This window comes from Hemiscyllium ocellatum, chromosome 44, assembly GCF_020745735.1.
Source record: "Hemiscyllium ocellatum isolate sHemOce1 chromosome 44, sHemOce1.pat.X.cur, whole genome shotgun sequence".
Taxonomy (NCBI): Eukaryota; Metazoa; Chordata; class Chondrichthyes; order Orectolobiformes; family Hemiscylliidae; genus Hemiscyllium; species Hemiscyllium ocellatum.
The window spans coordinates 5405864-5476793 of record NC_083444.1 but is presented as its reverse complement, the minus strand read 5'-3'; the positions used below and the strand labels follow the sequence as shown (position 1 = coordinate 5476793).

The 70930-nt window shown below is 50.1% G+C and overlaps 2 protein-coding genes across 10 annotated transcripts; one reads left to right on the top strand and one right to left on the bottom strand.

Annotated features, from left to right (window-relative positions):
- Positions 1-12397: 12397 nt before the first annotated feature.
- On the top strand, positions 12398-30707 carry si:dkey-19b23.7 (uncharacterized). Its single transcript, XM_060854566.1, has 8 exons — positions 12398-12406; positions 15375-15443; positions 19447-19518; positions 20567-20685; positions 24012-24084; positions 26508-26673; positions 28080-28277; positions 30392-30707. Exons 1-8 carry the CDS (start codon positions 12398-12400, stop codon positions 30517-30519), a joined length of 834 nt encoding a protein of 277 aa, XP_060710549.1. The 3' UTR covers positions 30520-30707.
- A 5670-nt stretch (positions 30708-36377) lies between these two features.
- si:dkey-19b23.8 (uncharacterized) lies at positions 36378-64626 on the bottom strand. 9 transcript variants are annotated; one of them, XM_060854726.1, is made up of 5 exons: positions 64497-64626; positions 53096-53396; positions 51324-51464; positions 48491-49122; positions 36378-38541 (listed from the first exon to the last, which is right to left on the bottom strand). In XM_060854726.1, exons 4-5 carry the CDS (start codon positions 49053-49055, stop codon positions 38336-38338), a joined length of 771 nt encoding a protein of 256 aa, XP_060710709.1. In that variant the 5' UTR covers positions 49056-49122; positions 51324-51464; positions 53096-53396; positions 64497-64626; the 3' UTR covers positions 36378-38335. The 9 variants fall into 9 exon arrangements, with proteins under 9 accessions (XP_060710709.1, XP_060710708.1, XP_060710713.1 ...); XM_060854725.1 differs by lacking the exon at positions 53096-53396; XM_060854730.1 differs by lacking the exons at positions 53096-53396; positions 64497-64626 and adding an exon at positions 63062-63288.
- Between the last annotated feature and the right edge of the window lie 6304 nt (positions 64627-70930).

Here is a 70930-nt window from a genome sequence, read left to right as displayed (position 1 = left end):
TTTATCCACCTTTAACCATTTCAAGACATCCAGCACTTCCTCCTCTGTAATCTGGACATTTTGCAAGATGTCACCATCTATTTCCCTACAGTCTATATCTTCCATATCCTTTTCCACAGTAAATACTGATGCAAAATATTCATTTAGTATCTCCCCCATTTTCTGCAGCTCCACACAAAGGCTGCCTTGCTGAACTTTGAGGGGCCCTATTCTCTTCCTAGTTACCCTTTTGTCCTTAATGTATTTGTAAAAAGCCATTGGATTCTCCTTAATTTTATTTGCCAACGTTATCTCATGTCCCCGTTTTGCCCTCCTGATTTCCCTCTTAAGTATACTCCTACTGCCTTTATATTCTTCTAAGGATTCACTCGATCTCTCCTGTCTATCCCTGACATATGCTTCCTTCTTTTTCTTAACCAAACCCTCAATTTCTTTAGTTATCCAGCATTCCCTATATCTACCAACCTTCCCTTTCACCCTGACAGGAATATACTTTCTCTGGATTCTTGTTATCTCAATTCTGAAGGCTTCCCATTTTCCAGCTGCCCCTTTACCTGCGACCATCTGCCTCCAATCAGCTTTCAAAAGTTCTTGCCTAATACCGTCAAAATTGGCCTTTCTCCAATTTAGAACTTCAACTTTTAGATCTGGTCTATCCTTTTCCATCACGATTTTAAAACGCATGGAGTCCTCCCAACACATCTAGGCATTGTGAATAAAGATGCAACGTGGTTCTCCCAGTAGTGAGGTGCTCTTAAATGGCTGCAATGTGGCCTCCCAACACATTGAGGCGCTGTGACAATTAGCTACAATGTCCTCCCAATAGAGTGAAAAATCACACAATACTCGGTTAGAGTCCAACAGGTTTATCTGGAAGTACTAGCTTTCGGAGCACTGCACCTTCATCTGGTGATCATAAGACAGAATTTTCACACAAGATTGTAGTGTCACGCAACTCATATGGTATATTGAACAAACCTAGATTGCTATTAAGTCTTTCATCTTTTAGAGTCATAGAATCCCTAGAGTGTGGAAACAGGCCATTTGGCCCAACAAGTCCATGCTAACACTCCAAAGAGTAACCCACCCAGACTCATTCCCCTAACCTATTACTGTACATTTACCCCTGACTAATGCACTTAACATACACATCCCAGAACACAGTGAGCAATTTAGCATAGCCAATTCACCTACTCTGCACATCTTTGGATTGTGAATCCAGAACTTCTTTCCAATCACATTCCCAAGATAACTTAAGGTTTTATTTTAAAAAAAGGGGGCATCTCAGCTCAGACAATGAATTAAAGGTGTGAAGTTAGAGTATGTCGATATTCCAAACTTGAGTCAGACTGGTTCTATTTTCAAAGTAGGAATTTATCGCAGGTGCTTTGACAATGCCTGCAATCTGGTCCTCTGAACACACTGAGGCACCAATAAAGAGTCATCCAAACATTAGATTGTTCTCTCATCATGAATTCTGCCTGATCCACTGTGACCTGCAGCATTTATTGTTTTTAGGAACAGTGACACAAAGGTGCAATGCCTTCCCTCACCAGTGAGGCACTGTGACACCAAGCAGCACTGTGGTCCTCCCAACACAGTGAGGCGCTGTGACACCAAGCAGCAATGTGGTCCTCCCAACACAGTGAGGCGCTGTGACACCAAGCAGCACTGTGGTCCTCCCAACACAGTGAGGCGCTGTGACACCAAGCAGCAATGTGGTCCACCCAACACAGTGAGGCGCTGTGACACCAAGCAGCAATGTGGTCCTCCCCAACACAGTGAGGCGCTGTGACACCAAGCAGCAAAGTGGTCCTCCCCAACACAGTGAGGCGCTGTGACACCAAGCAGCAATGTGGTCCTCCCAACACAGTGAGGCGCTGTGACACCAAGCAGCAATGTGGTCCACCCAACACAGTGAGGCGCTGTGACACCAAGCAGCAATGTGGTCCTCCCCAACACAGTGAGGCGCTGTGACACCAAGCAGCAATGTGGTCCTCCCAACACAGTGAGGCGCTGTGACACCAAGCAGCAATGTGGTCCTCCCAACACAGTGAGGTGCTGTGACACCAAGCAGCAATGTGGTCCTCCCAACACAGTGAGGCACTATGATACCAAGCAGCAATGTGGTACTCCCAACACAGTGAGGCGCTGTGATAACAAGCAGCAATGTGGTCCTCCCAACACAGTGAGGCGCTGTGACACCAAGCAGCAATGTGGTCCTCCCAACACAGTGAGGCGCTGTGACACCAAGCAGCAATGTGGTCCTCCCAACACAGTGAGGCGCTGTGACACCAAGCAGCAATGTGGTCCTCCCAACACAGTGAGGCGCTGTGACACCAAACAGCAATGTGGTCCTCCCAACACAGTGAGGCGCTGCGACACCAGACAGCAATGCGGTCCTCCCAACACAGTGAGGCGCTGTGACACCAAACAGCAATGTGGTCTTCCCAACACAGTGAGGCGCTGTGACACCAAGCAGCAATGTGGTCTTCCCAACATAGTGAGGCGCTGTGACACCAAGCAGCAATGTGGTCCTCCCAACACAGCGAGGCGCTGTGATACCAAGCATCAATGTGATCCTCCCAACACAGTGAGGCGCTGTGACACCAAGCAGCAATGTGGTCCTCCCAACACAGTGAGGCACTGTGATAACAAGCAGCAATGTGGTCCTCCCAACACAGTGAGGCGCTGTGACACCAAGCAGCAATGTGGTCCTCCCAACACAGTGAGGCGCTGTGATAACAAGCAGCAATGTGGTCCTCCCAACACAGTGAGGCGCTGTGACACCAAGCAGCACTGTGGTCCTCCCAACACAGTGAGGCGCTGTGACACCAAGCAGCAATGTGGTCCTCCCAACACAGTGAGGCGCTGTGATAACAAGCAGCAATGTGGTCCTCCCAACACAGTGAGGCGCTGTGACACCAAGCAGCAGTGTGGTCCTCCCAACACAGTGAGGCGCTGTGACACCAAGCAGCAAGGTGGTCCTCCCAACACAGTGAGGCGCTGTGACACCAAGCAGCAGTGTGGTCCTCCCAACACAGTGAGGCGCTGTGACACCAAGCAGCAATGTGGTCCTCCCAACACAGTGAGGCGCTGTGACACCAAGCAGCAGTGTGGTCCTCCCAACACAGTGAGGCGCTGTGACACCAAGCAGCAATGTGGTCCTCCCAACACAGTGAGGCGCTGTGACACCAAGCAGCAGTGTGGTCCTCCCAACACAGTGAGGCGCTGTGACACCAAGCAGCAATGTGGTCCTCCCCAACACAGTGAGGCGCTGTGACACCAAACAGCAATGTGGTCCTCCCCAACACAGTGAGGCGCTGTGACACCAAGTAGCAATGTGGTCCTCCCAACACAGTGAGGCGCTGTGACACCAAGCAGCAATGTGGTCCTCCCAACACAGTGAGGCGCTGTGATAACAAGCAGCAATGTGGTCCTCCCAACACAGTGAGGCGCTGTGACACCAAGCAGCAGTGTGGTCCTCCCAACACAGTGAGGCGCTGTGATAACAAGCAGCAATGTGGTCCTCCCAACACAGTGAGGCGCTGTGACACCAAGCAGCAATGTGGTCTTCCCAACATAGTGAGGCGCTGTGACACCAAGCAGCAATGTGGTCCTCCCAACACAGCGAGGCGCTGTGATACCAAGCATCAATGTGATCCTCCCAACACAGTGAGGCGCTGTGACACCAAGCAGCAATGTGGTCCTCCCCAACACAGTGAGGCGCTGTGACACCAAGCAGCAATGTGGTCCTCCCAACACAGTGAGGCGCTGTGATAACAAGCAGCAATGTGGTCCTCCCAACACAGTGAGGCGCTGTGACACCAAGCAGCACTGTGGTCCTCCCAACACAGTGAGGCGCTGTGACACCAAGCAGCAATGTGGTCCTCCCAACACAGTGAGGCGCTGTGATAACAAGCAGCAGTGTGGTCCTCCCAACACAGTGAGGCGCTGTGACACCAAGCAGCAGTGTGGTCCTCCCAACACAGTGAGGCGCTGTGACACCAAGCAGCAATGTGGTCCTCCCAACACAGTGAGGCGCTGTGACACCAAGCAGCAGTGTGGTCCTCCCAACACAGAGAGGCGCTGTGACACCAAGCAGCAATGTGGTCCTCCCAACACAGTGAGGCGCTGTGACACCAAGCAGCAGTGTGGTCCTCCCAACACAGTGAGGCGCTGTGACACCAAGCAGCAATGTGGTCCTCCCCAACACAGTGAGGCGCTGTGACACCAAACAGCAATGTGGTCCTCCCCAACACAGTGAGGCGCTGTGACACCAAGTAGCAATGTGGTCCTCCCAACACAGTGAGGCGCTGTGACACCAAGCAGCAATGTGGTCCTCCCCAACACAGTGAGGCGCTGTGACACCAAGCAGCAATGTGGTCCTCCCAACACAGTGAGGCGCTGTGATAACAAGCAGCAATGTGGTCCTCCCAACACAGTGAGGCGCTGTGACACCAAGCAGCACTGTGGTCCTCCCAACACAGTGAGGCGCTGTGACACCAAGCAGCAATGTGGTCCTCCCAACACAGTGAGGCGCTGTGACACCAAGCAGCAATGTGGTCCTCCCAACACAGTGAGGCGCTGTGACACCAAGCAGCAGTGTGGTCCTCCCAACACAGTGAGGCGCTGTGACACCAAGCAGCAATGTGGTCCTCCCAACACAGTGAGGCGCTGTGACACCAAGCAGCAGTGTGGTCCTCCCCAACACAGTGAGGCGCTGTGACACCAAGCAGCAATGTGGTCCTCCCAACACAGTGAGGCGCTGTGACACCAAGCAGCAATGTGGTCCTCCCAACACAGTGAGGCGCTGTGATAACAAGCAGCAATGTGGTCCTCCCAACACAGTGAGGCGCTGTGATAATAAGCAGCAATGTGGTCCTCCCAACACAGTGAGGCGCTGTGACACCAAGCAGCAATGTGGTCCTCCCAACACAGTGAGGCGCTGTGATAACAAGCAGCAATGTGGTCCTCCCAACACAGTGAGGCGCTGTGACACCAAGCAGCAGTGTGGTCCTCCCAACACAGTGAGGCGCTGTGACACCAAGCAGCAATGTGGTCCTCCCAACACAGTGAGGCGCTGTGACACCAAGCAGCAGTGTGGTCCTCCCAACACAGTGAGGCGCTGTGACACCAAGCAGCAGTGTGGTCCTCCCAACACAGTGAGGCGCTGTGACACCAAGCAGCAGTGTGGTCCTCCCAACACAGTGAGGTGCTGTGACACCAAGCAGCAGTGTGGTCCTCCCAACACAGTGAGGCGCTGTGACACCAAACAGCAATGTGGTCCTCCCCAACACAGTGAGGCGCTGTGACACCAAGTAGCAATGTGGTCCTCCCAACACAGTGAGGCGCTGTGACACCAAGCAGCAATGTGGTCCTCCCCAACACAGTGAGGCGCTGTGACACCAAGTAGCAATGTGGTCCTCCCAACACAGTGAGGCGCTGTGACACCAAGCAGCAATGTGGTCCTCCCCAACACAGTGAGGCGCTGTGACACCAAGCAGCAATGTGGTCCTCCCAACACAGTGAGGCGCTGTGATAACAAGCAGCAATGTGGTCCTCCCAACACAGTGAGGCGCTGTGACACCAAGCAGCACTGTGGTCCTCCCAACACAGTGAGGCGCTGTGACACCAAGCAGCAATGTGGTCCTCCCAACACAGTGAGACGCTGTGACACCAAGCAGCAATGTGGTCCTCCCAACACAGTGAGGTGCTGTGACACCAAGCAGCAGTGTGGTCCTCCCAACACAGTGAGGTGCTGTGACACCAAGCAGCAATGTGGTCCTCCCAACACAGTGAGGCGCTGTGACACCAAGCAGCAGTGTGGTCCTCCCAACACAGTGAGGCGCTGTGACACCAAGCAGCAATGTGGTCCTCCCAACACAGTGAGGCGCTGTGACACCAAGCAGCAGTGTGGTCCACCCAACACAGTGAGGCGCTGTGACACCAAGCAGCAATGTGGTCCTCCCCAACACAGTGAGGCGCTGTGACACCAAGCAGCAGTGTGGTCCTCCCAACACAGTGAGGCGCTGTGACACCAAGCAGCAATGTGGTCCTCCCCAACACAGTGAGGCGCTGTGACACCAAGCAGCAATGTGGTTCTCCCAACACAGTGAGGCGCTGTGATAACAAGCAGCAATGTGGTCCTCCCAACACAGTGAGGCGCTGTGACACCAAGCAGCAGTGTGGTCCTCCCAACACAGTGAGGCGCTGTGACACCAAGTAGCAATGTGGTCCTCCCAACACAGTGAGGCGCTGTGACACCAAGCAGCAATGTGGTCCTCCCCAACACAGTGAGGCGCTGTGACACCAAGCAGCAATGTGGTCCTCCCAACACAGTGAGGCGCTGTGATAACAAGCAGCAATGTGGTCCTCCCAACACAGTGAGGCGCTGTGACACCAAGCAGCAGTGTGGTCCTCCCAACACAGTGAGGCGCTGTGACACCAAGCAGCAATGTGGTCCTCCCAACACAGTGAGGCGCTGTGACACCAAGCAGCAGTGTGGTCCTCCCAACACAGTGAGGCGCTGTGACACCAAGCAGCAATGTGGTCCTCCCAACACAGTGAGGCGCTGTGACACCAAGCAGCAGTGTGGTCCTCCTAACACAGTGAGGCGCTGTGACACCAAGCAGCAATGTGGTCCTCCCCAACACAGTGAGGCGCTGTGACACCAAACAGCAATGTGGTCCTCCCCAACACAGTGAGGCGCTGTGACACCAAACAGCAATGTGGTCCTCCCCAACACAGTGTGGCGCTGTGACACCAAGTAGCAATGTGGTCCTCCCAACACAGTGAGGCGCTGTGACACCAAGCAGCAATGTGGTCCTCCCAACACAGTGAGGCGCTGTGACACCAAGCAGCAATGTGGTCCTCTCAACACAGTGAGGCGCTGTGATAACAAGCAGCAATGTGGTCCTCCCAACACAGTGAGGCGCTGTGATAATAAGCAGCAATGTGGTCCTCCCAACACAGTGAGGCGCTGTGACACCAAGCAGCAATGTGGTCCTCCCAACACAGTGAGGCGCTGTGATAACAAGCAGCAATGTGGTCCTCCCAACACAGTGAGGCGCTGTGACACCAAGCAGCAGTGTGGTCCTCCCAACACAGTGAGGCGCTGTGACACCAAGCAGCAATGTGGTCCTCCCAACACAGTGAGGCGCTGTGACACCAAGCAGCAGTGTGGTCCTCCCAACACAGTGAGGCGCTGTGACACCAAGCAGCAGTGTGGTCCTCCCAACACAGTGAGGCGCTGTGACACCAAGCAGCAATGTGGTCCTCCCAACACAGTGAGGTGCTGTGACACCAAGCAGCAGTGTGGTCCTCCCAACACAGTGAGGCGCTGTGACACCAAACAGCAATGTGGTCCTCCCCAACACAGTGAGGCGCTGTGACACCAAGTAGCAATGTGGTCCTCCCAACACAGTGAGGCGCTGTGACACCAAGCAGCAATGTGGTCCTCCCCAACACAGTGAGGCGCTGTGACACCAAGTAGCAATGTGGTCCTCCCAACACAGTGAGGCGCTGTGACACCAAGCAGCAATGTGGTCCTCCCCAACACAGTGAGGCGCTGTGACACCAAGCAGCAATGTGGTCCTCCCAACACAGTGAGGCGCTGTGATAACAAGCAGCAATGTGGTCCTCCCAACACAGTGAGGCGCTGTGACACCAAGCAGCACTGTGGTCCTCCCAACACAGTGAGGCGCTGTGACACCAAGCAGCAATGTGGTCCTCCCAACACAGTGAGACGCTGTGACACCAAGCAGCAATGTGGTCCTCCCAACACAGTGAGGTGCTGTGACACCAAGCAGCAGTGTGGTCCTCCCAACACAGTGAGGCGCTGTGACACCAAGCAGCAATGTGGTCCTCCCAACACAGTGAGGCGCTGTGACACCAAGCAGCAGTGTGGTCCTCCCAACACAGTGAGGCGCTGTGACACCAAGCAGCAATGTGGTCCTCCCAACACAGTGAGGCGCTGTGACACCAAGCAGCAGTGTGGTCCACCCAACACAGTGAGGCGCTGTGACACCAAGTAGCAATGTGGTCCTCCCCAACACAGTGAGGCGCTGTGACACCAAACAGCAATGTGGTCCTCCCCAACACAGTGAGGCGCTGTGACACCAAGTAGCAATGTGGTCCTCCCAACACAGTGAGGCGCTGTGACACCAAGCAGCAATGTGGTCCTCCCCAACACTGTGAGGCGCTGTGACACCAAGCAGCAATGTGGTCCTCCCAACACAGTGAGGCGCTGTGACACCAAGCAGCAATGTGGTCCTCCCAACACAGTGAGGCGCTGTGACACCAAGCAGCAATGTGGTCCTCCGAACAAAGTGAGGCGCTGTGACACCAAGCAACAATGTGGTCCTCCCAACACAGTGAGGCGCTGTGACACCAAGCAGCAATGTGGTCCTCCCCAACAGAGTGAGGCGCTGTGACACCAAGTAGCAATGTGGTCCTCCCAACACAGTGAGGCGCTGTGACACCAAGCAGCAATGTGGTCCTCCCCAACACAGTGAGGCGCTGTGACACCAAGCAGCAATGTGGTCCTCCCAACACAGTGAGGCGCTGTGATAACAAGCAGCAATGTGGTCCTCCCAACACAGTGAGGCGCTGTGACACCAAGCAGCAGTGTGGTCCTCCCAACACAGTGAGGCGCTGTGACACCAAGCAGCAATGTGGTCCTCCCAACACAGTGAGGCGCTGTGACACCAAGCAGCAATGTGGTCCTCCCAACACAGTGAGGTGCTGTGACACCAAGCAGCAGTGTGTTCCTCCCAACACAGTGAGGCGCTGTGACACCAAGCAGCAATGTGGTCCTCCCAACACAGTGAGGCGCTGTGACACCAAGCAGCAGTGTGGTCCTCCCAACACAGTGAGGCGCTGTGAGAACAAGCAGCAATGTGGTCCTCCCCAACACAGTGAGGCGCTGTGACACCAAACAGCAATGTGGTCCTCCCCAACACAGTGAGGCGCTGTGACACCAAGCAGCAATGTGGTCCTCCCAACACAGTGAGGCGCTGTGACACCAAGCAGCAATGTGGTCCTCCCAACACAGTGAGGCGCTGTGATAACAAGCAGCAATGTGGTCCTCCCAACACAGTGAGGCGCTGTGACACCAAGCAGCAGTGTGGTCCTCCCAACACAGTGAGGCGCTGTGACACCAAGCAGCAATGTGGTCCTCCCAACACAGTGAGGCGCTGTGACACCAAGCAGCAATGTTGTCCTCCCAACACAGTGAGGCGCTGTGACACCAAGCAGCAGTGTGGTCCTCCCAACACAGTGAGGCGCTGTGACACCAAGCAGCAATGTGGTCCTCCCAACACAGTGAGGCGCTGTGACACCAAGCAGCAGTGTGGTCCTCCCAACACAGTGCGGCACTGTGACACCAAGCAGCAATGTGGTCCTCCCCAACACAGTGAGGCGCTGTGACACCAAGCAGCAATGTGGTCCTCCCAACACAGTGAGGCGCTGTGATAACAAGCAGCAATGTGGTCCTCCCCAACACAGTGAGGCACTGTGACACCAAACAGCAATGTGGTCCTCCCCAACACAGTGAGGCGCTGTGACACCAAGTAGCAATGTGGTCCTCCCAACACAGTGAGGCGCTGTGACACCAAGCAGCAATGTGGTCCTCCCAACACAGTGAGGCACTGTGACACCAAGCAGCAATGTGGTCCTCCCAACACAGTGAGGCGCTGTGACACCAAGCAGCAATGTGGTCCTCCCCAACACAGTGAGGCGCTGTGACACCAAGCAGCAATGTGGTCCTCCCAACACAGTGAGGCGCTGTGACACCAAGCAGCAATGTGGTCCTCCCAACACAGTGAGGCGCTGTGATAACAAGCAGCAATGTGGTCCTCCCAACACAGTGAGGCGCTGTGACACCAAACAGCAATGTGGTCCTCCCAACACAGTGAGGCGCTGTGATAACAAGCAGCAATGTGGTCCTCCCAACACAGTGAGGCGCTGTGACACCAAGCAGCAATGTGGTCCTCCCAACACAGTGAGGCGCTGTGACACCAAGCAGCAATGTGGTCCTCCCAACACAGTGAGGCGCTGTGACACCAAGCAGCAATGTGGTCCTCCCAACACAGTGAGGCGCTGTGACACCAAGCAGCAGTGTGGTCCTCCCAACACAGTGAGGCGCTGTGATAACAAGCAGCAATGTGGTCCTCCCCAACACAGTGAGGCGCTGTGACACCAAGCAGCAATGTGGTCCTCCCAACACAGTGAGGCGCTGTGATACGATGACACAGTTCAAGATTTATGAAAGAAGAGTAAACACGAAAAAAACAAGAAAAATGATGGAGGTACAAGGGTCGAGATAAACTCTCCCATGTGGTAATGAAGATGCTGTGCTCGTTAGCGTGGTCCTCCCCACCTGGATATAGTTACTAGGGGAGGCGGGGCCTGTTACTAGGGGAGGCGGGGCCTCTTACTAGGGGAGGCGGGGCCTGTTACTATGTGAGGCGTGGTCCTGTTACTAGGGGAGGTGGGGCCTGTTACTAGGGGAGGCGGGGCCCTGTTACTAGGGGAGGCGGGCCCTGTTGCAAGGGAGGCGGGGCCTTTTACTAGGGGAGGCTGGGCCATGTTGCTAGGGGAGGCTGGGCCCTGTTGCTGGGGAGGCGGGCCCTGTTGCTAGGGGAGGCGGGGCCTGTTACTAGGGGAGGCTGGGCCCTGTTTCTAGGGGAGACTGGGCCCTGTTGCTAGGGGAGGCGGGCCCTGTTGCAAGGGAGGCGGGGCCTGTTACTAGGGGAGGCTGGGCCCTGTTGCTGGGGAGGCGGGCCCTGTTGCTAGGGGAGGCGGGGCCTGTTACTAGGGGAGGCTGGGCCCTGTTGCTAGGGGAGGCTGGGCCCTGTTGCTAGGGGAGGCGGGCCCTGTTGCAAGGGAGGCGGGGCCTGTTACTAGGGGAGGCTGGGCCCTGTTGCTAGGGGAGGCGGGCCCTGTTGCTAGGGGAGGCGGGGCCTGTTACTAGGGGAGGCTGGGCCCTGTTACTAGGGGAGGCTGGGCCCTGTTGCTAGGGGAGGCGGGCCCTGTTGCTAGGGGAGGCGGGGCCCTGTTACTAGGGGAGGCTGGGCCCTGTTGCTAGGGGAGGCTGGGCCCCGTTGCTAGGGGAGGCGGGGCCTGTTACTAGGGGAGGCTGGGCCCTGTTGCTAGGGGAGGCGGGCCCTGTTGCTAGGGGAGGCGGGCCCTGTTACTAGGGGAGGCGGGCCCTGTTGCTAGGGGAGGCGGGGCCTGTTACTAGGGGAGGCCTACCCTGTTACTAGGGGAGGCTGGGCCCTGTTGCTAGGGGAGGCGGGCCCTGTTGCTAGGGGAGGCGGGGCCCTGTTGCTAGGGGAGGCGGGGCCTGTTACTAGGGCATCCTCTCTCCATCCTTTCCTTGTTCTGAAGAGCAGGTCCAAGCCCAGTTAATGCACTCACCATATTTTTATTTAAAATCAGGCTTTATCCTCCTTTTGCACCGACCTCCATCTGAGACAGTCATTTCCCTGTTGCAATTGAAAGCAAACAGGGGTTCACACCAAAATAATTATTAATTTTGGGCCATCTGCTTCAGGTAAATAAGTGAAACCCACCTTGTGAAGGTACTGGCATGTTATAAACTCTAAGGAAATGTGTTTGGGTGTGTGATTCTGCTACCCTCAATTTAAAATATTTTACTTTTCCTCCTGCAGTGTAATTTTCCTCCCTCTCCCTTTAGGCTGGAGTGATCAGTATGTGTTCATCCACAAAGGTAGGTCATGCTTTTATTGATATTGTTAAACGCTGGTCGTTCTCTTTTCCTTCCAACTGCATTCGAATAGTTGCCTTTCCCAGTCTCGGGCAGGGCCACCTTGTATTCAGTGAGCAAAGTGGGTTCAAGGTCATAATATCCTAAACGTTGGACCAACAAGAAGGCTGATGGCCTAGCGGCAATGTTGCTGGGCTGGGACTCTAAAGTTTGGGGCAGTGATATGGATGGTGACATTTAAATTCAGTAAAAATCTGAAATTAAAAGCCAGCACATTGGCAACCGTGTAACCGCAGCCTGTTGTCATTAAAAACCCATTTGTTGCGGTAATGTCCTTCAGGGAAGCAAACCCTCCATCCTGACCTGGTCTGGCCTACATGTGACTCCAGACTCTCAGCGGTTTAGGTTGACTCTAGCTGCTAGCCTGATGAAGGGCTCTAAACATTGACTCTCCTGCTCCTTGGATGCTGCCTGACTGGCTGTCCTTTTCCAGCACCATGCTCTCGACTCTGATCTCCAGTATCTGCAGGCCCTCACCTTTTTTCTCGCTGCTCTCTGAAGTGTCTTACCAAGGCACTCAGTTGAAGGGCAATTCAGGGTGAGCAATAATCGCTCACTGCCAGACACTCACAGCACAGGAACTAATTTAGAGGAGTATATGGACAGATGGGTAAGGTAAGGGACACATTGGCGTGAGGAACCTCTTGTGGTGAACGGGTCATGTTAACAAGTCCTTCAGAGTACGGGAGAGGCTGGAGTGGTATCCCCAGCATGGGGCTAAGGATTCCTGCCTACACTCTGGGTGATTGGTGGGAGTGTACGGAGGGTTGGGCGTTCTTCATTGTGCATGTGGTGGAGACACAGGGTGCCACCAGGAACGGAGAGCACTGCATAAGTGTGTATGTGAAAACACCACAGATCTCTGGAAGAGAGAGAGAGAGTTTGTAATCTCCAGTGCAGCAGTTCAAAAAATACAGAATCCCGACTTTATCAGCCTCTGACGTGAGGCAGTGCCCCAACTGCAGGACAGTACTGGAAAATGTGGAACTGTTGGTCACCAACGCTCTTTGTAATTCTTGTTTCAGTGTGAGAAGATCTCAAATCTGATGGGTGGCAGTGACTTCCAAAACTGGATATCCCTGCGTCGGTACTCTCTACTGGTGCATATCTCGGAGTGGCTGGCTGCGCAGCTCAGAGGGAATATTGGCGGTCACAGATTAAGGTGTCTCAGATTGTGACAGGTTCAGATAAGCAAGCTGTCGAAGTAGTGTTTCTGTAGACTAATAATATGAGGACTGAGGGACACCAATTTGAGGTAGTAGGTAAGAGATACGGGGTGGATGTGGGGAAGGACATTTTTCGACAGCGAGTGGTCTTCTTGCTCAAGAGGGTGGTGGAAGTGAATGATGTCAAAAATAAATCAAATCTTGAGGGAAATAAACTTTCAGGACTTATACCCTTAATGGTAAGGTCCTGGGGAGTGTTGCTGAACAAAGAGACCTTGGAGTGCAGGCTCATGGTTCCTTGAAGGCAGAGTTGCAGGTAGAAAGGGTGGTGAAGGAGGCGTTTGGTATGCTTGCCTTTGTTGGTCAGTGCATTGAATATAGGAGTTGTGAGACCATGTTGTGGCTGTACAGAACATTGGTTAGGCCTCTTCTGGAATACTGCATTTAATTCTGGTCTCCCTGCTATAGGAAAGATGTCGTGAAAATTGAAAGGATGCAGAAAAGATTTACAAGGACCTTGCCAGGATTGGAGGGTTTGAGCTACAGGGAGAGGCTGAACAGGCTGGGGCTGTTTTCCCTGGAGCGTCGGAGGCTGAGGGGTGACCTTATAAAGGTTTATGAAATCATGAGGGGCATGGATAGAGGAAACAGACAAGGTCTTTGTAGGGGAGTCCAAAACTAGAGGGCAGAGGTTTAAGGTGAGAGAGGAGAGATTTAGAAGGGACCTTTTTCATGCAGAGGGTGGTGCGTGTATGGAAAGAGCTGCCAGAGGAAGAGGTGGAGGATGGTACAATGACAACATTTAAAATGCACCTGGATGGGTCTATGAATGGGAGTGAGTGTATGAATGGGAAGAATGGGAGTGGGTATATGAATGGGAGTGGGTATATGAATGGGAGTGGGTATATGAATGGGAGTGGGTATATGAATGGGAATGAATGGGCCAAATGCTGGCAAATGGGACTAGATTGATTTAAGTGGGTTGCTGGAAAAGTACAGCAGGTTCGGCAGCATCCAAGAAGCAGGAGAGTTGACATTTCAGGCAGAAGCCCTTCATCGGGATTGTAACCATTCCTGATGAATGGCTTATGGTTGTAAGTTTGCTCATTGAGCTGGTGGGTTTGTTCTCGGATGTTTCCTCACCGTTCTAGGTAACATCATCAGCGAGCTTCCGTTAACGCGCTGGTGTTCTGTCCAGCTTGCTGTTTCTGTGTCTTTGCCTGTTAAGGCGGGTGATATAATTCCTGGTTCCTTTCCTCACAGGTTGGTAAATGGGGTCCAAATCGAAGTGTTTATTGATGGAGTTCTGGTTTGATTGCCAGGCTGCTAGGAATTCCTGTGTGTGTCTTTGTTTAGCCTGTCCTAGGATGGATGTGTTGTCCCAGTCGAAGTGGTGTCCCTCTTCGTCTGTGTGTAAGGATAGTTGGTCATGTCTTTTGGTGGCTAATTGTTGCTCGTGTATCCTGGTGGCTAGTTTCCTGCCCGTCTGTCTGATGTGGTGGTTCTTGCAATCCTTGCAGGATATTTTGTAAATGACATTCAATTTGGTACAGGGTCCTTTAGATTCATCAGTAGCTATTTCCGTGTGTTGGTAGGTTTGTGGGCTCCCATGATGCCACGGGGCCAGAGTAGTCTAGTATTCATCTCCGAGATGTCTGTGGTGTATGGTACTGTGGCTAGAGTCTCTGGGCATGCTGTGTCTTCTTGTTTGGGTTTGTTGTTTAAGAGTCAGCAGACTGTGTATATCAGGTACCCGTTGTTCTTGAATATGCTGTATTTTTCTTTTGCTACTCGTAGTTCCTGGGTGCTGCAGTGTGTTGCGGCCTGTTCAACTAGTGTCCTGATGCAGCTCCATTTGTGGGTATTGGGAGTAGTTGAGTATCTGGGCTGAGTGTATTGGCAGATGGTGGAATCTGAATTCAGTAGTCATTTGGAAATAAGAATCTAATGAATCCATTGTCAATTGTCAGAAAGAACCCATCTGGTTCACTAATGGCCTTTAGGGAAGGAAATCTGCCATCCTTATTTGGTCTGGCCTACATGTGACTCCAATCATGTGATTGTCTCTTAACTGCCCTCTGGGCAGTTAGGGATGGGCAGTGATGGTTAAGCCAGTGATGACCACATCCCGTGAATGAATAAAAAAATGGGATCCTTTACATCCACCTGAGAGGGAACTCGGATCTCACATTTAATGTTTCATCTGAAGGAAGACAGGCACCAAAGCATCCCCTTTGAAGCTGCATTGCTGCTTACACACCATAAATGCAGCCATGAATCGAGCTCCACATGCAAGAGGAGGATTGGAAACTAGAATGTTCTTGCACACTAATCCAGGGGCCATCCCACAACAGCCATTAACAGGAACAAATGGTGAATGGAACCTATTGTGACACCTGTGGGTGCTGTCTTTCTAGGACCAGACCAGGGGAGGGAAGAGGATTCAAGAATTCCTCGCTGACTTGGTGGTACTGGGCTCGCTGCAGGTAAGGGGAGGCAGACCGAGGACTCTGTCCGTCCAGAAACCATCAGACCATAAGACATAGGAGTGGAAGTAAGGCCATTCGGCCCATCGAGTCCACTCCGCCATTCAATCATGGCTGATGGGCATTTCAGCTCCACTTACCCACATTCTCCCCGTAGCCCTTAATTCCTCGTGACATCAAGAATTTATCAATCTCTGCCTTGAAGACATTTAGCGTCCCAGCCTCCACTGCACTCTGCGGCAATGAATTCCACAGGCCCACCACTCTCTGGCTGAAGAAATGTCTCCGCATTTCTGTTCTGAATTTACCCCCTCTAATTCTAAGGCTGTGTCCACGGATCCTAGTCTCCTCGCCTAATGGAAACAACTTCCTAGCGTCCACCATTTCCAAGCCATGTATTATCTTGTAAGTTTCTATTAGATCTCCCCTTAATCTTCTAAACTCCAATGAATACAATCCCAGGATCCTCAGCCGTTCCTCGTATGTTAGACCAACCATTCCAGGGATCATCCGTGTGAATCTCCACTGGACACGTTCCAGTGCCAGTATGTCCTTCCTGAGGTGTGGGGACCAAAACTGGACACAATACTCCAAATGGGGCCTAACCAGAGCTTTATAAAGTCTCAGTAGCACAACGGTGCTTTTATATTCCAACCCTCTTGAGATAAATGACAACATTGCATTCGCTTTCTTAATCACGGACTCAACCTGCATGTTTACCTTTAGAGAATCCTCGATTAGCACTCCCAGATCCCTCCCAGAACACTGTGAAGGGAGCACTGTGCTGCCAGAATCGTAGTCCCTGTTGTCAAGTCAAACGGGAGCACATGGGAAGTCAGATTTGGAGCAGCTGCATTGTACTCACTGCAGCATCTCCAACATTCAGTGAGGTCCCAGCTGATCTGCTCAGGAACATACAGAGTAAGATCCCATAAATAATCATAGGGGGATAACGTTATTATCTGTATCTTTTTAGTCATTGAGGGTTTAAATATTGGTCCAGGACATCAGAGACAGCACCCCCTCTCCCTGTCTGAAGTAATTGCAGTGGGACCGTTTGCGTGCACTGTGAGAGGTGGCTGGGGCCTCAGTTTAATATTTGCAGAACATTCCCTTTGACCGTGCAGCACTCCCTCAGTGATTGTGATGTGGAGTGCAGGCTTACACTTGGTCCTCAGCTCTCTGGAGCGGATACTAGACCCTCTCAGACACCAGCTCTTCCAAGGTGAGCCTGCTGTGGCTCAGTGGTTAGCGCTGCTGCCTCAAAACATCAGTATCCTGGGTTCAATTCCTACCTCGGGCGACTGTCTGGGTGGAGTTTGCACATTCTCCCCATATCTGCATGGGTTTCCTCCGGGTGCTCCAGTTTCCTCCCACAATCCAAAAATGTGCAGGTTAGGGTGGATTGGCCGTGCTAAATTGTCCCATAGTGCCCCAGGATGTGCAGGCTAGGGTGGATTGGCCGTGCTAAATTGTCCCATAGTGCCCAGGGATGTGCAGGTTAGGGTGGGTTGGCCGTGCTAAATTGTCCCATTGTGGGCAGCACGGTGGCACAGTGGTTAGCACTGCTGCCTCACAGCGCCTGAGACCCGGGTTCAATTCCCGACTCAGGCGACTGACTGTGTGGAGTTTGCACGTTCTCCCCGTGTCTGCGTGGGTTTCCTCTGGGTGCTCCGGTTTCCTCCCACAGTCCAAAGATGTGCGGGTCAGGTGAATTGGCCATGCTACATTGCCCGTAGTGTTAGGTAAGGGGTAAATGTAGGGGTATGGGTGGGTTTCGCTTCGGTGGGTCGGTGTGGACTTGTTGGGCCGAAGGGCCTGTTTCCACACTGTAAGTCTAATCTAATCTAATCTAAAAAAAAGTGCCCAGGGATGTGCAGGTTAGGGTGGATTGGCCGTGCTAAATTGTCCCATAGTGCCCAGGGATGTGCAGGTTAGGGTGGATTGGCCGTGCTAAATTGTCCCATAGTACCCAGGGATGTGCAGGTTAGGGTGGATTGGCCGTGCTAAATTGTCCCATAGTGCCCAGGGATGTGCAGGTTAGGGTGGATTGGCCGTGCTAAATTGTCCCATAGTGCCCAGGGATGTGCAGGTTAGGGTGGATTGGCCGTGCTAAATTGTCCCATAGTACCCAAGGATGTGCAGGTTAGGGTGGATTGGCCGTGCTAAATTGTCCCATAGTGCCCAGGGATGTGCAGGTTAGGGTGGGTTGGCCGTGCTAAATTGTCCCATAGTGCCCAGGGATGTGCAGGTTAGGGTGGATTGACCATGCTAAATTGTCCCATAGTGCCCAGGGATGTGCAGGTTAGGGTGGATTGGCCGTGCTAAATTGTCCCATAGTACCCAGGGATGTGCAGGTTAGGGTGGATTGGCCGTGCTAAATTGTCCCATAGTGCCCAGGGATGTGCAGGTTAGGGTGGATTGGCCGTGCTAAATTGTCCCATAGTGCCCAGGGATGTGCAGGTTAGGGTGGATTGGCCGTGCTAAATTGTCCCATAGTGCCCAGGGATGTGCAGGTTAGGGTGGATTGGCCGTGCTAAATTGTCCCATAGTGCCCAGGGATGTGCAGGTTAGGGTGGATTGGCCGTGCTAAATTGTCCCATAGTGCCCAGGGATGTGCAGGTTAAGGTGGGTTGGCCGTGCTAAATTGTCCCATAGTGCCCAGGGATGTGCAGGTTAGGGTGGATTGGCCGTGCTAAATTGTCCCGTAGTGCCCAGGGATGTGCAGGTTAGGGTGGATTGGCCGTGCTAAATTGTCCCATAGTGCTCAGGGATGTGCAGGTTAGGGTGGATTGGCCGAGCTAAATTGTCCCATAGTGCCCAGGGATGTGCAGGTTAGGGTGGGTTGGCCGTGCTAAATTGTCCCATTGTGGGCAGCACGGTGGCACAGTGGTTAGCACTGCTGCCTCACAGCGCCTGAGACCCGGGTTCAATTCCCGACTCAGGCGACTGACTGTGTGGAGTTTGCACGTTCTCCCCGTGTCTGCGTGGGTTTCCTCTGGGTGCTCCGGTTTCCTCCCACAGTCCAAAGATGTGCGGGTCAGGTGAATTGGCCATGCTACATTGCCCGTAGTGTTAGGTAAGGGGTAAATGTAGGGGTATGGGTGGGTTTCGCTTCGGTGGGTCGGTGTGGACTTGTTGGGCCGAAGGGCCTGTTTCCACACTGTAAGTCTAATCTAATCTAATCTAAAAAAAAGTGCCCAGGGATGTGCAGGTTAGGGTGGATTGGCCGTGCTAAATTGTCCCATAATGCCCAGGGATGTGCAGGTTAGGGTGGATTGGCCGTGCTAAATTGTCCCATAGTGCCCAGGGATGTGCAGGTTAGGGTGGATTGGCCGTGCTAAATTGTCCCATAGTGCCCAGGGATGTGCAGGTTAGGGTGGATTGGCTGTGCTAAATTGTCCCATAGTACCCAGGGATGTGCAGGTTAGGGTGGATTGGCCGTGCTAAATTGTCCCATAGTGCCCAGGGATGTGCAGGTTAGGGTGGATTGGCCGTGCTAAATTGTCCCATAGTACCCAGGGATGTGCAGGTTAGGGTGGATTGGCCGTGCTAAATTGTCCCATAGTGCCCAGGGATGTGCAGGTTAGGGTGGATTGGCCGTGCTAAATTGTCCCATAGTGCCCAGGGATGTGCAGGTTAGGGTGGGTTGGCCGTGCTAAATTGTCCCATAGTGCTCAGGGATGTGCAGGTTAGGGTGGATTGGCCGTGCTAAATTGTCCCATAGTGCTCAGGGATGTGCAGGTTAGGGTGGATTGGCCGAGCTAAATTGTCCCATAGTGCCCAGGGATGTGCAGGTTAGGGTTGGGTTAGCCATGGGAAATGCAGGGTTGTGGGGATAGGGGGGGATGCTGTTTCAAGGATCAGTGCAGACCCGAATGGCCTTCCTGCATCATTTTATGAAACCACCTGTTGTATGGATGGAGGATGGAATGTCACAGGAGCTCAGACATCTGGGTGGCTCTTCCTGTTTTCCTCTGCTCTCCTCTCCTTCCTTGCTCAGGGTTTCCGATACTTCCAGCCATGGCTGCGGGGACGTGAGGAGTTGCTGCTGACTGTGGTGAATGAGGATTCGGTAAGTATCTCCTGAACCTCCTTGGCACCTCCGTGTAAATCCTGGACATGTGTGAGCTTTAGGGACCCATCCTGGTGGGAACAGTGCAGTCGGAGATCGAGAGGTGACCTAACAGAGGTCTATAAAATAACAAGGGGTATAAATGGGGATAGTGACAGCCTTCTCTTCCCTCGGAGGCATACTTTTTAAGATGAGAGGAGAGAGATTTTAAAAAGAAACGAGGGGCAAATCTTTTGACACCGAGGGTGTTTCACATGTGGAATGCACTTCCTGAGGAAGTGTTGGATGTGGGTACAGTTACAACATTTAACTGACATTTAGATAAGTCCAGGAATGGGAAAGGTTTGGAGGGATATGGGCCAGGAGCAGGCAGGTGGGACTAGATTGGTTTGGGATTATGGTTGGATAGACTGGTTGGGTCCTTTTCCATGCTGGATGACTCTAGACTCAATAACAAGACCCCACAGCGGTTCACATGCTGGTCTGTTCTAGCGTCAGTAGCATTTGTGGGATGTGGACGTCGCTGGCTGGGCCCAGTATTTATTGCCCGTCCCTAGTAGCCCCTTGAGAAGGTCAGGTGAGCTGCCATCTTGAATCACAGCAGTCCATGTGTTGTGGGTTGACCCATAATGCCCTTCAGTAGGGGGGGAGGGAGAAAATTCAAAGATTTTGACCCAACGGCACTAAAGAAACAGTGATATATTTCCAAGTCAGGGTGGCGAGTGACTTGTAGGGGGGTCGTGTTCCCATGTATCTGCTGCCCTTGATCTTCTAGATGGGAGTGGCCGTGGGTTTAGAAGGTGCTGCCTAAGGATCTTTGGTGAATTGCTGCAGTTCCCTAGAGCACCCTCTATGGCAATGCCTCACTTCTCAAACCGCACAAATTGTTGTTCCCTTTAGAATTTGGCATTCTTGCATGTATCCTGAAGAGTGCAAGACAGAAAGCTTTGAAAGCAGAGCTCTCTGTCTCTCTGCAGTACGCTGTATGTACAAAGGACAAAACAACAAGAATCAGGTCATCTGTCTCTTCCTTTTCTCGTCTCCCAAGAGCTGGCGATCGGCGAGTTTTCCTGGGAGTCTGGTCAGTCCTCCTGACGAGAGGTTTGGAGTCGCCGAGTTACCCTACGCTGACCAATCTCTGCTGACATCACTGCGATCACAGAAGAGGTAAAGCCATCCTCATTTACCAGCGTGTTGCTGGGTACAGAGAAGGGATTCGAGTGGTGCTGGAAAAGCACAGCAGTTCAGACAGCATCCGAGGAGCAGGAAAATTGACGTTTCGGGTAAAAGCTATATCAGGAATATAGCTAATTTGAGTTATAAGGACACTCTGGGACATTTTAACACTGGAACGCTGAGGGGTGAAGTCGGAGGTCGAGAGGTGACCTTACAGAGGTTTATAAAATCATGAAGGGTATAGATAATAGACAATAGGTGCAGGACTAGGCCATTCAGCCCTTCAAGCCTGCACCGCCATTCAATATGATCATTGCTGATCATTCCTAAGGTGAATGGCAGGTTTCTTTTCCCTAGGGTGGGGGATTTCAAGACTAGGGGTCACAATTTTAAGGTGAGAGGAGAGAGATTTAAATAAGACACCAGAGACAACGTTTTTACACAGAGGGTGGTTTGTGTGCAGGATGAACTCCCAGAGGGAGTGGTGGGTGTGGGGACAGTGACAATGTGTGAAAGACATTTGGATAAGTACGTGAACAGGAAATGTTAGGAGGGAGATGGGCCAGGAGCAGGCAGGTGGGCCTAGTTTAGTTCGGGATAATGTTGGGCATGTGCTGGTTGGGCCGAAGCGTCTATGACTCTGTAACTCATCCCAATCCACCCAGCACATGCCGGTGGCCAGATTCGCTGGCAGGCAACAGGGGAGCTCCAGATTAGTGGGAGCAGTTGGCAAAGGTGCTGGGAAAAATTCCAAAATAGCTTGGAATGTGCAGCATCGGAAGGAGCAGTCGCCGTTTTCTTTATCAGAATCAACTGGTGCTCAGCTTTTTAACCTTCTGAAATATTGCTGGGCCTGTCCTGTCAATATCACAAAGTGCTGGACTTCCATATGACAATTCCTGATTCACCTGCAGGGTGGACAAGGAAAAAGTGCCACTCCAGGGCATTCCTACCGGAATTCTGGGTCTGGAGTCAGCATCCCCACCCCCTTGCAGGATCATCCAAATGCAGAGCTGAAAATGTGTTGCTGGAAAAGCGCAGCAGGTCAGGCAGCATCCAAGGAAGAGGAGGATCGACGTTTCAGGCATAAGCCCTTCTTCAGGAATCTTCAGGGCTTATGTCCGAAACGTCGATTCTCCTGCTCCTTGGATGCTGCCTGACCTGCTGCGCTTTTCCAGCAACACATTTTCAGCTCTGATCTCCAGCATCTGCAGTCCTCACTTTCACCCAAATACAGAAACAAGCCCGTTTTTCCCAGGGCCTCAGAGCCCAGCTCCAATTACCTCTAGAAGGAGCTGCACTTTACCCAATCTTATCCACACTCCTTCCCTTTTCACTCGCTTGGTTTCGGGTAGGATGCTGGGTTGAGGTAGACAGAGGACTTCCCCATGTGAAATGGGGGAGGTCGTGGGAATGTCACTGACCTCATAACAGAGTTATTGAGATGTATCGCGTGGAAACAGATCCATAAGACGTGGGAGCAGAAATTAGGCCATTCAGCCCATTGAGTCGATTCTGCTCTCCAATCATGGTTGATAAGTTTCTCAACTGAAAACGTGTTGCCGGAAAAGCGCAGCAGAAGAATTCCTGAAGAAGGGCTCATGCCCGAAACGTCGATTCTCCTGCTTCTTGGATGCTGCCTGACCTGCTGCGCTTTTCCACCAACACATTTTCAGCTCTGATCTCTAGCATCTGCAGTCCTCACTTTCTCCTGATAAGTTTCTCAACCCTATTCTCCCACTTTCTCCCCATAACCCTCAATCCCTTTGATCCTCAGGAACCTATCTATCTCCGTCTGAAATACACTCAATCCCATCGATTCCCAATTCTCTGGCTGGAGACGTTTCTCCTTCTCTCTGTTCTAAAACGTTTTCCCTTTTCTCGAAGGCTGTGCCCTCGGGTCCGAGTCTCTCCTACTAACGGAAACATATTCCCAACATTCGCTCTGTCCAGGACACTCTGTCCTTGCCAACCAGATATCCAAATTAATTTGGTCCCATTTGGCCCATATCCCTCTAAATCTTTCCGATAAATGTACCTAGCCAGATGCCTTTTAAATGTTGTCATTGTACCAGCCTCCACCACTTCCTCTGGCAGCTCGTTCCATACACGTACCACCCTCTGCATGAAAAAGTGGCCCCTTAGGTCCCTTTTAAATCATTCCCCTCTCACCTTAAACCAATACCCTCTAGTTTTGGATTCCCCTATCCTGAGAAGAAAGACCTTGGCTGTTCACCCTATCCATGCCCCTCATGATTTTACAAACTTCTATAAGGTCACCCCTCAGCCTCTGACGCTCCAGGGAAAACAGCCCCAGCCTGTTCAACCTCTCCCTGTAGCTCAAACCCTCCAACCCTGGCAACATCCTTGTAAATCTTTTCTGAACCCTTTCAAGTTTCACAACATCCTTCCTAAAACGGGGAGACCAGAATTGAACGCAGTATTCCGAAAGTGGCCTAACCAATGTCCTGTACAGCCGCAACATGACCTCCCAACTCCAGTACTCAATGCACTGACCAATAAAGGCGTGCGTACCAAACACCGTCTTCACTGCCCTGTGACTCCACTTTCAAGGAACTATGAACCTGCACCCCAAGGTCGCTTTGTTCAGTACCATTAGAAAAGAAAACCATGGAGGCTGGAAAGCAGAAACCAAAAACGGAATTGTCAGGAAAACTCAGCATATCTGGCAGCATCTGTGGCGAGAAGGTAGACTTAATGTTTCTGGTCCAGTGACCCTTCCTCAGAATCCTTCATTCTCTCAACATTGAGGGAAAAACATTTCAAATCGAGTGACCCTATATCGAAACTCAAAATATCTGGGAAGGGTTGACATTTCTGCAGATGAGGAGGATGAATTGGTGAACAGACTACATGGTGATAGTGCCCAGAGAGAGAGAGAGGAAAAGGGGATATGCAATCAAACAGGCTGCTGATGGGAAGCCAAGAGAGTGATAAATACTGGGAGGAGTGCTGATGAGCAAGGGTAGGACAGGTTAGGGAGATTGTTTCCGCTGGTTAGGGGGTCTAAAAACTTGAGTGTTAACAAGGGGTCAATCATTTAGCGCTGGCATGTCTTGTGTTTTAAATTTTAGAAATTCCCAGCCCAGGAAGTTAGGGATATCCCATCAGGCTGAGATAAACAGACATGTGGTGGCTCATGGAAGCAAGAGAAAGCTGGCAAGTTGAAACCCAAGATCAAATTGAATGACAGAGCAGGCTCGATGGACGGATTATTACACTCCAGCTCGTTCATATGTTCTTCCTTCACTCCTTCCACGTGCCCTATCAATAATTTGTTTCCCTTTCTTCCTCAGAATGAGCGGCTGTGGGCACGCTGATGTGGGATTGCCTCCAGCATCTCCCTGTGATCGGGAAATTGCGCTCCCAGTGAGTAACTGCAGACTGTGTGTGTGAGTCCCTGAGTCTGTGTGAGTGTGTTTGTGTGTGTGGGTCCGTGTGTATGAGTGAGTCTGTGTGAGCGTGTTTGTGTGTGTGGGTCCGTGTGTATGAGTGAGTCTGTGTGAGTGTGTTTGTGTGTGTGAGTCTGTGTGTATGAGTGAGTCTGTGTGAGCGTGTTTGTGTGTGTGAGTCTGTGTGTATGAGTGAGTCTGTGTGAGTGTGTTTGTGTGTGTGAGTCTGTGTGTATGAGTGAGTCTGTGTGAGCGTGTTTGTGTGTGTGAGTCTGTGTGTATGAGTGAGTTTGTGTGTGTGAGTCCGTGTGTATGAGTGAGTCTGTGTGAGCGTGTTTGTGTGTGTGAGTCCGTGTGTATGAGTGAGTCTGTGTGAGCGTGTTTGTGTGTGTGAGAGTCTGTGTGAACATATATGTGTGAGTCTGTGTGTGCACATGTGTGATTAGATTAGATTAGATTCCCCTATAGAGTGGAAACAGGCCCTTCAGCCCAACAAATCCACACCAGCCCTCCGAAGAGTAACCCACCCCCCTTCTGATTAATGCACCTGACAACTATGGGACAATTTAGCATGGCCAATTCACCTGACTTGCACATCTTTGGACTGTGGGAGGAAACCGGAGCACCCGGAGGAAACTCACGCAGACACGGGGAGAATGTGCAGACTCCACACAGACAGTCACCCAAGGCTGGAATCGAACCTGGGACGCTGGTGCTGTGAGGCAGCAGTGCTAACTACTGAGTCACCGTGTGAGTCCGTGTTTGCACGTGAATGTGTGTGAATCTGTGTGCACATGTATGTGTGAGTGAATCTGTGTGTGCATGCACATGTGTGTGTCTGTGCCTGCACGTTCATGTGTGTGTGTATGTGTCTGTGTTTGCATGTGTGAGTCTGTGTGTCAGTATGTTTGTGTGAGAGTCTGTGCACGCGTGTGTGTTTGTATGAGTCTGTGCATGTGTTTGTGTGAGAGTCTGTGTGCACATGCGTATGAGAGTGAGTCTATGCACACGCATGTGTGTGTGTGCACGCGCTCATGTGTGAATCTGTGTGCATGCACATGTGTGAGTAAATCTGTGTGTGCACACGTATGTGAGTGAGTCTGTGCATTTGTATGTATGAATGAGTCTTATTGTGTGCATATTTGAGTGTGTGTGAAGAAGAGAGTGTGTGTGTGTGCATGTGTGTGTATCTGTCTATGAAATAGTGTGTGTGTCTGTGAGATAGAGTGTGTGAGAGAGAGATTATGTCTGTGAGGTAGTGCGTGTCTGTGAGGGAGTGTGTGTCTGTGTCTGTGAGGGAGTGTGTGTGCGTGCGCATGCCTGTGAGGGAGTGAATGTGTATGTGTGTGTATGTATGTGTGCGCGTGTGCCTGTGAGGGAGTGTGTGTGTCTGTGAGTGAGAGTGCATGCATCAGTGAGAGTGTGTGTCTGTGAGAGAGTGTGCGTGTGTATGTCTGTGAGAGAGGGTCAGTCTGTGAGAGAGTGTGTCTGTATGTCTGTGAGAGTGTGTGTCTGTGAGTGAGAGTGTGTGTCTGTGTTTATGAGAGAGTGTGTGTGTGTCTGTGAGAGAGTGTGTATGTCTGTGAGTGACAGTGTGCGTGTGTATGTCTGTGAGAGTGTATGTGTCTGTGAGAGAGTGTGTATGTATGTCTGTGTGAGAGTGTGTGTGTCTGTATCTGCGAGTGTGTGCCTGTGTCTGTGTCTGTGAGAGAATGTGCGTGCATGTCATTCTGTGAGAGGGTGTGTGTGTCTGTGAGAGAGGGGCAGTCTGTGAGAGAGTGTGTGTGTCTGAGAGAGAGGGGCGGTCTGTGAGAGGGTGTGTGTGTCTGTGAGAGAGGGGCGGTCTGTGAGAGGGTGTGTGTGTCTGTGAGAGAGGGGCGGTCTGTGAGAGAGTGTGTGTGTCTGAGAGAGAGTGAGTGAGTGTGTGTGTGTGTGTGTGTGTGTCTATGGGAGAGTATGTGTGTCTGTGAGAGAGAGTGTATGAATGTGTGCGCGTTTATGAGAGAGTGAATTTGTGTGTGTGAGAGAGATAGTGTGTTTGTGTCTGTGAGACAGTGTGTTTGTGTCTGAGAGAGTGTGTGTGTATCTGTGAGAGTGTGTGTGTGTGCGCGTGTGTGTCTGTCTGTATGCCTGTGTGTGTGTCTTTGAGAGAGTCGGTGTCTCTGTGTGTGTGTGTGTGTGTGTGTCTGTGTCTGTCTGTATGTCTGTGTGTGTCTTTGAGAGAGTCGGTGTCTGTGTGTGTGTGTGTCTGTGTCTGTGTCTGAGTCTGTCTGTGTATGTGTATGTGTGTGTGAGAGTGCATGTGTGCAGGTCTGTGAGTGTGAGAGTTTGTGTGAGTGTGTGCGTCTGTATGTGAGTGTGTGGGGTGCAGAGGCCTAATGACCTTCTTGTCTCTGTTAGGGACTGAACTGTACCCTCTTTCTGTTGGCTTGCTATGCCAAGTACCAGTGCCCGTACGTGTGGATCCGATCCAATCACGAGCGTCTCATTAAAGCAGCCGGTGGGGACTGGGCATGTAAGGACAGCCCTCTGAAGCTAAACTCCACTCGGGATTGGCGCCAGAACGGTAACCCTTTTGAACGCGTGCTTGCCCGTGAATCTTCTTAAACTGGGTTTTCCTCCGGCCCTGCTCCTTCGCCCGGCTTGTCAGCCTCAGGAAACAGACCACCCACCTGCCCCCAAACATGACCTGGGCACTGGAGAGGTATCAGGAAATGACCCATGACTACCATGCCTTGGAGCACCCAGACCTTGGCTCCGTTGAGAAAGCAGTATTGGTGGTAGTGGTAATGTCTTTAGCCCTAGTAACCCTGAAGTCTGTGGAAATGACACAGTGGCAGGCAGAGGTGTTTAAATTCACACAAATAAAATCTTGCCTCTGATTGTAAAAAGCCCAAGTCAATCGCCCAGATTCTTTAGGAAGGAAAATTTGCCGTCTCATTTGGATTCCAGACTAACAGACAAATAGCTGATTAACAATGATTGGGTTCGGGGGCAGCTAGGAACATTGGAACAGTAGTTGGCCATTCAGCTCCCCCCACCCCCCCACCCCTGTTTCACCGTTCAATGCGATCATAGCCAATCCATACCCTTTAATATCTTTACTGAGCAAAAACTTACTGATCTCCCAGTTAAAACTGATGCAGCATCCACTGCTATTTGTGGAAGAGAGTTCCAAACCTCTCTCTCTCCTTTGTGTGTCGAAGTGCTGCCTAACATCTCTCCTGAAGGGTCTGCCGCGAATTCTCAGGCTCTGCTTCCCAGTTCTAGAAGCCCCCAACCAGTGGAAGTCGTTTACCCACCCACCCACCCACCCGATCTCTTCTTGTTAAATGTCTTGAACACTTTGATCAGAGCAGCCCCTGACCTTCTACGTTATAGGCCTAATTGGTGTCATCTGTCCTCATCACGTGGCCCAGGAAGCCTGGGTATCACTCTTGTAGATCTACATTGTACTCTCTCCAAGGCCTCGATATTCTTCCAAAAGTCCGGTACCCCGATCTGCGCACATTATGGGCAGCAAATGCTGGCCTAGCCAGGAAGGCTTAACCCATGAAAGAATAGATTTTTAAAAAGTGCCCAATAGTCGACCTTTTGATTTTCCTGATCCATGTGGACCCCTCTAGGCCGAGAGTAGATCGATATGCCTCTCAGTTTCACCGTTGCTCTGTGCGGTTCCTGCTCCTGATCGTTTCCTGGTCCTGTCAAACGGAGGACTTGCAGATGCTGGAGACCAGAGTCAAGATTAGAGTGGTGCTGGAAAAGCACAGCAGGTCAGGCAGCATCTGAGGGGCAGGGAAATGGACGATGAAGGACTTTTGCCCGAAACGTCGATTCTCCTGCTCCACGGATGCTGCCTGACCTGCTGCGCTTTTCCAGCACCCCTCTAATCTTGACCCTTCAAGCTGCTTGCATCCTCCTGAGCAGCATCCCTCCCTCTCACTGTCTGTCTGTCTGTCTGTCTCGCTGCAGGTGGACAGATTTGGGAGATTGTGGCTGAGCTAGTGGAACTCTGCACCTGGCCGCCACCATCGAACCCGTTCAGCCTGGACATCCAGTACTTTGAGTCACTCCCTCTCATCGAGAGGTTCCTGGCCACGGGGGCTGTGGCTGACTTCCTCCAGACGATTGTGATCCACGGAAACCGAGAAAAGCTCTATTACACTAAAGGTAACGTGTTGAGATAAATGCTCTTCGCTTACGCCTCGGCTCTTGATAGTCACTGTTCTGTTACCTTCAACACGATCTCTCCATTTCCAGAGTGTGAAATATCAGATTCTCACATATTAATCCTGCAGGGGAAACCCTTCCTCCCCAGAGAATGGGGATCTCGCTGACATAGGCAGGAATCGGGATGAATGGACCCATTTAAAGGGACAGGAGATAGTGAGGTCTGCAGATGCTGGAGATCAGAGCTGAAAATGTGTTGCTGGAAAAGCGCAGCAGGTCAGGCAGCATCCAAGGAACAGGAGAATCGACCCAAACCCAACCCCCTATCCCATTACTCTATATTCCTGATGAAGGGCTTATGCCCGAAACGTCGAATTTCCTGTTCCTTAGATGCTGCCTGACCTGCTGCGCTTTTCCAGCAACACATTTTCAGCCCATTTAAAGGGGGAGCACAGGAGGGAGAAAGGAGTAGAAAAATAGGCTGATACAGTGACGGGGGTTGGGAGGACATTCCTGTGACACAGAGTGGATGATTAGAGTGGTGCTGGAAAAGCACAGCAGGTCAAGCAGCATCTGTGGAGTAGGAAAGTCTCAGGCAAAAGCCCTTCACCTGATCTGCAGTCCTCCCTCCCACCACAGAGTGGATGGGCTGTTCCTGTGCTATAACATTCTAATTGCAGAAAATCAGCACATTCTTGTCTGTGTGCTATGTGCATAATTCCTACTGGGATTCTCACCACAACAGTGATACACTTCAGGAAGGACCCACTTATTTCAACGTACGTTGGGAGGTTGTGAAGTGCAAGTTTTTTTTTGTTTAATATGTGCTGCATTTCGAAGTGTCCACACCTCTCGACGATGCAGAGCTCTGGCGATAGGTGGGATTTTAAATTGAACACAACCCCACTCTCTCACAACCTGCAGAAGGTGGTTCTTTCCAGATTGGGGTGGATAGATTTCCATCGGGTAACAATGCCAAGGGACATGAAGTAAAGGTGCAGTTGAGACGCAGATCGGTTGTGATCCAGTTGAGCACCAGAGCGGACTGAACAACCCAACCCTGTGTAAATATTAACAATAGGAATCATTACATTAACCAATGCCTGTAATCCTGCTGTTTCAACCTTTGGCCAGTGGGTGGCTCTCTACACCAAGGTTTGGAAGATGCCTCTATTATCGTCACCAAAACTGACATTTCATAGAATCCCAACAGTGTGCAAACAGGCCCTTCAGCCCAACAGATCCAAACCACCCCTCTGAAGAGTATCCAACCCAAACCCAACCCCCTATCCCATTACTCTATATTTACCCCGTGACTAATGCATCTAACCTGCACATCCCTGAACACTCTGGGGCAATTTAGCACGGCGAATCCACCCTAACCTGCACATCCCTGGGCACTATGGGACAATTTAGCATGGCCAATCCACCCTAACCTGCACATCCCTGGGCACTATTGGACAATTTAGCACGGCCAATCCACCCTAACCTGCACATCCCTGGGCACTATTGGACAATTTAGCACGGCCAATCCACCCTAACCTGCACATCCCTGGGCACTATGGGACAATTTAGCATGGCCAATCCACCCTAACCTGCACATCCCTGGGCACTATGGGACAATTTAGCTCGGCCAATCCACCCTAACCTACACATTCCTGGGCACTATGGGACAATTTAGCATGGCCAATCCACCCTAACCTGCACATCCCTGGGCACTATGGGACAATTTAGCACGGCCAATCTACCCTAACCTGCACACCCCTGGGCACTATGGGACAATTTAGCTCGGCCAATCCACCCTAACCTACACATTCCTGGGCACTGTGGGACAATTTAGCACGGCCAATCCACACTAACCTGCACATTTTTGGACTGTAGGAACAAACCCAGGCAGACACGGGGAGAATGTGCAAACTCCACACAGACAGTCACCCGAGGCTGGAATCGAACCCGGGTCCCTGGTGCTGGGAGGCAGCAGTGCTAAGCAGTAAGCCATGATGCCACCCTGAAAGATGGAGACCAATCCACATTTTGGAGAGGGGGTGGTGGTGGAGAACTGCCTCCCAATTAAATCCCTGGCGCCGTGCAAATGCTCTCATTTTGTCTTTCAGTTTTGGATGAGCTGGAAACCCTGAACCGACTCCATGTTAAAGCCCTCCACGAGATGCAAAAACAGAAACTGAGAGCGGTGGAGGCCGAAGCAGACAACGAAGAGGCAATGGACAGCAATGGCGTGTGACTGGGCCACTGTCACCTCTCGTTCCAAAACCCGGCAACAAATCCAGCCAAGAGTAGCGTAGGCAAGTAGACTAACTGGATGAAGGGAGGGTCAGTGGGGTCACGGAGCTGGGAGTGGAAGATGATTTGTATTTAATACCCTGGGGTTTGGGTGCAGCTGAAATGGTGGCAAGATTCCCAACGCGATCTCTGCCCTCACGTTAGGGAAGGGCTGTTTTTGGGGGGGGGGGGTGCGGAAACGGCAGCAATACTGATCATTCAATCTCAACATCTTGGAGAAGGGGGAGATATCAGAGGAGAGGAGATGGAGGGACACGAGGTGGAGAGAGTGACTGATGGAGTGATGTAAGATGGAGGGGGCGGATGACGGAGAGGCTGGAGATGGAGGGAGCGACAAAGGGATGGGAGATTGCAGACCTGAGTGAGTGATGGAGGGAGCGACTGCCCGAGAGATGGGAGATGGAGAGACTGACAGACCAAGGCATGGGAGACTTGAGGGATGAGCAGAGGGATGGAGAGCCTTTGTCTTAAACCATGAAAAATAATCGCCTAGCTTCTAAATCACAAGTGTCCTTTCTGCCCAGGAATTCAGTCTTCCAGTGGCTCCAATGGACACATGGTCTGAGCCGAAGGTCCCAAGCCAGCTGGTCACAGTTGAGTTCAGCACCAGGTTCCAGTGCTCTTGAGAGAAGCAGGGGGAGATAGGGAATGAGACCTGGTGATTCTGACTGGAATCATGGGCATTCAATGGGCTATAAAAGAGCGAATGTATACTGCAGTCACTCACTTCTCACAGGAAGAGGGGCAATTGGATGAGATATGTTGCCGTGGGATCTATAGCAAACAAGAATCCGAGCTATCAGGAGTGCAAGGTGAAAATGAGCGCAGCTCTCCCACTGCCTCCTCGATTTCATGGTTCCCCAGTTCTGCATTCTGTGTACGTTTTCAGTAATTGGCATCGATTCAGTCTCTGTGGATTTATTCTAATAAAGATCTTCACTGTACCCAGCTGAAGAGTGCGGCTTGTAGTTTCTTCTCTATCTGGTCAGAGCCTGATCGAAGATATTTCCCAGGCCCCAAACTGAGGAGGGATTGCCCCACCCGAAACATTAACTCTGATTTCTCTCCACAGATGTTACCAGACCTGCTGAGCCCCTAAACCTTTCTTATTCATATCCCCATCCAGATGCCTTTTAAATGTTGCAATTGTACCAGCCTCCACCACTTCCTCTGGCAGCTCATTTCACACATGCACCACCCTCTGTGTGAAAAATCGTGTCCCTTAGGTCCCTTTTAAATTTTTCCCCTCTCACCCTAAACCTATGCCCCTCTAGTTCTGGACTCCCCCACCCCAGGGAAAAGATCTTGTCTATTTATCCTATCCATTACCCTCATGATTTTTCAACCTCTATAAGGTCACCCCTCAGCCTCTGATGCTCCAGGGAAAACAGCCCCAGCCTGTTCAGCCTCTCCCTGTAGTTCCAATCCTCCAACCCCGGCAACATCCTTGTAAATCTTTTCTGAACCCTTTCAAGTTTCACAACATCCTTACGAGAGGAGGGAGACCAGAATTGAACACAATATTCCAACAGTGGTCTAACCATGACCTCCCAACTCCTGTACTCAATATTCTGACCAATAAAGGAAAGCATACCAAACACCTTCTTCATTATTCTATCTACCTGCGACTCCACTTTCAAGGAGCTATGCACCTGCACTCCAAGGTCTCTTTGTTCAGCAACACTCCCTAGGACCTTACCATTAAATGTATATGTCCTGCTAAGATTTGCTTTCCCAAAATGCAGCACCTCGCATTTATCTAAATTAAACTCCATCTGCCACTTCTCAGCCCATTGACCCATCTGGTCCAGATCCTGTGGCACTCTGAGGTAACCTTCTTCACTGTCCACCACACTTCCAAATTTGCTGTCATCTGCACTAACTATACCTCCTATGTTCACATCCAAATCATTTATATAAGAGATGAAAAGTAGTGGACTCAGCAACAATCCTTGTGGCACTCCACTGGTCACAGGCCTCCAGTCTGAAAAACAACCCTCCACCAACACCCTCTGTCTTCTATCTTTGAGCCCGTTCTGTATCCAAATGCCTAGAACTCCCTGTATTCCATGAGATCTAACCTAGTTAATCAGTCTCCCATGGGAAACCTTGTCAAACACCTTATTGAAGTCCATGTAGATCACATCCACCGTTCTGGCCCCATCAATCCTCTTTGTTACTTTTTCAAAAAACTCAATCAAGTTAGTGAGATATGATTTCCCACACACAAAGCCATGTTGACTATTCCTAATCAGTCCTTGCCTTTCCAAATGCATGTAAACCCTGTCCCTCAGGATTCCCTCCAACAACTTGCCCACCACCGAGGTCAGGCTCACCAGTCTATAGTTCCCTGGCTTGTCTTTACCACCCTTCTTAAACAGTGGCACCACGTTTGCCAACCTCCAGTCTTCCGGCCCCTCACCTTTGACTATTGATGATACAAATATCTCAGCGAGAAGCCAGCAGTCACTTCTCTAGCTTCCCATGGAGTTATAGAGTACACCTGATAACTAACTTGGAGATTTAACCACTTTTATGCATTTTCAGACATCCAGCACTTCCTCCTCTGTAATATGGACATTTTTCAAGATGTCACCATCTATTTCCCTACAGTCTATATCTTCCATATCCTTTTCCACAGTAAATACTGATGCAAAATTTGCGTTTAGTATCTCTCCCATCTCTTGCTGCTGCCTTGCTGATCTTTGAGGGGCCCTATTCTCTCCCTAGTTACCCTTTTGTCCTTAATGTATTTATAAAAACCCTCTGGATTCTCCTTAATTCTATTTGCCAACGCTATCTCATGTCCCCTTTTTGCCCTCCTGATTTCCCTCTTAAGTATTCTCCTACTGCCTTTATACTCTTCTAAGGATTTTATCATTCATGGGATGGGAGTGTCACAGCATTTATTCCATCCCTAGTTGCACTGGAGAAGGTGTCTTCTTGAACTACTGCCATCCATTTGCTGTCGGTCAAACTGCACTGGTGTCCACGAATCTACCATTGGAGAGGGTTCAGATGAGATTTACCAGGATGTTGCCGGGCATGGAGGTTCGAGTTATAAGGAAAGGCTGGATCAGTTGGGACGTTTTTCACTGGAGCCGTAGTAGGTGACCTGATAGAAGTTTTTTTTAGATTAGATTACTTACAGTGTGGAAACAGGCCCTTCGGCCCAACAAGTCCACACCGACCCGCCGAAGCGCAACCCACCCATACCCCTTACCTAACACTACGGGCAATTTAGCCTGGCCAATTCACCTGACCCGCACATCTTTGGACTGTGGGAGGAAACCGGAGCACCCGGAGGAAACCCACGCAGACACGGGGAGAATGTGCAAACTCCACACAGTCAGTCGCCTGAGGCGGGAATTGAACCCGGGTCTCAGGCGCTGTGAGGCAGCAGTGCTAACCACTGTGCCACCGTGCCGCCCATAAATTATAAAATAATGAAAGGCATAGATAGAGTTTATGATAGTTAATGATGATGGTTGGTGCAACATCGAGGGGCCGAAGGGCCTGTGCTGTACTGTTCTCTGTTCTATGTTGTCTTTTCCCGATGATGGGGGATTTCAAGACTTGGGGGCACGATGAGAGGAGGCAGATTTAAAAAAAGACATGAGGGGTAACTTTTTTTACATAGAGCGTGGTTAGTATGTGGAATGAACTTCCTGAGGAAGCGGTGAATGTGGGGACAGTTATAATGTTTAAAAGAGACTTCGATAAGTACATGAATAAGAAAGGTTTGGAGGGGGATGGGCCAGGAGCAGGCAGGTGGGAGATGTTTAGTTTGGGATGATGTTGGGCATGGACTGGTTGGACCGAAGGGTCTGCTTCCATCTTGTATGAGTCAATGATTGCTGTAAAAAAACCCAATCCAGTTCGATAATATCAGTTGAGGGGTTGAATTCTGCTACCCTCATCCATTCTGGCTTAACATGTCAATCTACACCTACAGCAACATATAGAAAGAGTTAGACGTTAGTTACATCACAGCTTGAGCTCTGGGAAAAACATTATCGCACGAGAGAGGGTGTAGACTCATGCACAACGCTGCGCGGGCTAGAACAGTTCAGCTGTGAAGAGAGATCAGAGAGGCTGGGATGGTTTTCCTTCGAGCACAGGAAGCTGAGGACGGGACTTGATTGCAATGTAAAATTGAGGAGCAAACGATGGGGATAAACCTTTCCCTTAGTAACAAAGGGACGTTGTTTGATGGAGCAGGAAGTTTAGAGGAGACTTGTTTCACTCAGAAGGTAGAAGGGTATCTCAAACCCACTGCCTAATAGGCTGATCGAGTTAGGAACCATCACAATGTTTAAGAAGTTTAAAATCACACAACACCAGGTTATAGTCCAACAGGTTTAATTGGAAACACACTAGCTTTCGGAGTGACGCTCCTTCATCACCTGATGAAGGAGCGTCACTCCGAAAGCTAGTGTGCTTCCAATTAAACCTGTTGGACTATAACCTGGTGTTGTGTGATTTTTAATTTTGTACACCCCAGTCCAACGCCGGCCTCTTCCAATTTAAGAAGTTTATCGGTCAATGCATTAAGTAGTTGGGAGGTCATGCTGCAGTTCTGCAAGACATTGTTTTAGGCCACTTTTAGATTTCCATTCTGGTCTCCCTGCTGTAGGAAGGATGTTGTTAAACTTGAAGGAGTTCAGAAAAGATTTACAAGGATATTGCCAGGATTGGAGGGTTTGAGCTACAAGGAGAGGCTGACTAAGTTTTCCCTGGAGGGGTGACTTTATAGAAGTTTGTAAAATCACGAGAGGCATGCATAGGACAAGGTCTTCTTCCCAGGGTAGGGAAGGCCAAAACTAGAGGGCATAGGTTAAAGGTGAGAGGGCAAAGATTTAAAAGGGACCACTTTTTCACACAGAGGGTGGTGCGTGTATAGAATGAGCTGCCAGAGGAAGTGGTGGAGGCTGGTACAACGGCAATATTTAAAAAGCATTTGGATGGGTATATGAATAGGAAAGGTTTAGAAAGGTATAGGCCAAATGCTGGTACATGGGACTAGATTAGGTTAGCATATCGGCTCAGTGTGGACAAGTTTGACCGAAGCGTCTGTTTCTTTGCTGTATAACTCTAGGACTCTTAAGTAATTCTGTGATCACTTGACTCACCATTACACATAAGGCCACGTACTGGAAAATGGGACGAGAATGAATTGGTGACTGGCTTTGAAAAGACGGGCCGAAGAGCGTGCTTTAGAATTCTCTGACTAACATGGTTCATATTTAACTGATCTCAAGGGCAACTGGAGATATAGAACAAACTGGCTTTGCCTGTTATGTCCACATCCCGTGAATGAATGTAAAAAAAATACACTGCGCAGATAAAAATTCCGTCACTGTGACCTTCTGTAAACACAAGATAAACTGGTCAGTCACCTCATCTCTGCATCGGAATATCTGCCCTTATTTTGCCTGTAGGCAGCCCTGAACATTTCCAAAGCAAATCGTTGTCATAAGCATTTTGATAGGAAAAAGATGCATCAGGCGTCCAGTCCTAAAGTGTGACGTCTTCCCATTCCCCTCAGTAATCACCGTCAAGAGCTGAACAAGCATTCGGCTTTGCCAAACAAGACAGTTACAGATAAGGAACGGACTATTAATGTCCTGGAAACCTTCCTGGCAAAATTGCAATGCTTTCTTGTCAAGTGTGCCTGAACAATTGCAAACTGGCAGAGAGTGTCAACAAACAGGGGCAGTCAGTGCTGCAGGAGAGGAGGGCAGCTACAGAAGAAAGGCAGGAAACAAAGTAAGACGTCTACTTATCTCTGATACAACAACCATAAATTTATATAACACCTTCCGCGAGACAAAACGTCCCACAAAAGGTTGACAAAGTTGACACCGAGCTACATATTAGGAAATGAGAAAACGGGTGACTCAGAGTTTTGGTCAGAGAGCGAGGTTTGAAAGGACATCATAATATACGAGAGAGAGAGATGGAGAGGGATTTCCAGATTTCAGGGCACAGCCACCAATGCTGGAGTGATTTAAATTGAAGGAGAGTCAGGAGGCGGGTCTTGGAGGAGCACAGAGATCTCAGAGGGTTGTGGAGTTTAAAGGGAGAGAGAGAGAGAGAGAGAGAGAGAGAGGGAAGGGAAGGTGGAGGGTCAGGGGGGTCAGACTGGTCTGTGAGGAGGCCATGGGTGGATATGACAATAAAGTTGGGAGTTTGAACATTGAGGACTAGGTGCCAGTGTAGGGTAGTGAGCAGGAATGGGAGGGCTGGGGTCATGGGGGGAATGGGACATGGTGCACACTCAGACTGGTTTCGCAGAGGGGTGCTGGAAAAGCGCAGCTGGTCCGAGGAGCAGGAGAATCGACACTTCGGGCAAAAAGCCCTTCATTTTTGGATGAACACACGAGGAGGCTGCAAGGTGGGAGTTTGTCCAAAAGTGTGACAGAACAGACAGCCGGAGATGTTGACAAGGGTATTGCTGAGGTGAGGATGGACAATGTCACAGGAAATGGGAAAAGGCGAACTAGCCGATGAGAGTGAGTTGGGGAGGGGGGGGGGGGGGGAGTGAGGGGAACAGTAGTAAGTGAGAATTAGATGAACACTTTGTACAATTCCACATGACGCAAATAACTCCATTTTCAACTTTTACTGGAATTGTTTGTAAAACAATCCCGCTTTTAAATGAAAAAGTCCACAAAACTGCCGTGTGGCTACGCTGCTAACACCCACATGGCAGATGAGAAAGCAGTTAGTGAGCCTTTGATCTGGAAAGTCTCCTTCCAACAGACACCATGAAAGATAAAACTGGGTCTGAACTTCCCTCCCTGACTGATGGTGGCATCATTCAGAACAAAGTGAACATCTCTTTTCCTTCAGGGTAATTTTCAAATCCATTTTCAACGGGGTTCCAGTTGCTGCTAGAAGTTAATGACTGTGGGCTGTTCTGTCTTAGCCCTAGCCAGAACTTTGAGTCCAAGAGTGACACAGAGCAACTGGAGGCTCCTGGTCTGGGGAGCGTTAATCAAATGGAGTTAGTGTTCTGGAGGCAGACTTATTAAGGCCCCTCATAGTTTCACAGTATAATGCACAGACTGGGCACCAGGTAATGTCTTAATTAGGAGCAGGAGGAGACCATTCGGCCCCGTTGAGCTCTATCTCTCCCCAGCAAAGCCACCAGATGGCCCATCTTCCAACCCTTAGTGTCAAAACAAAACTGAACCGTCTGCGTTGGTAACTTCCTTCCACGCTCAACTCTTTGAGTGGAGAAATTTCCTCTCATCTCATTTCAAAACCAGCGACCCCTCCCACTCCCCCCACTCGCCACTCCCCAGTCCAGGGAAAACAGTCCCTCTGTCTCTAGCACTCCAAAGGATCGTCTACGGTTTCAATGAGATCAACTCATTGCCGAAGCACAATATACTCTTCGTTCAGGCAAGGCAAGCTCATGGAGACACTCAGCCTGGTCTTAAACATAAAAAGGTCTGGAAAATAAAGGCCACGGGTCATTAAAGAGAAGAAAGTATCTTCTCTGAGCATTACTGCTGGTGTTGCTGGCACATTCTCAGAGCATGACCTATCATTACGAAGCTGTCGTATTGATTAAAACCTTGGGGGAGAAATTGCAATCATCGCGCTCTTGTATTTCAAAAAAGGGATCACCAAGAGCCTCCGGTTTGAAGATCTGCCGTCCCATGTTGGCAGTTAGTTTGTTTGTTTTGTCTCCCCCTGGTTAAGGATTAGTCAACGTAAAACACGCCGGTGGGGGAGCGGGCGGGCGGTCAGTCTCCTTCCTGCTCGCCCTGAGCCAGCTCCTGGATTGAGGAATCCCTGGTCAGATCCTCCACATCGTGGTACCCTGTGTCCAGGCGGTGAGGGGTTCGGAATGACGTTGCCCGCTGGAGAAACTCCCGGTGCATTCTGACCTCCGCCTCCTCGTCGCTCTCCAGTGGAAGGTTCATTTCCGATTCCTCGTTCAAGGAGCTGCCTGTGGAGACAGAGCATTTCCACATGAGTCTGGCACAGCCTCACCGAGTGGGGCAAACTCATTGGCACCAGCCGTCGTCAAAAGTGGATAAAATCCCAGTCAGGACGCCAAGAGGTGGCCCAGTGATATTATCGAGGAGAAAGTGAGGTCTGCAGATGCTGCAGATTAGAGCTGAAAATGTGTTGCTGGAAAAGCGCAGCAGGTCAGGCAGCATCCAAGGAACAGGAGAATCGACGTTTCGGGCCTAAGCCCTTCTTCAGGAAAGTGGGGTTTCTTCAGGAAACTGAAGAAGGGCTTATGCCCGAAATGTCGAATCTCCTGCTCCTTGGATGCTGCCTGACCTGCTGCGCTTTTCCAGCAACACAGTGATATTATCACCAGACTGTTAACCCGGAGACCCAGGTAATGTTCTGGGCTCCTGGGTTCAAATCCTCTCCCCACCCCCCCAATGGATGGTGGAACTTGAATTCCACAAAAATCTGGAATTGGTAGTCCAGATTTATTACTAATTGTTGGGGAAAACCCATCTGGTTCACAAATGTCCTTAAGGGAAGGAAACTGCCATTGTTACCTGGTCGGGCCTACACGTGACTCCAGACCCACAGCAATGTGGACGACTCTTAACTGATCTCTGGGCAATTAGGGAGGGCAACAAATGCTGGGCTACCGTGAACAAATTAAAAAATGATCAATTTGCCTCCAATGAAACTAAGATCGCAGGGAGTGGAGTGCATCATTTCCCCCTCCAACCCTATTTTGATTTAGTCCCTGCCCTCCCCTTCACTGTTTTGATCACACAGCATTGCCCTTTGATGTGAAGGGCACTGCTTGTCACCTACCACTCGGGTGTTTTCCTATTTTTCTGGTGGTAGAAATTAAATAAAGATTTGTGCACTTTGTGTCTCTAACTGCGTCTCACACCTGCATACATACACTATGGGTGCTGGGGGTAAAAAAAAGCACTACCGCAGTTAGGCAGTAGTGCGGGAGTTAATTTAAAAATTTTTTAAAATGAAACTAAGGTCCGCGGATGCTGGAGATCTGAAGCAGAAACACCGTCAGACAAATTAGTTACAAAAACAGAACAGAAGGTGAACACCCTGCATTTCCCACGGCCAATCCACCCAGCCTCCACGGTCTTGACAGCGGGAGGAAACTATAGCATCCAGAGGAAACCCAAACAAACGCAGGGAGAATGTGCACACAGAAGTCACCCAAAGGTGGAATCGAACCCAAGTCCCTGGTGCTGTAAGGCAGCAGTGCTAACCACTGAGCGACCCGCTGTACCATACTTATCTTGGAACGTTAACTCTACTGAAGGAGGTGGCTCGGGAAATCGTGGATGCCTTGGTGATTATTTTCCAAAGTTCGATAGATTCGGGGTCAGTTCCTGCGGATTGGAGGGTGGCTAATTTTATACCACTTTTTAAGAAAGGTGGGAGAGAGAAAGCAGGAAATTATAGACCAGTTAGTCTGACCTCAGTGGTGGGAAAGAGGCTGGAGTCTATTATAAAGGATGGAATTACGACACATCTGGATAGCAGTAACAGGATAGGACAGAGTCAGCATGGATTTATGAAGGGGAAATCATGCTTGACTAATCTTCTGGAATTTTTTGAGGATGTAACTCTGAAGATGGATGAGGGAGATCCAGTAGATGTAGTGTACCTGGTCTTTCAGAAAGCTTTTGATAAATTTCCACACAGGAGGTTAGTGAGCAAAATTAGGGTGCATGGTATTGGGGGCAAAGTACTGACTTGTATTGAAAGTTGGTTGGCTGATAGGAAACAAAGATTAGTGATAAACGGCTCCATTTCGGAATGGCAGGCAGTGACCAGTGGGGTATCGCAGGGATCCGTGCTGGGACCACAGCTTTTTACAATATATATTAATGATATAGAAGATGGTATTAGTAATAACATTAGCAAATTTGCTGATGATACAAAGCTGGGCGGTAGGGTGAAATGTGAGGAGGATGTTAGGAGATTACAGGGTGACCTGGACAAGTTAGGTGAGTGGTCAGATGCATGGCAGATGCAGTTTAATGTGGATAAATGTATGGTTATCCACTTTTGGTGGCAAGAACAAGAAGGCAGATTACTACCTAAATGGAATCAATTTAGGTAAAGGGGTAGTACAGAGAGATCTGGGTGTTCTTGTACACCAGTCAATGAAGGTAAGCATGCAGGTACAGCAGGTAGTGAAGAAGGCTAATAGCATGCTGGCCTTCATAACAAGAGGAATTGAGTATAGAAGCAAAGAGGTGCTTCTGCAGCTGTACAGGGCCCTGGTGAGACCACACCTGGAATATTGTGTACAGTTCTGGCCTCTAAATTTGAGGAAAGACATTCTGGCTATTGAGGGAGTGCAGCGTAGGTTCACGAGGTCAATTCCTGGAATGGAGGGATTACCTTACACTGAAAGACTGGAGCGACTGGGCTTGTATATCCTTGAGTTTTGAAGACTGAGAGGGGATCTGATTGAGACATATAAGATTATTAAAGGATTGGACACTCTGGAGGCAGGAAACATGTTTCCACTGATGGGTGAGTGCCGAACCAGAGGACACAGCTTAAAAATACGGGGTAGACCATTTAGGACAGAGATGGGGAGAAACTTCTTCACCCGGAGAGTGGTGGCTGTGTGGAATGCTCTGCCCCAGAGGGCAGTGGAGGCCCAGTCTCGAGATTCATTTAAGAAAGAGTTGGATAGAGCTCTGAAGGATTGTGGAATCAAGGGTTATGGAGATAAGGCAGGAACAGGATACTGATTAAGGATGATCAGCCATGATCATATTGAATAGTGGTGCAGGTTCGAAGGGCAGAATGGCCTACTCCTGCACCTATTGTCTGTTTATCTCTCCCCACAGATGTTGTCAAACCTGCTACGTTTCTCCAGCAATTGCTATTTTTGCAACTCATTTGCTTATCTTAGTGCTACTCAGGCCAACAGTAATTCATACCAAGTTTTGACATTAATGAAAATACTTGGCAGTGACTAACAAAACAGCAGAGAAATGAAAGAATTGCTAAATCTACTGTTATGCAACTTAAGTTATATCCCTTTTATGGCATGCACGCTGGGTCACAATTAAGGCAGACAGTCAGACTATGGATAATAAAACAATATAGACAGGGTAAACAAAAGATCAAAAGTGCAGATCTCTGGGTGCCTGTCTCATACAGTCCTTTTATTTATTTTTTGGAGGTACTGGTGTTGGACTGGGATGGACAACGTTAAAAATCAGCCAACCCCAGGTTATAGTCCAACACTATAGCTTTCAGACCGCTGCTCTGAAAATAACATGGTCATTCTAAAAGATGAGAGATTTAACAAGCAATCAATATATTGATTTGACAATATCTAATTTCAGTTGCGTCACACTGTAAACTCTTGTTATAAATTCTGTGTCTTACGACCTTATTCTCCACATCCACCTGATGGAGTAGCGCTCCGAAAACTAGTGCTCCCACATAAACCTGTTAGACTATAACCTGGCATTGGGTGGTTTTTATAACTATTTATTTTGGCTGGCTTGTGAGACCGCAAAACCTCAAGATACAGGAGCAGAATGAGGCCATTCGGCCCTTCGAGTCTGCCATTCGACCACGGCTGATGTGTTTAGAACATGGAACATAGAAAAAATACAGCGCAGTACAGGCCCTTCGGCCCTCAATGTTGCGCCGACCCAAGCCCACCTAACCTACACTAGCCCACTATCCTCCATATGCCTATCCAATGCCCGTTTAAATACCCATTAAGAGGGAGAGTCCACCACTGCTACTGGCAGGGCATTCCATGAACTCACAACTCACTGAGTAAAGAATCTACCCCTAACATCTATCCTATACCTACCACCCATTAATTTAAAGCTATGCCCCCTCGTAATATCTGACTCCATACGTGGAAAAAGGTTCTCATGGTCAACCCTATCTAAACCCCTAATCATCTTGTACACCTCGATCAAGTCACCCCATAACCTTCTTTTCTCCAATGAAAACAGCCCCAAGTGCCTCAGCCTTTCCTCATACGATCTTCCTACCATCCAGGCAACATCCTGGTAAACCTCCTCTGCACCCGTTCCAGTGCCTCCACATTCTTCCTATAGTATGGCGACCAACACTGCACACAATACTCCAGATGCGGCCGCACCAGAGTCTTATACAACTGCAACATGACCTCAGGACTCCGGAACTCAATTCCTCCACCAATAAAATGGGCGGCACGGTGGCACAGTGGTTAGCACTGCTGCCTCACAGCGCCAGGGACCTGGGTTCAATTCCCGCCTCAGGCGACTGACTGTGTGGAGTTTGCACGTTCTCCCCGTGTCTGCGTGGGTTTCCTCCGGGTGCTCCGGTTTCCTCCCACAGTCCAAAGATGTGCGGGTCAGGTCAATTGGCCATGCTAAATTGCCCCTAGTGTTAGGTAAGGGGTATATGTAGGGGTATGGGTGGGTTGCGCTTCGGCGGGTCGGTGTGGACTAGTTGGGCTGAAGGGCCTGTTTCCACACTGTAAGTAATCTAAGTAATCTAATCTAATCTAATCTAAAAAAAAAAGCCAGTACGCCATATGCCTTCCTCACAGCACTATTTACCTGGGTGGCAACTTTCAGAGAACTTTCTCAACCCCATTCTCCTGCCTTCTCCCCGTAACCCTTGGCACCTTTAACTAATCCAGAACCTGGAAGAAGGTGAAATGCCTGACCTGCTGTGCGCTTCCAGCACCACTCTAATCTCCAGCATCTGCAGGTCAGCTGGATTGGCCGTGCTAAATTGCCTAGAGTGCAATTTAGAGGGAAATGGGCTAAAAATGTGTTGCTGGAAAAGCACAGCATGTCAGGCAGCATCCAAGGAACAGGAGATTCGACGTTTCGGGCATAAGTCCTTCTTCAGGAATCTTATGCCCGAAACGTCGAATTTCCTGCTCCTTGGATGCTGCCTGACCTGCTGCGCTTTTCCAGTGACACATTTTCAGCTCTGATCTCCAGCATCTGCAGATCTCACTTTCTCCTCAGAGGGAAATGGGTCTAGGTGGGTTACTCTGCGGAGGGTCAGTGTGGACTGGTTGGGCCGAAGGGCCTGTTTGCACACTGTCGGCGATCTAATCTTCTGCCTACCTGGTCTATATCGGATGTGCATCCTCTCTCTGCCTACCCATCCAGGCCTCCACCCTCCTTAACACCATTGGTCAGAGAAAGCCAATAGATCTCAGACTTCAACATGAGCAATTACACCAGAAATCTACTGCTGTTTGCGAAGGGGCGAGGGGGTCCACATTCCAATCGTCCCCTGTAACCAAGCAACATTTTCAAAACTCACCCCTGGACAATTCAGTTCCAATATTAAGGTTACGTCCTCTGAACCCAATCTCCTACCCCAGACCCTACTAGCGTAAATGTTTCTGTCTACCGACCCTGCTCTGTTACTTTTAAATCCAAAATGAAAATAAGGCCTACTGCATTCACTGCTTACACTGCCCTACATGGGGGAAACCAAGCGTAGACTGGGTGACTGCTTTGCAGAACACACGTGTTCTGTCTGCAAAAAAGACCCTGAGCTCCCAGTTGCCTGCCACCTCAACACACCCAGTGTTCCCCGGCTTCATTATGGACAGCACAGTGGTCGGCACTACAGCCTCACAGCATCAGGGACCCAGGTTCGACTCCAGCCTCAGGCGACTGTCTGCACGTTCTCCCCGTGTCTGCGTGGGTTTCCTCCGGGTGCTCCGGTTTCCTCTCACAGTCCAAAGGTATGCAGGTCAGGTGAATTGACCATGCTAAATTGCCTGTAGTGTTAGATGGAGAAAGTGAGGACTGCAGATGCTGGAGTGTTGCTGGAAAATGTGTTGCTGGAAAAGCACAGCGGGTCAGGCAGCATCCAAAGAGCAGGAGAATCGACGTTTAGGGCATGAGCCCTTCTTCAGGAATCCTGCCCGAAATGTCGATTCTCCTGCTCTTTGGATGCTGCCTGACCTGCTGCGCTTTTCCAGCAACACATTTTCAGCTATAGTGTTAGGTGCATCAGTCAGGGGTAAGTAGGTCCAGGTGCTCTTTGGAGGGTCGGTGTGGACTTGTTGGGCCGAAGGTCCTGTTTCCACACTGTAGGGAATCTAGTCAGATCTAATTTTCCACTTGGGAAATCTCCAGCTTTCTGGATTCACTTTCGAGATTAACAGCTTTAGGATTAGAGCTCTCCCATGTTTTTTACCCCAACCCCCACATACCAGGCCTTGTTATCACATAGTCTGCGATTACACACAACCTATAGTTCGACACTAACGGTCCCCATTAATAGCTATTTGCCATCCCAGCCAGATTGTTATCCACTCCTTTGTCTCTCCAACTGTTTTTCTCTCTTCGGGCTCCTATTCTTTACTTCTTAACCCCTCCCCCGACCCCACCTTCTGTATAAAACCAATATATCCTAAGCTACCACCAGTTCTGAGGAAGGGTCACTTCTTGGTCAGAGTATTGAGTACAGGAGTTGCGGCTGTACAGGACATTGGTTAGGCCACTGTTGGAATATTGCGTGCAATTCCGGTTTTCTTCCTATCGGAAAGATGTTGTGAAACTTGAAAGGGTTCAGAAAAGATTTACAAGGATGTTGCCAGGGTTGGAGGGTTTGAGCTACAGGGAGAGGCTGAACAGGCTGGGGCTGTTTTCCCTGGAGCGTCAGAGGTTGAGGGGTGACCTTATAGAGGTTTATAAAATCATGAGGGGCATGGATAGGGTAAATAGGCAAAGTCTTTTCCCTGGGGTGGGGGAGTCCAGAACTAGAGGGCATAGGTTTAGGGTGAGAGGGGAAAGATATAAAAGAGACCTAAGGGGCAACTTTTTCACACAGAGGGTGGTACATGTGTGGAATGAGCTGCCAGAGGAAGTGGTGGAGGCTGGTACAATTATAACATTGAAAAGGCATTTGGATGGATATATGAATAGGAAGGGTTTGGAGGGATATGGACCGGGTGCTGGCAGGTGGGACTAGATTGGGTTGGGATATCTGGTCAGCATGGACGGGTTGGGCCGAAGGGTCTGTTTTCATGCTGTACATCTCTATGACTCTATGACCCGAAACATTAACTCTGATTTCTCTCCACAGATGCTGCCTGACCTGCTGAGCTTTTGCAGCAATTTCTGTTTCTGATTTCCAGCATCCGCAGTTATTTTGTTTATTATTTTTCCCTCTTCAAATCACCCCCCCTCAGCTTTAACCTTCTATGCTGCAGGAAAAAAACATGACCGATCTGTAACCTGAACCACTAGACGAACACTTGTTTTCCCAGATAATATCTCTGTAAAATTGGCAGGAAAATAATTTTTTAAAAGAGAGATTAAACAATTCCATTTCATTTCCTGAAAAGCCTAATTAGCTCTCCTTTTACTGACTTAGTATTTGATACCCTTACCATCAAGCACTAAAACTTCAATGTGAATTGCTAAAATGAATAATCTACATATTTAATTTCTTCCTTCATTAATGCGAAAGAATTTATATCTCCACCATTTCTCTTGCCTTTTATAAAAGGGTGATTATAATGCATGAAGATGCTTATCAGATTCATCCTAACCTGTTTCACAACGTTGGAGTGAGGCAGCTCAGCGACATGGTGGAACTCACATACAAAGAAGAACAAAGAAAATTTACAGCCCAGGAACAGGCCCTTCGGCCCTCTAAGCCTGAGCCAATCCAAATCCTCTGTCTAAACCTGTCGGCCAATTCCTGAGCATCTGTATCCCTCTGCTCCCCACCTACTCATGTATCTGTCCAGATGCATCTCAAATGAATCTACCGTTCCTGCCTCTCCCACCTCTGCTGGCAACGCGTTCCAAATGCCCACCACCCTCTGTGTGAAGTACTTGCCGCATGTATCCCTCCTTAAACCTTCCACCTCTCACCTTGAAAGCGTGGCCTCTCGTTATTGAATCCTTCACCCTGGGGAAAAAGCTTGTCTCTATCCACCCTGTCTATACCCTTCATGATTTTATAAACCTCAATAAGGTCCCCCCTCAATCTCCTTTTTTCTAATGAAAATAAACCTAACCTATTCAACCTTTCTTCATAGCTAGCACCATCCATACCAGGCAACATCCTCGTAAACCTTCCCTGCACCCTCTCCAAAGTGTCCACATCCTTTTGGTAATGTGGCGACCAGAATTGTACACTGCATATAGGTAAGGGAGCGTGTCTACATCACACACTGAAAATTACCCTGATCTGAAACGTACTGGGTGAAGGAGAGGAATGTTCATAAGTGCTCGTTCTACCCAACATCCCTGAAGTCTCCTGCGATTGATGGGTCAGATGCCAACTGGACTACTGCAGGTAGCTGAGGTAAAACTAATGACTGCAGATGCTGGAAACCAGATTCTGGATTAGTGGTGCTGGAAGAGCACAGCAGTTCAGACAGCATCCAACGAGCAGCGAAATCGACGTTTCGGACAAAAGCCCTTCACTGCCTTTATTCCTGATGAAGGTGGCATGGCACGGTGGCACAGTGGTTAGCCCTGCTGCCTCACAGCGCCAGAGACCCGGGTTCAATTCCTGCCTCAGGCGACTGACTGTGTGGAGTTTGTACGTTCTCCCCGTGTCTGCGTGGGTTTCCTCCGGGTGCTCCGGTTTCCTCCCACAGTCCAAAGATGTGCGGGTCAGGTGAATTGGCCATGCTAAATTGCCCGTAGTGTTAGGTAAGGGGTAAATGTAGGGGTATGGGTGGGTTGCGCTTCGGCTGGTCGGTGTGGACTTGTTGGGCCGAAGGGCCTGTTTCCACACTGTAAGTAATCTAATCTAATCTAATCCAGAATATTGCATGTAGCTGAGCCTACTGCCTTAGATATTGGCTTTCATAGACTCGTGCAGCGCAAAACAGTCCTTTCCGGCCATCGAGTCTATACCAACATAAAGCTGCGCAGATCTCAATTTCCTGCATTTGCTCCATACCCTTGAATGTTATGATATTTGAAGGGCTTGTCCAAATTTATTTTTGAAAGAGTTTAGAAGGTTTCTGACCTTCCCAGGCAGTGCATTCCAGATTTCTGCCACCTGCTGAGTGAAAAGGCTTTTTTTGTCCCCAAATCTCTGAATCCCCCTTACTGTAAAACTATACCCCTCTCCTGATTGACCCTTCAGGCAAGGGGAACAGTTAGCTGCTCTCTGTTCACCCTGTCCATAAGCCCCATAATCTTGTACGCCTCAATCATGTCACCTGCCCCCGCCCTCCCCCAGCCTTCTCTGCTCTGAAGAAAACACACAGTCTCCACACTCAACATGGCTGACCTTCTGGCCCTCCTTCACCGCCAAATCCTAGCCACCCGATGCCTGGAGGAAGAACGCCTCATCTTCTCCAACCACAAGGGATCAATGTGGATTTCACCAGTTTCCTCTCACCTTATCCAACCCTCCAACTCGGCACCGCCATCTTGAACTGTCCCACCTGTCCATCTTCCTTCCACTTATCCTCTCCACCCTCCTCTCCAACCTACCATCTTCACCCCCCCACCTTCATCAACCTGCCGCATTCCCAGTAACCTTTCCCCCAGCCCCACCCCATTCCCATTTATCTCTCAGCCCCTTTGGGCCACCCCTTCATTCCTGATGAAGGGCTAATGCCCGAAACGTTGACTCTCCTGCTCCTCAGATGCTGCCTGACTAGCCGTGCTTTTCCAGCACCACTCTTGTTGACTGAGAGCTGGACTTGCTGGGACTTGCTTCCTTTGCTCTGAGGCGGGAGTAAGACGGATCGGGCTGCTGAAGTGCTCCTACTTTCCTGAGAAGATCGCTCGCCCCTTGTGGGCGAGACTACAAGTGGGCACTGTGCCACGGTGCTGCCTTGTTGAGCCAGTATGGGCACACCCACACAGTCCCATCCAGAGGAGGGAACTCTGGCGACGGTGAAGGAATGGCCGATATCCGTCCAGGTCAGGACCGCGCGGAACCGGGGACTGTCTGCTCACCTTTATCAGTGCCATGGTGAGGATGGTCCTGATGGTCAGAGATGGGGTCAGTGCCCGACGAGGGAACCAGCTGTGTCTGGCTGTTGTAGGTCTCATTCCATTGGCTGAAAGCGGTCTCAAAGGACTTGGCCAAGCAGACAGTGATGGCCTTGGCTTTCTCTGCATTGCTACAGAGGAACACGCGACACTGGAGCTGCCCTTTGCTCTTGCAGATGTAGAGGAAGACGTTGGTGTGCCCGATGTCCGCCGTGCAGTAGGCGATGTCGTGGAGGTAGGTCTTGGTGATCTGCCGTCCGCTCGAGATCTCCTTCACCTCCAGATAGCGTGGCCTCACCACCAAGGCGTGGTCCTTACAGGTCTTACAGGCGTCCTTACCCACCAGGCGGTTAACCACCTCCCGGGTCTGGTCCACCTGCAGCGAGTAGATTTTCTCCATGCCCATGTAGTGCACCTTGAACAGCGGATCACCGTGGGACAGACTCTTCGTCTTGTCCTTCTTGAACCTTCGGAAGACAGCCGGAGAGTTTTTAATGCTGTGGATGAAGTGGAAATTGTTGAGCGACATGAGCTCGAATGCCTCGGCTGGGAGGGGTCCTCCTCCCAGGATTTCTCTTCAGCTAAATCAGTCGGACCTGAATGGGGAGAGACGGAGAATTTCAGACAGGACAATACTTTTTCCCTTGGCCCACCCCTAATGGAGAGGCTAGTTCGGAGGGTAGATCAAAGTTAACCGTGCTGCTGTGACCCTGGACAAGGACTGGGTAAGTCCCCTTCCCGGAAGGACACTAGTTAGCCAGATGGGTTTCGCAAACAGTCCCCGTCAGATCTGACCATTCCCTGACACCATATGCTAGATCCAGTTGGAATTCTGCCAGCTGGTGAGATTTGAGCTCCATGTTTCTTTCCCCGTCCCTGCCCCCAGAGGGCAGGACTTGACTTTGAGTACCCACGACATTACCGCTGTCTCTGTGGGTGGGTCTCGTTGCATACCCTGCCCCCTCTACCCCCCCACCCCGGTCTGACCCCAGCAGGGTCGCGAACACAGCCCAGTCCATCGGCCAGACCAGCCCTCCATCCATTGACACAATTGTTGGAGAAGCTTAGCAGGTCTGGCAGCATCTGTGGAAAGAAACGTTTCGGGTCCAGTGACCCTTCCTCAGAACCTCCCCGTCTATCCTTCCTCAGGAAAGCAACCAACGTAATCAAAGACCCCTCCCACCCTGGTTAGAACATAGAACATAGAACAGTACAGCACAGAACAGGCCCTTCGGCCCACGATGTTGTGCACCTATCCATGTACCTATCCAATTGCCGCTTAAAGGTCACCAATAATTCTGACTCTGCCACTCCCACAGGCAGCGCATTCCATGCCCTTAATCATACTCTCTTCCATCCACCTCTAACGGGTAGGAGATATTAAAATTATCAGTCTTTTGAACAGACCTCTCAAATGTCAATTCCGAGCTCTCTCTCTCTCTCTCTCTCTGCAGCTTCCGTGCAGCTGTAACACTGTATTCTACACCCTGTTCTGCTATTCTGATGTACTTTCTATGGTATCAGTGGCCTGCAGAGTGTACAAAACAACACTTTTCATCTTATCTCGGTTCATGTGACAGCAATAAATCAATCACTGAGGTACCCATGCAGGCCAGAACAGAGATCAAATGCTGTGTTGTTGCTCACACCCACTTTCCAGTTAACTTTACCAACAGTTCCCCCACCCCACCCTCCGGGTCTCTCAGTCATAGAGATGTACAGCACGGAAACAGACCCTTTGGTCCAACCCGTCCATGCCAACCAGATATCCCAACCCAATCTAGTCCCACCTGCCAGCACCCGGCCCATATCCCTCCAAACCCTTCCTATTCATATACCCATCCAAATTCCTTTTAAATGTTGCAATTGTACCAGCCTCCACCACTTTGTCTGGCAGCTCATTCCATACACGTACCCCCCCTGTGTGAAAAAGTTGCCCCTTAGGTCTCTTTAATATCTTTCCCCTCTCACCTTAAACCTATGCCCTCTAGTTCTGGACTCCCCCACCCCAGGGAAGAGACTTTGTCTATTTACCCTAGCCATGCCCTTCATGATTTTATAAACCTCTATAAGGTCACCCCTCAGCCTCTGACGCTCCAGGGAAAACAACCCCAGCCTGTTCAGCCTCTCCCTGTAGCTCAAACCCTCCAACCCTGGCAACATCCTTGTAAATCTTTTCTGGACCCTTTCAAGTTTCACAACATCTTTCCGATAGGAAGGAGACCGGAATTCCATGGATCTGAGTTGGTGTAGCAGCTTACACTTTTCCTTCATGTTGTAACTTGGAAGCAATGACCCAGACTCCAAATCCTTCCCGTCACAGGCTAAACAGGAATCTCACCCATTCTTAACCAGCCTTGGAGGGATTTGCAGATCGACACTCAAACCGATTTGGACCTGCAGTGGGTCTCGAACCCAGTACTTCTAGCCAGAGGCAGGGAGACTAACACTGCGCCACAAGAGCACCAGGATATCGCTTACTCGAGGGTATAAAGGGATGAGGTCAACCAGAGAATGGCGAGAGAGAGAGAGAGAGAGAGAGAGAGAGAGAGAGAGGGAGAGGAAGAGAGAGAGGAACTTTCCTCTTTCTGTAACACCTTTCACAGCCCCAGGATAACCCAGCAAGCCTTGTCAGCAACAAAGTAATTTCTGGAGAGCAGTCACATTTTCCAAACGCAAACGCAGCAACTAATCTGGGCACAGCAGACTCCCGAAAACAGTTGGTGATCTGACCATCCGTTTCTTTTTTCTCTCGTTGAATGACCTTGTCCACAGAGGTGACACGCCCGTCACTCACCTTTGAGACAGGAGGCCAGCGGGTTCCCTTTTGCGCCCACTGGAGAGGGCAGGACGGGGTGGTGCCTTCAGTCAATGTCGCGGTCCTTTGGCACTGCACCAGGGAACGTCAGTCTGGATTTTGGTTCTCGTGTTCCTCGGCCTGGGACAAAGAGTCAAAAGGGAACTGTGCTAGAGTTAACGTACTCCCGAAACACGTGGAACACTTTGAGGAGCAAAGTGTCTCTCTCTACCCTTTCGTGACTTCCCCTCCACAGTACCAAGTGGGATTTGGTAACCCACTCACACAAGCAATTGCCACAATGACCCTAAGCTGACCAGTCAACCCATTTTACCTGGACTAGTACTTTGGACCTGCACCGTTTTAATTTAGACAGACATGGAATGGCAAGATCCCATCACTGGCGGATGCTCAGGTGGAACACACACACACACACACACACACACACACACACACAAAAAGCTGGATACTCTATAAGACATTGAGTATAGCAGTTGAGAGGTCAGCTGCACAGGACATTGGTTTGGAACACCGCATTCAATTCTGGTCTCCCTGCTATAGGAAGGACGTTATAGAGCCATCGAGTCAGATAGCATGGAAACAGACCCTTCGGTCCAACCAATCCACGCCGTACGTGAGCCCAAATCAAACTAGTCACACCTGCCTGATGTTGTTAACCTTGAAAGGGTGCAGAAAAGATCTACAAGGATCATGCCAGGGTTAGAGGGTTTGAGCTACAGGGAGAGGTTGAATAGGCTGAGGCTGTTTTCCCTGGGGCATCAGAGGCTGATGGTTATAAATCCATGAGGGGCATGGATAGGGTGAATAGGCAAGATTTTTTTTCTCCCCCCAATGTAGGGAGTCCAAAACTCGAGGGCTTAGGTATAAGGTGAGAGGGGCAAGAAGGGATCTAAGGGGCGACATTTTCATGCAGAGGGTGGCGAATGAGGTGCCAGAGGAAGTGGTGGGGGCTGATACAATGACAGCATTTAAAAGGCATCTGGATGGGTACATGGATAGGAAGGGGTTTGGAGGGATATGGGCCAAGTGCTGGCAAATGGGACTGGATTAGGTCGGGATATCTGATCAGCATGGATGAGTTGGACCGAAAGGTCCGTTTCTGTGCTGTGCATCTCTATATCACAGGCTGCCTCACCATGACGTGCCCATAAACTCGCTTGTTCCTAAAATCACGGCGAATGCAGATTTGTTTCAGTCACGGCCATTTTTACGCCATGACCCGTATGGAGAAAGGATCAGGGGGGCTCGTAACTTGCAGCAGAATGTACATACCTGTGCCCAGCGAGGCTGCAGCTTGTATTGTTCAGTAACCGTCCAGCCCTGTCGTTACTGACTGAGCTCTTCCTAATCCTCCTGCAGTCACAGCAGCTCGCCCACTAATTAAGTTCTAAATAATTAACTCACCTTTTCCCTCGACGGAGCAGAGGGAATTAAATCTTTCCCTGGCAACCACTTGCCAATGAAACGGCCGAGCGCAAATCGAGACAAGCACTGGAGTCACCGCCATAGCAACCACAATACCCACAGCTTTTTACACAAGAAGGTATCATACCCTTCTCTAATATCATCGTATGTGGCACACTAAGTCCCCGCCCCCCCCCCCCCCCCCCCTTGTTTATCGACCCAGAGCAAACTTACAGACAGAAACCCAACAGCCAAACTTGTGCATGGGCACTCTCCCACAAGCTACACTGCAAGGAGTGAGCAGATAAAGGAGGCCGCTGCGGCATTTTGATCAGGGAAGGACTTACACGATTAAAGGTGGAGGTCCTGGGGAGAGTCGTCAAACCGGGACCTTGGGGTGCAGGTACATAGCTCCCTGAAAGTGGCCTGACAGGTGTACTGGGTGTTGATGAAGGCGCTTGGCTCATTTCTCATTCAGAGCATCATCCCTGATGGAGGGCTTTTACCCGAAACGTCGGTTCTCCTGCTCCTCGGATGCTGCCTGACCTGCTGTGCTTTTCCAGCATGACTCTGGGATCTCCAGCATCTGCACTCCTCACTTTCGCCTAATCAGAGCATTAAGTCTAGCAGCTGAAAGAAGTGTGGATGCTGTCAATCAGAAATGAACAAAAATGAGATCGGGGGAAGGGTAACCAGACCCTCTCGAAACGATAACTCTGATTTCTCTGCACAGATGCTGCCAGACCTGCTGAGCTTTTCCAGCAATTTCTGTTTTTGTCATGAAGTAAAGGACTTGGGACATCATGTTATGGCTGTTCAACACACCACCTTTGGTGTGCAGTGTACAATTCTGGTCGCCCTGCTATTGGAAGGATGTGACTAAACCGGAATGGGTGCCAAAAGGATTTACAAGGATGTTACCGAGACTGGAAGGTTTGAGTTAGAGGGAGAGGCTGGAACTTTTTTTCTCCTGGAGCCTTGGAGGCTGAGGGGTGACCTTATGGAGGTCATGAGGAACATGGATAGGGTAAATAGCCAAGGGGTGGGGGAGTCCAAAGCTAGGGGTATAGGTTTAAGGTGAGAGGGGAAAGATATAAAAAGGACTTGAGGGGCAACTTTTTCACACAGGGGGTGGTGAGTGAATGGAAGGTGGTGATAGATGTAGGTACAGTGACAATATTGAAAAGACATTTGGATGGGGAGATGGATAGGAAAAGTTTAGAGGCATATCGGCCAAATGTAGGCAAATGGGACTAGTCAGTATAGGAAACCCAGTCAGCATGGATGTGATGGGCTGAAGGGTCTGTTTCCCTGCTGAATGGCTCAATCGTGTTGGGCAGTAAGGGATAAATGTTGGCCCCAGGACCGTTGGGTAAATCCTCCCCAATCCTCGACTCTTCATCAAAATAATAACCGCCCGAGAAGCTAGACAGAATCTCCGAAATGCCTCCTCCTCCGAAGCACAGAATTCCTGACAGTTCACACCCCCCAACACGCTCAGCCGTTAATACCACACTGTCGGTGTCAGCCTTAACCTGGAGTGGCTAAGGAGCTAACTTACAAGGAGCTAATTCAGAGGAGAGAGTGCCCGAGTCAAATATATGGAGGCGTATAGCACAGAGAAAGGCCCTTCAGCCTATCGAATCATAAACAGCCACCTAATGCCTGCGGTGGCTCAGTGGTTAGCACTGCTGCCTCATGGCACCAGGGACCCGGGTTCGATTCTACCCTCAGGCGACTGTCCGTGTGGAGTTTGCACAAATTTCCCTGCGTCTGTGTGGGTTTCCTCTGGGTGCTCTGGTTTCCTTCCAAAGATGTGAGGGTTAGGGTGAATTGGCCTTGTTAAATTGTCCCATTGTGCCCAGGGATGTGCAGGTTAGGGTGGATTGGCCGTGCTAAATTGTCCCATTGTGCCCAGGGATGTGCAGGTTAGGGTGGATTGGCTGTGCCCTATAGTGCCCAGGGATGTGCAGGTTAGGGTGGATTGGCCGTGCTAAATCGTCCCACAGTGTCCAGGGATGTGCAGGTTAGGGTGGATTGGCCGTGCTAAATTGTCCCACAGTGTCCAGGGATGTGCGGGTTAGGGTGGATTGGCTGTGCCCTATAGTGCCCAGGGATGTGCAGGTTAGGGTGGATTGGCCGTGCTAAATTGTCCCATAGTGCCCAGGGATGTGCAGGTTAGGGTGGATTGGCCGTGCTAAATTGTCCCACAGTGCCCAGGGATGTGCAGGTTAGGGTGGATTGGCCGTGCTAAATTGTCCCATAGTGCCCAGGGATGTGCAGGTTAGGGTGGATTGACCGTGCTAAATTGTCCCATAGTGCCCAGGGATGTGCGGGTTAGGGTGGATTGGCCGTGCTAAATTGTCCCATAGTGCCCAGGGATGTGCAGGTTAGGGTGGATTGACCGTGCCCTATAGTGCCCAGGGATGTGCAGGTTAGGGTGGATTGGCCGTGCTAAATTGTCCCATAGTGCCCAGGGATGTGCAGGTTAGGGTGGATTGGCCGTACCCCATAGCACCCAGGGATGTGCAGGTTAGGGGCATTAGTCGGAGTAAATGTAGGGGAATGGGTCTGGGTCAGACACTCATCAGTGTGGACTTGTTGGGCCCAATGGCCCGTTTCCACACGGGAGGCATTCTATGAACACTTCTCGTCCCATTTCCCAGCATGTAGCCCAGAGCCTTATAGACCTCAGCATAGCAAGTGGACACACAATTCTTCAATGTGATGAGAATTTTCTGCCTCTCCCACCCTTACAGGCAGGGTGTTTCAGATTCCCACCATCCACCGACTGAAAACATTTTACCTCACATCCTCTGTAAACCTTATTCCCCTTATCTGCGCTCCCCACCCCCTCCCCAGTCACTGATTCCTCCACTGAGAGGAAAGGTTTCCTTCTGTCTACCCTGCACAACAACGCCTCTGCTTCCTCAGGAGGCTAACGAAATTCGGCACGTCCATAAAGACTCTCACCAGTTTTTATCGCTGCATCACAGAAAGCCCTCTGTCCGGATCCATCACGGTTTGATACAGCAACTTCCCTGCCCAGGACCTTAAGAATTGCTTCTTCCCTGCTTTTATTAGACTTCTGACTGGGCCTCTCAACTTTCATATTTAACGTTGACCTCCACCCTTTGTGAATCTTCTCTGCAGCCGTCACACTGTATTTCCTTGCTCTGTTCTATTCCCTGATACACTTTGTACAGTATGATTGGTGGCACAGTGGTTAGCACTGCTGCCTCACAGCGCCAGGGACCCAGGTGCGACTGACTGTGTGGAGTTTGCACATTCTCCACCGTGTCTGCGTGGGTTTCCCCCGGGTGCTCCGGTTTACTCCCACAGTCCAAAGATGTGCAGGTTAGGGTGGATTGGCCGTGCTAAATTGTCCCATAGTGCCCAGGGATATGCAGGTTAGGGTGGATTGACCGTGCTAAATTGTCCCATAGTGCCCAGGGATGTGCAGGTTAGGGTGGATTGGCCGTGCTAAATTGCCCCATAGTGCCCAGGGATGTGCAGGTTAGGGTGGATTGGCCGTGCTAAATTGCCCCATAGTGCCCAGGGATGTGCAGGTGAGGGTGGATTGGCCGTGCTAAATTGCCCCATAGTGCCCAGGGATGTGCAGGTTAGGGTGGATTGGCCGTGCTAAATTGCCCCATAGTGCCCAGGGATGTGCAGGTGAGGGTGGATTGGCCGTGCTAAATTGCCCGTAGTCAGGGGTGAATATGGGAAATGGGTCTGGGTGGGTTACTCTTCGGAGGGTCGGTATGGACTTGTTGGGCCGAAGGGCCTGTTTCCATACTGTAGGGAATCTAATCTAAATTTGCCTATACTGCACACACAACAAAACTTTTCACTCTACCTGGGTAGATGTGACAATAACAAATAAATATTGATACTCCTCAATTTTATCCATCCTTATCATGTCCCCAGTCTCCTTTGCCCCAAGGGAAACAAATCCAATCAGTCCGATCTCTTTTCGTCTCTCCAGACTGGGCAACATCCTGGTAATTCTGTCCAAGCCATCGACGTCCTGGTAAATCTCCTCTGCACCTTCTCTAGTGCATCCCTCCTATAATGTGAATTCCAGAACTACATACAATACTCTAGTGACAGCCTAACCAACTCTTTTATACCTCCCTATCCATCAACACTGTGCTTTGGCTAATAAGTATCTTATCATTTCTCTCTCTGTCCTTCTACCTTGCAGGATGGACGGACATGCACACCAGGGTGGTTCTTGGCAACAGTAAATGCTCACTCAGTGTGAAGACCCTCACCGCTGAGATGAGATATTGACTGTTTATTGATGATCACACCAATGGCACTGTAACGGTTTCAAACTGCATGTGAGGGCGCAGCACCAGTATTTCCAGGTGCTGTCTTCCTAATTGAATTTTCAGATCCAAACGAGAGCTGGATTTCTGTTTGAAAGTGATGAATTTACAGGGCTACTGAGGTAATGCTGGTGGGTGGGACCAACTAGGGGGCTCTTTCAGGAGCCAGTACAAACACAATGGGTCCAATGGCCTCCTTCTGCACTGTAAAAGGCTGTGACTCGTCCCTCTCTCCATCTCCTCCAACCCACGACGAATACCTCTGCGGTCCTCCAATTCTGACCTCCCATCTATAATCGCAGCATCATCGAAGGCCATGCCTTTGGCTGACTGGGGAGCCGCTCTCTGGAATTCTCCCCCCTCCCCCTATCCCCCTCAAAGCCTCTCCACCCTCTCCCTCCTCCTTGAAGATGCTTCTCTTTCACCAAGCGCCCACCATTACCTTACGTGACTCAATGTCAAGGTTTTTGGAAACACCTCAGGATGTTTCATTGCATAGGAGGCACCATACGAATGCAAGCTGTTGTTGTCGTCTTACAAGCACGCTCGCAGTAAGTTACATAGTGAGAGATACTCCCCAGTCTTAGAGGAGAAAGTGAGGTCTGCAGATGCTGGAGATCAGAGCTGAAAATGTGTTGCTGGAAAAGCGCAGCAGGTCAGGCAGCATCCAAGGAACAGGAGATTCAAGAAGGGCTTGTGCCCGAAACGTCAAATCTCCTGTTCCTTGGATGCTGCCTGACCTGCTGCGCTTTTCCAGCAACACATTTTCAGCTCCAGTCTTACCAAGGCATAGGGTCATGCAGCACAGGAAAAGACCCTTCGGTCCAACTTGTCCATGCTGACCAGATATCCTAATTTAGTCCCATTTACCAGCACTTGGCCTCTATCCCTCTAAACTCTTCCTATTCATATACCCATCCAGATGCCTTTAAATGCTACAATTGTACCGGCCTCCACCACTTCCTCTGGCAGCTCATTCCATACACGCACCACCCTCTGAGTGAAAAGTTACCCTTTAGGTCTCTTTTATATCTTTCCCCTCTCAATCTAAACCTATGCCCCTCTAGTTCTGGACTCCCCCACCCAAGGAAAAGACCTTGCCTATTTATCCTATCCATGCTCTTATAAACCTCTATAAGGTCATCCCTCAGCCTCCGACGCTCCAGGGAAAACAGCACCAGCCTGTTCAGCCTCTCCCTATAGCTCAATCCTCCAACATCCTTGTAAATCTTTTCTGAATTCTTCCAAGTTTCACAACATGATCTTCATGTCTTTGTAATGGGTGTTTAAAACAATCAAAAGTAAGGGTTTCACAGCAGAACAATGGATCCGTTCTCCCCCTGGGATCGTGCTGTGCACAAATTGGCCATCCCGTTTCCTGCTTTACCACAGTAACTGTAGGCCATTGGCCATACAGCGCTCTAGGACCTTTTTAATTACTTTTTAAACTTCCAAATGGACAACATGGGTTGTGCAGAAAGGGGGAAGAGTAAAGCCAGAAGCACCTCAGATTCCAGCAGTTGTATGGTTAAAGGTTGATAACTTTTTAAAAAAAACACGTATGGAACCATTGGAAATGCCTAATTTAAACAAAAACAACACTGCATCCCACTGGGCATAGTGTTTGTAATGAACTAAATTTAAACGTTACCTCATCTGGGTCCCAGGCCTATGGCTTTTACTTCAGTTGCTAAGCAACCAAATCCAAAACTTTGCCTCAGAGACAGAAACCCAGCAAAAATCTCAGCCCCCGAACTTAGACAGAGTTGGGAGAAGCAAACAGAGTTAGAAACACGGAGAGTTTTAAATTCAATGCTCACAGTTATAATCCTGGTTGGAATACCAAGGTGAAGATGCAGTTGTTACTAAGAGGAAACACAAGAGGCAGTTTAACCCTTTAAACATAATCGTTCCCTTGAGGGAAGAGGGTGGGGCAGTACTAAATTCACTGGACTGGGAATTGAGAGACCCAAGGTCACATGATGGGGAGATGGGTCCAAATTTTACCACTTTAGTGAGGCTGAGGGAACCAGGTTAGGGAGACCGTAAGAAATAGGAACAGGAGTAGGCTGTTCGGCCCCTCAATTCTACTCCCCTATTCAATAGGATCGTGGCCGATTCCAACATTCCTCATGTCCACTTTCCTGCCCTTTCGTTCCCCGGCGGATTAAGAATCTCTCACAAGCTTCAATATACACCCACAGCTCTCTGTGACAAGTAGTTCCAAAGACTCTCAATCATCTCAGAGAAGAAATTCCTCCTCATCTCAGTCTTAAATTGGGGTCCCTTTATACGGAGACAGTGCCGTCTGGTTCGAGACCCTCCCATGGGGGGGAACATCCTGTTAGCATTGACCCTGTCAAGCTCCTTAAGAATCCAATACGTTTCAATGAGACCACCTCTCATTGTTCTAAACTCCACTGTGTAGAGTCCAAATGTGTTTAGCCTTTACTCACAAGACTGTGAGCTGGAGTCAACGTACCATTTATCCATTTATCTCTCCACCCCTGAGGCTCCCAGCCTCATTCCTAATGAAGGGCTTTTGCCTGAAACGTCGATTTTCCTGCTCCTCGGATGCTGCCTGACCTGCTGTGCTTTTCCAGCACCACTCTAACCTTGACTGGAATTAACACACAGATCAGCTAAGTCTATAGAATCATGACGGGTATAGGTCAGGTGAATGGCAGGTCTGTTTCCCCTCGGTTGGGGTACTTCAAGACAAGAGGGCATACTTTTAAGGTGAGAGGAGACAGATTTAAAAAAAGACACGAGAGGCAATTTTTCTTTACAGAGTGGTTTGTATGTGGAATGAACTTCTAGAGGAAGTGGTGGATGTGTATACAGTTACATCATCTAAAAGGCATTCGGATAAGTGGCTCACTGGTCAGCACTGCTGCCTCACAGTGCCAGGGATCCGGGTTCGATTCCAGCCTCGAGCAACTGTCTGTGGGGACTTTGCACATTCTCCCCGTGTCTGCGTGGGTTTCCTTCAGGTGTTCCAGTGTCCTCCCACAGTCCAAAGATGTGTCTGATTTGGCTGTGCTAAATTGACCATAGTGTCCAGGGGTGTGTAGGTTAGGTGCATTAGTCAGGGGTAAATATAGGTCAATAGGGTTGGGGAATGACTCTTCAGAGGGTCGGTGCAGACTAGTTGGGCCGAAGGGTCTGTTTACGTGCTCTATGACTCTGTGATCTCATTGAATAGCAGAACAGGATAGAGGGGCTGAATGGTCAGCTCCTCCCTTCTGCTCAGGCAGTCTCTCAGGATCGAGGGTTACTTGCTTCCACTCAGGACTGATGGTTTCTAAGCCCTACACACGATCAGCAGATCGACTGTAGTGGCACGGGCTGGGCCTGCAGAATTTGGAGGTTTGAGCGCCTCTTTTGGACTCTGACCCTGCACATTCCCGACAAAGCCTCTCAACACATGTGGGTCACTCTCCTGAACAAATAGCCATAGAGTCATAGAGATGTACAGCATGGAAACAGACCCTTCGGCCCAACCCGTCCATGCGGACCAGATATCCCAACCCAATCTAGTCCCACCTGCCAGCACCCGGCCCATATCCCTCCAAACTCTTCCTATTCATATACCCATCCAAATGCCTCTTAAATGTTGTAATTGTACCAGCCTCCACCACATCCTCTGGCAGCTCATTCCATACACACAACACCCTCTGCGTGAAAAAGTTGCCTCTTAGGTCTCTTTTATATCTTTCCCCCCTCACCTTAAACCTACGCCCTCTAGTTCTGGACTCCCCCACCCCAGGGAAAAGACTTTGCCTATTTATCCTATGCATGCCCCTCATAATTTTGTAAACCTCTATAAGGTCACCCCTCAGCCTGTGACGCTCCAGGGAAAACAGCCCCAGCCTGTTCAGCCTCTCCCTGTAGCTCAACCCTGGCAACATCCTTGTAAATCTTTTCTGAACCCTTTTCTCCATTCTCAGTGCAAGTTGGAAAAACAGCACCTCATTTTCCGCTTGGCAACCCCACGGCCTTCTGGACTCAAGATGGAGTTCAATAACTTGAGGGCACCTTCTTCCATGTCCTCACCCCAAGCCCCATACACCAGGCCTAGTCGTCATTGTTAGCAACGCATTGTTAGCCACTTACGGCCCACATCAGGAGTTAGTCACCCTCCCAGACTGATCATTAGCCATTCCTTCATCTGTCCAACTGTTCTTCTCTCTCTTTGGGCTCTATCCCCACTGACCGTTTACACCTTACCCCCCTTTCCCCACCCTATCTTCTGTAATTCCCAGCTACCGTCAGTCCTGAGGAAGGGTCACTGGACCCAATACGTTAACACTGATTGCTCTTCACAGATGCTGCCAGACCTGATGAGCTTTTCCAGCAATTTCTGTTTATGTTTTTCCAGTCTTGTTTAGTCAGGATTCATGACAAGGTGGGGGGAAATCTGCCCGTTCAGAGAGTTTCTAAAGAACACTCCCCTCTCCCTGCTTCCCCCCACAATTCCCCACACCTTCTTGGGATGCTGACCACCCTCCTCTACCTATCTGAAGTGGGAACCCACTGTGTGGGCAACGAGGCATAAATACGGACCTCTGACAGAAAAAGACCAGAGTAGAAGTTCATAAGATAGAGGGACAGAATTAGGCCATTTGGCCCATCAATTGGTTCCGCCATTCCATCATGGCTGATTCACTCCTCACTCCCAATTTCCTGCCTTCAACCCATCACCGATTAAATATCGGTCTAACTCCTCCTTAAAATTGACTCACTGTCCCAGCACCCACCGCACTTTGGGGAAGTGAATTCCACAGATTCACAATCCTTTTGGACAGTCCGTGTCTGCGTGGGTTTCCTCCGGGTGCTCCGGTTTCCTCCCGCAGTCCAAAGATGTGCGGGTCAGGTGAATCGGCCATGCTAAATTGCCCGTAGTGTTAGATAAAGGGGTAAACGTAGGGGTATGGGTGGGTTACGTTTCGGCGGGTCGGTGTGGACGTGGTGGGCCGAAGGGCCTGTTTCCACACTGTAATGTAATCTAAAATGTAGCTTCTTCCCAACTTGGTTTTAAATTTGGCTCCTTATCCAAAGGCCGTGACCTACAAGGAGGAAGAGTCTGTTCCATGTCCATTTTATCCACGCCGTTTATCGCCTGATTACCTCAATTTGATCTCCTCTCATTCTCCTAAATTCAGCGTGGGCCTAAACTGTTCAGCCTCACTTCATCTGACAAACCTCCTCATCTCCAGCGATCCGGAGCAGCCAAACTCAGGCAGGGTTTTCAGAGAGAGAGAAAAAAAAGCTTCTTTTAAAAGTCACTGTACCTTCCTCTCGCCAATTCCCCAGATCTCTCAAGCCTCGGGCATTTCTCCTTATTTACAAAATGACATTGCTTCTCTCGCTGCCGGCTTGGGCAGGTTGGATCCAGATGCTGAGCTGAATCTACCAGAACCACCCACAGCTTTCCAGTCTCTCAGAAGGGGCAAGGTGGCTGTGTCAGAGGTAGGTTCTTACCCTCTGAGACCTGCCTCAGTCAATTCCTTCCCCCCCCTACCTCCCACCTTCTCTCATAGTTTCCTGAAGCAAAACAGAAAGCACATCAAGGGTTACCTCAAGCTTCGATAGCCTTTACTGCTCCCAAAGTCAAATATATCACAGTCTTTTCCTTCCGCTCTTTGGGAGAGTCTGGGATAACTCCGCCCCACATTCCACACACAAACATTAAACAATACTGAAACCGTGAGGGGGTTTCACTTTACCTGCTTCTGCCAGGCAGAAAACAGTTCACCTGTTGTGCTTCTCTCTCTCTCTCTGGCATTCCTCCAAGGCTAGTACTGCTCCTAGCCAGTGAGGTTGAGAGTCATGTCAAACATCAGTCAACACGCAAAATGACAAGCCAGACCCCTCAACGTGAACTCTCTGCCTCTTGAGTTTCCACAAATGTACAACTGCGCTTGCATGTCGAAAGATATCTCCAGTCACAGAAAGGAAACGCGGGCTGGAGGTTACCTGAAGGCTGGTGAACATTGTGTTTTTTTCTTTGGCCAGCTTGCTCAGCAATCCCTTATCTACAACAAACACACACATCTGACCACGATCAGACTGTGTGGAAAACGAAAACCCCTCCTCCCACTTCAAGCAGCAGTTTCCAAATAAAAGACTTTTTTTCCCCCAAAAGAAAACCTTCTGTTCACTCCACAGCAGGCGAATTTATAAACCCCTTCCTGTTTCCCGAAAACCCCACTCCCCAGGATGAACTCAGTTTAATACAATCCCTTAGACATCCACGTGGACTCACAAGTCGATCCCACGGACCTCCCTCCACCCCACCCTGATAAGCCCTTCTGTCACATGTTTCCTTGTGCCAAGACCCCAGACAAATCCCGCATTAAATGTTACCTCATTAGCCCCTTAACACCAAGACCCCCCCCCAGATAAACCCCAGCATTAAATGTTACCTCATTAGCCCTTTAACACCAAGACCCCCAGACAAACCCCGCATTAAATGTTACCTCATTAGCCCTTTAACACCAAGACCCCCAGACAAACCCGCATTAAATGTTACCTCATTAGCCCCTTAACACCAAGACCCCCCCCCAGATAAACCCCAGCATTAAATGTTACCTCATTAGCCCTTTAACACCAAGACCCCCAGACAAACCCCACATTAAATGTTACCTCATTAGCCCCTTAACACCAAGACCCCCCCCAGATAAACCCCAGCATTAAATGTTACCTCATTAGCCACTTAAGACCAAGACCCCCAGACAAACCCCGCATTAAATGTTACCTCATTAGCCCCTTAACACCAAGACCCCCAGACAAACCCCAGCATTAAATGTTACCTCATTAGCCCCTTAACACCAAGACCCCCAGACAAACCCCAGCATTAAATGTTACCTCATTAGCCCCTTAACACCAAGACCCCCAGACAAACCCCAGCATTAAATGTTACCTCATTAGCCCCTTAACACCAAGACCCCCCCCAGATAAACCCCAGCATTAAATGTGACCCTATTAGCCATACAGTCATACAGCGTGGAAACAGACCCTTTGGTATAACCAGTCCGTGCTGACCATAATCCCAAACTAAACTGGTTCCACCTGCCCGCCCTTGGCTGGTATCCCTCCAATTTCCTATTCATTAACGTCTCCAAATTCCTTCTAAATGCTGTAACTGCACCCACCACTGCCCTCTGGCAGTTCATTCCACACACGACCCACTCTCCACTTTAGAAAGTTAGCCCTCGCGTCCTTGTTAAATCTTCCACCTTAAAAATATGCCCCATAGTTTTACATCCACCCCTCCCACCCCCCACCTTAGGGAAAAGACCCTTCACTCCAAACCCCAGCTTGAAGTGTTACCCCATTAGCATGGCCTTAAATAAGCCCCTGATAACCTCCCCCACCCCCCAGATAACCCCCTGCACTACCCCACACGTACCGTATCCCTGGAGAAATGCTGAGGATCACTCACTGACACACACACACATACGCTGCTGTTTCTGTCAGAGCATCCGTTCCATGAAATGATGCTTAGCCAGGATATTTCTGAACCAACTCCTACACCTCCTTAACCCTTTGTTGACTCAATTACTCTCGCTCCCTCTATCTCCCTCTAAGGTTCAACTAAGCTCCTCCCTCCAGTCAGAGCCCATGTTACTTAAAGGGGACCTGCAAGCTAAAATTACGGTGTATGTTGTCAAAAATATAACACGCACCCCCACAACCCCCTCCCCCAGCTCCACGCTCAAAACCCACACAGTCACTTGCCTGTCACAACCCCCTTTTTGTCCCCCTCCCCGCTCCAGGATTTTGTTGACCCCAGACTCCCTGCAGGAGGTTTGGGCAAGGAGGGGGAGGGGGGGGGAAATGGCCAAGCAGCTCAACTGCAGGAGGCATCGCGGCCACACCCCACAAATCCCAGTCTCGAGCTGAAATCTTTTCCCCTTTCACAGGAGGTTGGTGGCAAGGGCAGCTCTATCCCTTGCCCAAGCCACCGGGGGTGGGCAGGAGTCACATGGGAGCTAGATTTACCGGATTTCCTTCCTTAAGTGAATCCGATAGGTTTTAATAGTAATCGACAGCAGTGGGAATGGCTGGCTTCCCTGAGACCAGCTTTCAATCCCCAGTTTAGCAATGGGATTGAATTGAAAGGATCTATCCGGTGCATTAGCCCGGCCCTCTGGATTCCTGAGGCAGGGACATTACCACTTCAGCCCCATCCCCTCTGTCATTAACATGCAACCCTTCCAACTGAAGGGAGGGCTACTTGGCAGAGATTCCTTGTCAGACCATGAGGACATAAATGCAGGAGTAGGCCATTCAGCCCATCGGGCTGACTCAGTGATTAGATTAGATTAGATTCCGTACAGTGTGGAAACAGGCCCTTCGGCCCGACAAGTCCATACCGACCCTCCGAAGAGCAACCCACCCAGACCCATTCCTCTACACCTAACACTATGGGGCAATTTAGCACGGCCAATTCACCTAACTTGCACATCTTTGGACTATGGGAGGAAACCAGAACACCCGGAGAAAACCCACACAGACACGGGGAAGAACGTGCAAACTCCACACAGACAGTTGCCCGAGACGGGAATCGAACCCGGGTCCCTAGCGCTGTGAGGCAGCAGTGCTAACCACTGAGCCACCATGCTGCACAAGAAAATTGCTTCACCACCCTTTGGCAACTTGGGTGAGACTTACCATCAATTCGCCGTGTATCAGTCGACTTGGCGTACCAGAGAACCCCATTGCTCCGGCCCTAGAAACCTCGCTTTGGCAACCGCTCAACGTCAAAGATGGCCGCTGCTTTTTAGTGGTGGCACAGGTTAGGTAGCCGGCCTTAGAGTCTGCTTATCAGCTAAGGCAGGCTGCGTGGTGGAGACGGGCAGACATTTGAGAGAGACCCACTGTTTGTCAATGACATTTCAAGCCAGTGATTCACTTTTATATTTAGAGAATGTGGTCAGCAACAACCAGTCGGGCCGAAGGGTCTGTTTCCGTGCTGTGGACCTCTACTGGATGCAGGGGTAATGTTTAAAAGACATTTGGATAAGTTCATGAACAGGCAGGGACCACTTTGGTTTGCGATTAGGGTCGACGTGGAGTGGTTGGACCAAAGGGTCGGTCTCCGTGCCGTATGACTGTATAAAGCAACCCCCACTCTCTCTTTCTTGAAGGATTTTTCAAGACTTCACACATGGGCATCCGCATTAAACCCAGTGTGAGTGAACGTGCTGCAATTACAACCTCCTGCCAGTGGTGGCACCACAGTGCCGAGACTGGGGGAATGGGGCGATCCCAAGGTGATACGTTTGTTTCGCAATTTGCGCATGAGTTGGGCGAAAGTTGGTCCGAATTGCTCACAAACATGAGACTCTTGAGGGTATTCGCTGATAGGGGGCATAATTTTAAGGTGAGAGGAGAAAGATTTCAAAAGGACATGAGGGGCAATTTGTTTTTGCACAGAGGGTGGTTAGTGCGTGGAAAAAAAACTTCTAGAGAAAGTGGTGAATGCAGGCACGGTTACAACCTCTATAAGGTCACCCCTCAGCCTCTGACGCTCCAGGGAAAACAGCCTCAGCCTGTACAGCCTCTCCCTGTAGCTCAAATCCCCCAACCCTGGCAACATCTTTGTAAATCTTTTCTGAACCCTCTCAAGTTTCACAACATCTTTCCGATAGGAAGGAGACCAGAATTGCACGCAATATTCCAACAGTGGCCTCACCAATGCCCTGTACAGCCGCAACATCTAAGCAGGTGCTGCTTGATAACATTATTGAAGATACGTTCCATCACTTTACTGATGATTGAGAGTAGACCGATGGGGCCACAATTGGCCAGGTTGGATTTGTCCTGCTTTTTATGTGGGCAGCATGGTGGCACAGTGATTAGCACCGCTGCCTCACAGCGCCAGAGACCTGGGTTCAATTCCCGACTCAGGCGACTGACTGTGGAGTTTACACGTTCTCCCCGTGTCTGTGTGGGTTTCCTCCGGGTGCGCCGGTGTCCTCCCACAGTCCTAAGATGTGCAGGTTAGGGTGGATTGGCCATGCTAAATTACCCGTATTGTTAGGTAAGGGGTAAATGTAGGGGTATGGGTCTGGGTGGGTGTGCTTCGGTGGGTCGGTGTGGACTTGTTGGGCCAAAGGGCCTGTTTCCACACTGTAAGTAATCTAATCTTATGTACAGGACATACCTGGGTGATTTTGCACATTGTCCGGTAGATGCCAGTGTTGTAACTTGTGATGAAGCTGCTCCTTTAACCAGGTGATGCAGTCTTTGGTTTTTTTTTCAGAGCGGTCGTAAATGACGTAGACTCGAAAAGTCTGGAGGTTGAATGGTTTTAGGGCCAATTTGATAATAGCTAACAGATACTGCCTCAAGCAGAAGGCTTTCAAGTTTAAACACAACACATGTACAATGAAAGAGGAGCTAGTTCTCCCAGCTCAGCTTTTCTCTGGTGTGGATGTTTAAAACACTTTTAGTGTGATAAAAGCTGCTGGACTATGGAGCAGGTATGGGCTGGTACTCTATCTTTGACTTCTATCCTGTAAGACCCCATGTTTGATTTTACTTTTTGTGCCAAAGGGGTGTTTATGAGGATTGTTGCATGTGTTTGGAACAGCATCATTGAGTTGGGATAGCCTGTTGAGTTTTCAAATAGGGTAGGTGTTTCTGTTCTTTATTGTTCGTTCAGTAATCTTGTAAGTAAATTCAGTTTTGTTTAAAACTAAGTGATTTGACCAGCTGATTCTCTCCTGGAATATCCGCGTTACACCTGCTTAAGACAACCATCAACGTTAGGGTCTGGGTTACCTTCCTGAGGGGGGAGGGTCTGGCCTGGTCCATAACAAACTGTACTGGAAAAGCTTGTCTAGGGGAGTGGCAAGTTCTGGAGCACAAGTCTTCAGTCCTATTGCCAGAATGTTGTCAGGGCCCATAGCCTTTGCAGTAGCCGGTGTCTCCAACTGTTTCTTCATATCACGTGGAGTGGATTCAATTGGCTGAAGACTGGTATCTGTGATTTTGGGGACGACTGGAGGAGGACAGGTACGGAAGGGTTGGGTTGGAAGGAGAGACTGGATAGGCTAGGACCTTTGTCACTGGAGTGTAGGAGGCCGAGGGGTGACCTTGTGGAGGTTTATAAAATCACGAGAGGACTAGATAGGGTTAATGGTGGATGTGTTTTCTCTAGAGTGGGGGATTTCAAAACTAGGGGGGGCATATTTTTACGTTGAGAGGAGAAAGATTTATAAAGGATGCAAGGGACAACTTCTTGACACACAGGGTGGTTCGCACTAGAATGAACTTTGAGAGTAAGTAGTGGATATAGGGGCAGTTACAATGTTTAAAAGACATTTAGATAAGTCCACAAATAAGAAAGGTTTGGAGGGATATGGGCCTGGAGCAAGCAGGTGGGACTAGTATAGTTTGGGGTTAGGGTCAGCACGGATTGGTTGGGCCGAAGGGTCTGTTTCTGTGCTGTCTGACTCTGACTGCCTAACCATATGACACAAGGATGCCAATCTGTGCATGGCAGATCACGCCTCCCCACCTCCCCCCCGAATATCGATGTGAAAATAACCCAACAATATACTTATTTCTAATAATACTTCATTCTAATACGCTGGCTCGGTGGTTAGCACTGCTACCTCACAGTGCCAAAGATCCAGACTCGATTCCACCCTCGAGTGACTCTCTGTGTGCAGTTTGCACATTCTCCCCATATCTGTGTGGGTTTCCTCCGGGTGCTCCAGTTTCCTCCCAAAGTCCAAAGATGTCCAGGTCAGGGTGGATTGGCCGTGCTAAATTGTCCCATAGTGCCCAGGGATGTGCAGGTTAGGGTGGATTTGCCGTGCTAAATTGTCCCATAGTGCCCAGGGATGGTACAGGTTAGGGTGGATTGGCCGTGCTAAATTGTCCCATAGTGCCCAGGGATGTGCAGGTCAGGGTGGATTGGCCATGCTAAATTGTCCCAGAGTGCCCAGGGATGTGCAGGTTAGGGTGGATTGGCTGTGCTAAACTGTCCCATAGTGCCCAGGGATGGGACAGGTTAGGGTGGATTGGCTGTGCTAAATTGTCCCATAGTGCCCAGGGATGTGCAGGTTAGGGTGGATTGGCCGTGCTAAATTGTCCCATAGTGCCCAGGGGTGTGCAGGTTAGTGTGGATTGGCCGTGCTAAATTGTCCCATAGTGCCCAGGGATGGTACAGGTTAGGGTGGATTGGCCGTGCTAAATTGTCCCATAGTGCCCAGGGATGTGCAGGTTAGGGTGGATTGGCTGTGCTAAACTGTCCCATAGTGCCCAGGGATGGGACAGGTTAGGGTGGATTGGCTGTGCTAAATTGTCCCATAGTGCCCAGGGATGTGCAGGTTAGGGTGGATTGGCCGTGCTAAATTGTCCCATAGTGCCCAGGGGTGTGCAGGTTAGTGTGGATTGGCCGTGCTAAATTGTCCCATAGTGCCCAGGGATGGGCAGGTTAGGGTGGATTGGCCGTGCTAAATTGTCCCACAGTGCCCAGGGATGGTACAGGTTAGGGTGGATTGGCCGTGCTAAATTGTCCCACAGTGCCCAGGGATGGTACAGGTTAGGGTGGATTGGCCGTGCTAAATTGTCCCACAGTGCCCAGGGATGTGCAGGTCAGGGTGGATTGGCCATGCTAAATTGTCCCAGAGTGCCCAGGGATGTGCAGGTTAGGGTGGATTGGCTGTGCTAAACTGTCCCATAGTGCCCAGGGATGGGACAGGTTAGGGTGGATTGGCCGTGCTAAATTGTCCCATAGTGCCCAGGGATGTGCAGGTTAGGGTGGATTGGCCGTGCTAAATTGTCCCATAGTGCCCAGGGATGTGCAGGTTAGTGTGGATTGGCCGTGCTAAATTGTCCCTTAGTGCCCAGGGATGTGCAGGTTAGGGTGGATTGGCCGTGCTAAATTGTCCCACAGTGCCCAGGGATGGTACAGGTTAGGGTGGATTGGCCGTGCTAAATTGTCCCACAGTGCCCAGGGATGGTACAGGTTAGGGTGGATTGGCCGTGCTAAATTGTCCCACAGTGCCCAGGGATGTGCAGGTTAGGGTGGATTGGCCATGCTAAATTGTCCCATAGTGCCCAGGGATGTGCAGGTTAGGGTGGATTGGCCATGCTAAATTGTCCCATAGTGCCCAGGGATGTGCAGGTTAGGGTGGATTGGCCGTGCTAGATTGTCCCATAGTGCCCAGGGATGTGCAGGTGAGGGTGGATTGGCCGTGCTAAATTGTCCCATAGTGCCTGGGGATGTGCAGGTTAGGGTGGATTGGCCGTGCTAAATTGTCCCATTGTGCCCAGGGATGTGCAGGTTAGGGTTGGGTTAGCCATGGGAAATGCTGGGTTACAGGGATAGGGTCTGGGTGAGATACTCTTTAGAGGGTTGGTGCACAATTGACTAGCCGAATGACCTCTTCCTGCACTGCACGGAATCTATGGGGGATACATTCTGGTGGAGGGCACCCCCAGCTTGTTTTTGCTAGAATCTTCTTTGGTCTTGACATGAAGGATGGGGCACGATTGACGACGTCACACCTGAAAGACGGAACTTGCCACCGGGCCAGATTGACCTTCTTAGTGCTGGGGCGGGATGGGGGAAGGGTTATGAATTATGCTCAGGTTTCTGGAGTGGGAGTCGTTTGAACTCATGGCCCTGGAGTATTTATAGCACAGAGCTCTTGCTACGGAGCCCTGATAAGGCTTCAATGTGATTCATTGTTTTCCAAAGTGACGCCCCAGACAGGCGCACGGTAAAGCCTCCGTGTAAACGTTTCCTGTGGAATTGGCAGTTGGTCAAGAGGAATTTCAGTTAATTATTTTCCCAGAAGGTTTCTCTCCCTATTGTTTCAG

Excerpts from the sequence above, each read along its gene's own strand:
- si:dkey-19b23.7 (XM_060854566.1), top strand. Across the intron at positions 20,686-24,011 it reads TCACTGCGATCACAGAAGAG|AATGAGCGGCTGTGGGCACG; the intron begins GTAAAGCCATCC and ends TTTCTTCCTCAG. Across the intron at positions 24,085-26,507 it reads ATCGGGAAATTGCGCTCCCA|GGACTGAACTGTACCCTCTT; the intron begins GTGAGTAACTGC and ends TGTCTCTGTTAG.
- si:dkey-19b23.8 (XM_060854726.1), bottom strand. The coding sequence starts at position 49,055 with ATGTCGCTCAACAATTTCCACTTCATCCACAGCATTAAAAACTCTCCG. Across the intron at positions 38,542-48,490 it reads TCACCATGGCACTGATAAAG|GCAGCTCCTTGAACGAGGAA; the intron begins GTGAGCAGACAG and ends CTGTCTCCACAG.